Source organism: Centrocercus urophasianus, unplaced genomic scaffold (genome assembly GCF_019232065.1).
Source record: "Centrocercus urophasianus isolate 14NV4802_14NV808 unplaced genomic scaffold, USGS_Curo_1.0 seq_10, whole genome shotgun sequence".
Classification (NCBI taxonomy): Eukaryota; Metazoa; Chordata; class Aves; order Galliformes; family Phasianidae; genus Centrocercus; species Centrocercus urophasianus.
The window spans coordinates 31,537,468-31,609,556 of NW_024884142.1; the positions used below are offsets into that span (position 1 = coordinate 31,537,468).

At 38.5% G+C, this 72,089-nt stretch overlaps 2 protein-coding genes across 8 annotated transcripts; one reads left to right on the plus strand and one right to left on the minus strand.

Moving 5' to 3' along the window:
- Positions 1 to 19,153: 19,153 nt before the first annotated feature.
- MANEA (mannosidase endo-alpha) lies at positions 19,154 to 37,033 on the plus strand. Of its 7 annotated transcripts, none has more exons than XM_042814101.1 (6): positions 19,154 to 19,219; positions 22,001 to 22,119; positions 22,580 to 23,177; positions 28,076 to 28,185; positions 29,989 to 30,065; positions 30,776 to 37,033. In XM_042814101.1, the coding sequence occupies exons 3-6, from the start codon at positions 22,628 to 22,630 to the stop codon at positions 31,410 to 31,412; spliced, it is 1,374 nt and encodes a 457-aa protein (XP_042670035.1). In that variant the 5' UTR covers positions 19,154 to 19,219; positions 22,001 to 22,119; positions 22,580 to 22,627; the 3' UTR covers positions 31,413 to 37,033. The 7 variants fall into 7 exon arrangements, with proteins under 7 accessions (XP_042670035.1, XP_042670050.1, XP_042670045.1 ...); XM_042814111.1 differs by lacking the exon at positions 19,154 to 19,219 and adding an exon at positions 19,339 to 19,456; XM_042814092.1 differs by lacking the exon at positions 19,154 to 19,219 and adding an exon at positions 20,680 to 21,380.
- A 10,519-nt stretch (positions 37,034 to 47,552) lies between these two features.
- On the minus strand, positions 47,553 to 48,829 carry LOC122164475. The gene is made up of 3 exons (XM_042826550.1): positions 48,743 to 48,829; positions 48,569 to 48,629; positions 47,553 to 48,406 (listed from the first exon to the last, which is right to left on the minus strand). The coding sequence occupies exons 1-3, from the start codon at positions 48,827 to 48,829 to the stop codon at positions 47,553 to 47,555; spliced, it is 1,002 nt and encodes a 333-aa protein (XP_042682484.1).
- Positions 48,830 to 72,089: the final 23,260 nt, after the last annotated feature.

Here is a 72,089-nt window from a genome sequence, read left to right on the forward strand (position 1 = left end):
ACCAGCTCCCTTGGGACTTCACTTCAGCCACAAAAACAGAACTATAATACTTCTACACATACAGCTTGTGGAAGGAAGCACGTGTGATGCTAGCTCAGCTCAGACCTCTGCCCCACGCAGGTCCTTGGGCATACTGCTGCTGCTCAATGCATCACACAGCTGCTATTTAATTTCTGATAAGGCTGCAGCCACCTTAGGGAACAAACAGGAATTGCTGATTTTACCTACAGTTTGGCACATCAGGACTTTCAAATTTTAGTATTTTGCATAAGACCGGAAAGTACTTTGGTTGTGGCATATAAAGAATATAAGAACTTGTCAGTCTCACAGATCTGAGGTCCCAGATGTGTTTCTTTTCTCTACTTCATCAGAAGGCAGGCAGACATATAAAGCAACATGGCAGTACAATACCCAGCCACCACAGTGTAACCTTAGAGTAAGAAAACACAGCCTTGAAGTCTGCTGGTATCAGGATTTTCAGATATTCTCTAAAGAATTGGTTTTGATACAGTATCCTCAACTTCAGCACGAACAGGGGCCTGGTGTTATAAACATCTCTGCTCTTGAAAGCCTCATCAACATTTTCAGCATCTGATTTTTCTCTTTCCTTTCCCTGTGTAAAATAGTATGACAGGGCTTCATCTTTTGTACATGATGTTTCTGTCAGAAGCCTGAGAGGCAAGTCACAATTTATAAGCCAGACTCCTCCCAAAACAATACCTTTGAAGAGCCTGAATACACATCAGCAGTCAAGATTTCCAGTTACAACTTAACAATTCAAATACCTTAATGCAAGTGAGTTTTCTTAAGTTGACTTTTCCTGACAGGTAAAATGTGAAGGGGTTACAAATCTGGTTATGACTCATATTGTTGTTCCAGTATGTATGTGGTATGCTTCTCCTGTTGGCAAAGGGGAAAAAAAAAATCAATGTTTTCAGTACTGTCATACCAAACAAAATAAATGTACTTTGGGAATTGCCAACAAATTCCACCCTCACAGAGGCTGAGGGAGTAATAAGAAGAGTACAATACAAGAAAGTCTTAATGCATCTAAATGATTTCTTATGAAATATGATCCACTGAACAGTACACAAGTCCAGGAACAGGAGACTTTTGATTCCATTTATAGTTTCACTGCAAATTCCACGTGTAGTCATACTCAAGTCACCTTGGACTGCTAATAGGGACAAGAAATGCAACAGCACTTTAGTAACAGCTGTTACATTTGTGGTTCAGCAAACTGCTACATGTGACTTGAAATCCAAAATTTTTAGGGCTGTTTGTTGTGGTTTATCTTCAGACTAGAAGTAAAAAGAATGAATAAGAAACAAATCTTTTTCCACTTTCACTAGGTTTCACTAGGGTTAGATGCCACTTAGTTACCAAAATGCCAATCTAAGAAGCAATCATTACCTACCCAGATATGGATATTTGATTACATGTATAGTATTTTGAGTAATTTTTATCTTAAATTGATAGAAGCCCTTTGCTTTTTTTCCCTCCATTTTACTTTGTGCTTGTTAAACCACTGTACTGTTGTCCTGTTATTTTCAGTACCCTTTATGATGATAAATAATCCTCCTGCAATTTTTCACCGAGATTACAACTTCACTAGAAATGGAACATTTATGTTTGTATGTCCTTGAATTGTTTGATTCAGGCTTCTCTGTACTGAAGCCATCAGTTTAGTTAAATAAAATAATGTGAACAGAAGAGTTTAACTGGCAAAATCAAATCTTTGTGGGTGTTGTTTGTTTGTTGGTTGGTTTTTGTTCAAATCTTTAGGAATTCCTTCCTTGTGATCAGAACTACTGGTTGTTGGTTTGTTGGTTTTGGTTTTGGGGGGGATTTTGTTTTTGTTTTTGTTTTTTTTGTCCTCTATGAGAATTTAGAGAAATTAAAGTAAGTGCATTAGCAATTGATGAGTTATGATTAAAAAGCTGTAAAGAGTGCCATTGCTTTTAACAAATACTTAACCACATTTGTTTACAAAGCATAATTTGCATTAAGTGCATGTCTACTGCAAAACATGACAGAAATCAATTTCTGAGGATATGTGGATTATTGCATTTGCATTTTCTGTTAAAATGTGCATACTTAATCATTTGCAGTGCTTGAAAAAGGGGTACAAGAGACTTCTACTTTGATACAAAAATGTATTGTGTAAACCCTAGTTGTTCTGATGTTGGCTGCTATTTTGCAGGCATCCATTTCTTAATAATAATCACAGCAGTAATAAAATATTCTATGCACATTAAAAAAATATTGGCATATTGGCAAAAAACAAAAAGTAAATCACTGTCATGAATGGTTCCAAATTGATTCCACATAACAGTTTCAGAACATTTACAATATTGTAATATTTCTATAAAACTGCAGATGCAAGCAAATGTTAAAGTGAATTTGCTGATGCCTAAATCTGTACTGATATTGTGAATATGGGCATTAGATGGGTGAATGAATATAATTTACATTATATACATATCAGCTGTGTGAAATGTAGGAATAGATTAATGGCTTTGTATATGAAAGCTTTGATTTAATGGACAAGAAATAAAAAATATATTTCTTAATGATTTTTCAGCCAACCTAGTTTCTCACAGTGAATGCATCATTATTAAAACAAATTTCTCTGGATGATGAAACTGATGATTTTAGCCCAAATTAAGTTACTTCAGAGAGGTCTCAGACCATTGTTAGTGTTCTGCAGCCATGAGTATTAAGGCAATCAAGAAACTCCATTACCTGAGCCAGCAAAAAATGATGTCTCATACAAGTGAAATATCTAACATGCTGCTAGGGAAGATTAATAAATACCGTTACACAATGAAGCTGTAGCTTCCACCCTAAAGGATTTTGTTTTACATATAGATCAGATGTATAGACAGAGCTGCCAGCAACTATTATTGAAAGGAAAGCACTGTAGGAGCAATATCCATCCTTAATGCTCATTTACTACAATACAAATTAGAAAAAGCTATCTTTTAGAGCGAGAAATCACAACTCTCCTAGTTGAAAGAAATGAAAGAAAATCTTGACTAACCATAGAATTATTTTCATTATGACTGACAGTTTTACTTTGTCTAAACTATTCTGTTAAACTATTCTGTTGGTCTATCAAAATTGTTCAGTTAAAATAAGCAAGAAATGAAAAAGTGTAGGCTTCAGTGATCAAATCCAGTCTTCAAAGATTTTAGAATTGTTTATTCAGACAAAAGCCTATGTACCTTATTGATTTATCATTTAAGGATTTTATATAACAATTGTTAAAATTCATCTTTTTATGCATCTCAGAAATTTAACAGACAGTGGTAATCAAGTGGATGACAGGGTATAAATCACAGAGGCGATAAACAGCTTAAACTAAAAGAAAGGAGGTACACAAATCATATTAACCACAAATCATCTGCAACAAGGGCCATGAAAACTAAACATATAAAACTCATAACATTACAGATAAAGGAAAATACTGAGTGTTGCAGTATTATCAGGTTGGTGACAATGGTGCTAACATGCTATGAATTCAGAGACAATACTAACGAAAAATTCAGTTGGTGTATGCAGATTGAATAACTGTTACTTCAGTTTGTGACGTGAAATTTATGTCCAGCGTCCCTGAAAGTGATGTGAGATTAGTCTTCAGTCTTCTGTACGATCTGCTACAGAATGCTGCATTTGAAGATCTTAATAAAATTCAGTATCATCTAAGAAATTGAAAAGTTAAGGAAATCCGCTATATTCACATTATATTATAAAAAGAGGAACTACAAAAATGAGCTTTTACACAAAAAGATTTTAAAAGATTAGATAAAAATGCGAGTGATGTAGAGATTCATCAACTCTTATTTAGAAGCTGAAAGTAAATTGAATATTATCAATTCAATCTTGAAAAGTGCACCAGCCTTACTTGAGTGATTTGGTTAAATGAATAAATCTGTATTAGAAGTCAAGAAGCATAATTCAGAAAGTAGACATTTATCACACAATTATGATTATGAGAGATAGAGCATAAGATCTAAGAAGTTAGAAGAATACTAATATAGATGTGTCAGGAAAGATGTTGGTATAACAATTTGGTAAGGGGACAAAATTTTCTAATGCATCAGACACTGAATTTCTATAGGATGTTTAAGACAAGAAAAAAAAAAAAGAAAATTGATTATGAGTGAACAGCACAATATATCTGGACTTCTACAAAGTTTTGCTCAAGTGACATACAGAAAAACTATGCCATGCATATGCAATCATGCTTCTCATTGATTACCAACAAATTACAAATCTAGTAGCAAAAGGTAATGGCAATTCTATGGGTTCCACAATGGAAGTGGTGCAGACTATTAAAAGAGAAGCTGACCAAAAAGAATTGCCTGTGATCTCATGATAATAGCTGACTGGGGGGAAATATAATGCAAAATTTTATGTCAGTAAATGTATAATGAAACAAAGGGAAAAATAATAAAAAATGAATTAATATTTTTTAAAAACTAATAGACACAATGAAAACACGTACCTGGTATGCATAGTAGATATTTAACAGCAAAGAAAGAGGCAGCAGAGAGAGTCTTATGAAATATTTTACTTGTTCAACAGAGATCAGTCACTCAGATCAAATGTTTAAAAGAAAATATAGAACAAAACACACAACCATGATCATGCCATGACATAAACTCATAAGTGCCTATGAGAAATACTGTTGGGTCCTGATCTCCCCATCTCAGAAAAGGTATATAGAAATATAAATAAGTATACAAGTGACAGAGAAAAGCGAAGAAATGAAATAGCTTATTTACAAGAAAATATGGACCTCCAGCCATTCAGTTCAGTTGTGAGTTGGTACCATGGTTTCAGCTGTGATAATTATTTTTCTTCCTAGTAGCTGGTATGGTGCTGTGTTTTGGATTTAGGATGAAAACAATGTTAATAACACACTGATGTGTTAATTGTTGCTGATTAGTGCTTACACTAGTCTCCTGACATTGTTATTTTCTTCCACATTAGTACAATGTACTGTTTGGTAATACAGCTACAATACCAACAGCAGTTCCAAATACGCAGTTTTTTCTTGTGGGAAAATAATGAAAGAAGAAAAAAGAAAGGGAGGAAGGGAGGAAGGGAGGAAGGGAGGAAGGGAGGAAGGGAGGAAGGAAGGGAGGAAGGGAGGAAGGGAGGAAGGGAGGAAGGAAGGAAGGAAGGAAGGAAGAAAGGAAGGAAGGAAGGAAGGAAGGAGATGAATAAGGGAACAAGCAGCATATTAAAAATGTTGTCCACTGTCTAAGTTTATTGAATCACTGGAGGATAGTTGTTCAGCTGTTAAGACTGATAAATACAATATAGCATCCTAGCTAAAATACATAAAATCAGCTTTTTATCTTACACAATAATCACTGTGTGATTCAAAAAGTAAAAAAAAAAAAAAAAGAAAAGAAAAAAAAAAAAAGTAATCAAGTTATAGAATGTCTCTTTTCCACTTTATATTGAAATTCAATATGTTATACTAAAGGAAAATATAAGGCCTGTCTTTACTCAAGTCCGTGGCCAAGTAAATCATTACCAAACTCTTATAAAAATAGATTTTCTGCCATTGGGTCAATATGCAACTTCTCAGAGGACCATGACTTCATTAAACTATTTGACTTTACTTATGTCTTATGAAATAGTTTATGAAATAACGGTAATAGTAGAGTTGTAGGATGCCTTTCTTGGCAAATAACAGTTACAATGTTTTCAACACAGATGTTCTGATTCGTTTTGTAGGAAATTACAGACAACTCAATACTGTATTATTTTTCACCTTTCAAGCTGTCAGAATAAATACCATGTTAGAGAAATACAAATATTGTACGCAACAAACCTGCAAATTCCTTATCTAAATGATGTCACAGTTTAGCCCAAATAGGCCCAGTTCTGTGACAAGAAAGCAAAGGGACCACAGTCCCACACCTCAGGAAATTGGGAACGGGGAACAGAAAAGGTAGGGAGATGGGCCTAGACAAGGTAAAAACAGCAGCAATAAGCTAAGGGAAAAGCATAACTTATTAAATATAATAGTAGAACATGAGATAATACAATATAATACAATGATTGGAATTGAAGCTAATGAATCAAATAAAATGAGAGCGTGTTTTTGAAACTGAAGTCTTTAATGCTGTAGGCGAGACAGCCATGGAGTGGAGAGAGCAGAAAAAGAGCCTCATGATTCCCAGTCAGTTTTATCTTTCCCTCCTAGTGGACAATGGAAATAGAATAATGAAGTCTTCTGGGAGTTTTAGTTCACTTTTCTCTTCTGAGACCAGGTAACCAGAACTATTGACAATCTACAGAACTGAGCATGGGCTCTTTAACTCCCAGTGCACTACATGATGTTACGGTGTGGGATACTGATAAAAAATCATAAAAACATGACTGATGAACTGTTTATTCTTCCTTTTACTATATACATCATTTCATGCCAAATCATGAATTTACATACATTTGGATAAGTTTGTACTGGACCTATTTATTAGTACTGCGAGTTATAAAATAATAAAGTAATATAAAAAATGTTTGATTTACAATTGTTCATTATTTAAAAGGTTTCTTTGAAGGTAATAAGTACAGAAAAGCTCAGTTCCCATTTTCCTCTTTTCAAGGTATAGTACTCATTCCCTTTCCATAATATCTTGCATCAAAAATCTTAACTAATAGTCTGTCCCTGAATGCATTATTTAGCTCTTCATCCATTTTAGTCTCAATTCATATTTCTTATTCTTCTGTTGCTTCTCAAACACCAATCCTCCTAAATCTTTCCAAGTTTTCTCCCATTTTTTGTTTGGTCTTGTGTGTTGTATGTTTTCAATAAGCCCATTTGTCTGGTAACACTTAAGATAACTTTCTGCCTCAGATCATGATTGTAGCTGACAATTCATATATCCCACTTCCTTACTGTTTTCCAAATCCTCTGCTTCAGTCTGCTTCAGCCAGGCTTCAAAATAGCCATCGCTATCCACCAACCTTTGCAGCTGTCTCTCAACTAGCAGAAGTAAGAAATCTAGACAGACTATTTTCCAAAATCGTGACAAGAAAGGAATAATGAAAAGAAATGAGAGCTTCCCCCAAAAAATAATGATGCCTAACTTATTTATTTGTTGGCAGTTTGCAGCGTATGGTACAAATTATATTTAATTTTAACAAGCTAAATTTAATTTTAAATTGCTAAATTTCTTTTGCTGTATGTAATTGTGTCCATTTGGGATCACCATCTGGAGTTCAAAGAGAAGTAATAAAGATATATATAAATATCCAAGAGTATCCAAAATACAGACAATCTGCAACATAAGTGGGGAAAAAAAAAGAAGCAATTAGCAGAGGAGGAAACAGTCATTGCCAGCAAAGTCACATAAGCAATAGAAAGAGATTTATCAATGAGATTAAAACAAAATTGCCAAAAGTTTGCTGAAATAAAGAGAACTGATAAAAGTCATTCTACCAGTAGTAAGTGGGAAAGAAAGGACTTGTCCTACAAAGTAATAGAGGGCAAATAAAAATCATTCTCAACCAACATCGTAGTTTTCTATGACGGCATAGCTGGGAAGATGGGATAGAGCAGTGGGTGTCATCTATCTTGACTTGACTTCAGCAAGGTTTTTGATACTGACATCCTGATACTGAAGCTGAGAAAATATGGGATAGATGAGTGGACAGTGAGGTGGGTTGAGAACTGGCTGACTGGCAGAGCTCAGTGGGTTGTGATCAGTGGTGCAGAGTCTGGTTGAAGATCTGTGACTAGCAGTGTTCCCCAGGGCTTGGTGCTGGGTCTGGTCTTGTTCAGTATCTTTATCGACGACCTTGATGATGTCCACCTGCAGTAAGTACACCAATGATACAAATCTGGGAGGAGTGGCTGAAACACCTGAAGGCTGTGCTGCCATTCAGCAAGGCCTGGACAGACTGGAGAGCTGGGCAGCAATAAACCAGATGAGGTTTAACAAAAGCAAATGCAGACACTTGCACCTGGGAAGGAATAACTGCAAGTAACAGCACAGTTTGGGACATGACCTGCTGGGGAACAGCTCTGCAGAAAAGGACCTGGAGGTCCTGGTGGATGACAAGTTGGCCACGAGCCAGCAGTGTGCCCTGGTGGCCAAGAAGGCCAATGGCATCCTGGGGTGCATTAAAAGGAGCATAACCAGCAGGTCAAGGGAGGTGATCCTTCCTCTCTACTCTGCCTTGGTCAGGCCTCTCCTGGAGTACCGTATCCAGTTCTGGGCTCGCCAGTGCAAAATAGACAGGGATCTCCTACAAAGAGTCCAGTGGAGCACCACAATGATAAAGGGCCTGGAGCATCTCTCTATGAGGAAAGGCTGAAAACTGGGTCTGTTCAGCCTTGAGAAAAGAAGACTAAGAGGGGATCTGATTGATGTCTGTAAGTATCTTAAGTGTGGGAGACAAAAGGACATGGCCAACCTCTTTTCAGCAGTTTGTGAGGACATGACAAGGAGAAACAGCCACTGGAGCATAGGAAGTTCTGTATCAATAGGCGAAGGAACTTCTTCACAGTAAGGGTGATGGAGCACTGGAACAGACTGCTTTGCAGGGGGATGGACTCGATGATCTCTGGAAGTCCCTTTTAGTCCCTACAATTCTGTGATTCTGTGATTCTATAATCTCAGGAAAAATAGGCAGTCCCTCCAGAGCTTTAGCCTGCGATTCCTCAAAGTCTATATTGCTAAAGCAAATTTCCAATTTACATGAAAAAAAAACAACACGTATTGATGATCTTTTGACAGGAGGAGATGTATAAAAGAAATACAAAAAAATATAATCTCATTCTCTTTCTTAGTCATTTGTGCAAAAGAGGTACAGAATCTACGGAAGTGGGAAGTTACCTATAATTGGCATTCTGTTTTACAACTGAGGAAAATAAAACATTAACTTACTGCATTCTTATTTATTATCATGGTAAAAAAGGGCATCATGACACATTTTCTCTTTCTTATAAATTATTCAATTAGTTTTATTATACAATAAAAGCGATTTAAGGTCCTGCTGGATATACTGGAAAATTGTTTAAAAAGACCAGAAAAGTTGCATTTCCCTACTTTGGGAAAAAGTACATGTTGGTTTGGAAAACATATTATTTGAAGTAATTTTATAATTTTTGTATGTATTTTTTAGGAATGGGGAATGTAATGTATTATTACTGTATTGTTATTGCCCCTCTTATGCTTGATGGATAATTTTGGATATTCCTCCTTGCAACTGTACACACTGCATACTGGTACTCCAAGAGCAACTCAATGGGACTGCTTGATTAATGAGGTTTACTGATCTTGGAGCAACAGGTGGAAAGGGGCAAACGGGTGCTAAATGAGGCAAGGGAATTGCTTTATCCCCCCTTATTAAAGTGGGAAATAAATTTCTAACTATGTCATAGTCTTCAACATTACAGTCAGAAATTATGTAAAGCATAGTCTAAAAGCAGATTATAAAATTGAACAGGGGCTACAGAAACTTGATTTGTCATTCACATGGAAGGCTGAAAGTTGACTGAAAAAGACTGCAGTGTTCTGGTGCAACAGGGACTGCTGGGGAGCATCTTCAGAAGAGCTATTTCTAGGAGAGCTGAATCAAATGGAATGAAAATAGATTGCCTTATTCTGAACAAAAACATTATGATTCTCCCATAAGAAGACTGATTAGCAACCTGGTTCAACTGTGCCTCTTCCATTAAAAGAGAGTCTGACTCTAAACATGACATGCTAATTTGCTTATTTTTGTTGTGATTCCGTTTTTTCCCCACAGCTTCATGGGAAAGATATTAAAATGAGATGCAGGGTGGTGCTTTAAGGCTCTCTTGTACAAGAATCTGCTTCTACGTCACAGGTCAACAACAGGCCCTGAAAGAAGAAAAAAAAAAAAAGCACACTCAAGTCTCTTCTGACATGCTAGTGAATGGCAAAAAGTATGCTGTATTGAACATATGGGAGAAGGACTTCTTAAAAATAAAAACATTCCTTGTATTTCTCAGTCGTGTGAGTTAGCAAGTTGCATACTTAAGGAATTACAGCACTTTGCATTGAAAAGAAAACAATCTCACCTGTGTTATTTGATAGCTTTCACAGATTTTCAAGATTGAGAAAGAAGGTGCTGAAGACCTTGTTAAAAAAAGCTCTTGTCTTCAAAGACTATCAAAGCAGAATAGTAGCTTGTTTTTGTTTGAAAACAAAATGAAATGGAATGTGTTAGCTCTTGCAGAACTCTTGGGGGAATAGAAACAAGTGGAATATAATGAAAATATTTAGAAAATACAAGCACCTGAAGTGGCTCATGCATTTTTTAGATAGCATTTCCAAAGGAAGAAGTCATAACGTGAAATATTAACCCTGAGTCAAATCAGGGAAAATTATTATCGTTAAAGATGAGATCAAACAACTACGTTCCATCTAGTTTAGACAACACAGCATCAAACCTGTACAGAAATAAATGTGCTTACAAAAAATGAATTTTTATTATTGTTGCAGTAACAATTTCTGATGAAGAAAACCACTTCAGACACTCTTCCTTAAAAGAAAAGCGAGGGGTCGGATTCATCTCATCCATAAAGAAAATTCTTGTGTATTTTTAAAGTCCAAGAAGTCAAATTTATACATTTTATAATACTTTAAATATTTACGATAATCTAATGATGTGTAAATATAAACACATCCGATAAAGACTATTAATTATGGGTGATTTTTTGATATTGTGAGAGTCTACTTACAAAAGTAAGCATGTCGTTTTATCAGTTCTCTATTACAGGATCACTGAAATACAGAATTACAAGATTAAGCAAGACTCCATCACCTCTCCTGGTAACCTGTTCCAGCATTTGATCACCTTAACAGTAAAAATGTGTTCTCTCGTATTCAGGTGAAAATTAACATGTGCCCACTGACTTCTGTCCTGTCACCAAGCCCTACAGAAGACTGACTCCCTTGTTTTAATTCCCTTATATCAAGTATTAATGTTTATTGATCAGACTCCCTCAGGCCTTTTCTTCTTCATGCTCAAAAATCCCAGCCTTCTCAGCATCTGCACATATAAAGGATGCTCCAGTCACTTAATCTTCATGACCTTTCTCTGGATTCACCACAGCATGTCCATGTCTTTCCGGTACCGAGGGACCCAGAATTGAACTCAGCACTCCAAGCAACTTCTCATCAATGCTGAGTGGAAGGATCAACTCCCTTGACCTACTGACAGTGCTTGCTAATGCAGCCCCTGATGGTGTTGATCTTCTTATGCATCTCCTGGCTCATGGTCGTCTTGTCCACCAGTGCCTCCAAGGCCTTCTTTGCCAAGCTGCCAATGTTGTTATGGAAGACAGTGTTTCACCTGTAATAAAACCTTCCTGACACTCGAAGTAAGCAATATTTCCTGCTCTCTCCTCATCCACCAAGACTGCGATAAGTAATGGCTCCTACTACTATTAACACCTCATCCTATATCACTGAAAAAACTCATCTCACCTCCTACACAGAATTCACTTCCTAACCTAACTGGTGGTTTTTGATCTTACTACAATGATATTATGAAGCTATAAAAGTAAGACCAAAATGGAAGTGTTAAAAATAATAATGAAAAGTGAGAATGCACCTTTCATTAATAAAGAAAGGTGATAAAGAATTAAAGAAAGAAAGAACTAAAATAATGAAGCCATCAAATAGGACTGTGAGAAAATATCTTCTAACTACTTATATACTAGTGCTATGATTTCAGACAATATAGGGACCAGACAAATAGTTTTCCAGCCAATGTCTTCTTTCATTGGAAAGTATAGTTTTGATAAAACACTGTTCTGTTGAAACTTTGTCATTTCTTTCCACAATTCATTTTAAGAAACAAAAACGCACATTTCTTTACAAGGTTATCAGAACAATTTGGCCAATTCGAAAAGAAAAAAAAGATACTTTATTTAAAAAAAATATATATCTATATATGATGTAGATTTTTAAATTCCGTTTGAAAGACAGTATTTCAATTTTTGAATTTTAATTGACAGGAAAAACAAAATGATTTGAAAATACTGAATAATAATTAAAGAAGGATATATAATTACTGCACTCTTGTTTTGTCACAGAAGTTTTACAGTTTTCTAATTATATTAGTTATTTTGATGCTATACCATATGTCATTTGACTTGCAATCTTGACATTTTGATCCTGGAATCAAAATTATTGCCACATAATACAATGCACAAAGCAATTGCATAAAATATGTTCACAATAGATAGAACCAAAGAAGTTTTCAGGCAATTCTAGAAATTATTCATTTTTAAGCTAACAGCTTAAAAAGAAATAGATAAGGATCTAAAACAAAGTTTCACTGCAGTTAGTCTACTTGTGGCCAAAAATTTTCTAGTCTCCTTACCAGCAAAATAGTAGTAATGATGTTCTCATGTTAAATAACAAAAAGAAAAGCAGCTGTAATAGTTTGGTAAACAGGGATGTAATCCTAGGTATGTGAGCTATCAGTACTGCAAAAACTATTGTAATAATACATTGAATTACAGTCTCTGAACAGATTTAATGATATCCTTTTTTGTTAACAGTTTTACCTTTGTATTAATATTTCATAGAACACCTGATCCTCTGATGACTCCTTCAGATATAAATGTGCTTTTTTGAAATGGTTTCTTCCTTTACAAAATGAAAAACTTCTCACTGTGGTGATTTCCGCTTGATGGAGAGCTAAACTCCACCACTTGGCTCTCTCAATCCCCCTCAAAGGAAGAGGAGAAAAATATAATGAAAAAGATCTCAAAGGCTGTGATAATGACAGGGAGATAGCTTACCAATTACTGCCATGGGCAAAACAGATTCAAAATAGGGAGGTTTATTATAATTTATTGCCTATTTGTAACAGCCTAGAACAGTGAGAACTAAAAACAAAATAAATCTAAAGCACTGCTTTACAATATCGTTCTGCAAGAGTACACAAAACAAAAGAAACAAACAAAAATAAATAAACAAACCTGATTTTAGCATTTGCTTTAGTTTAAAAAAAAAAAAAGTGTCCAAAATTTATGCTCCCAATTGCCATTGATACCAGCTGTCACACTCCTCCATGCAACTGTGCACAGATTTTCTCCTGAGCTGATCGGCAGTGCCACGAAGGCCCTTTTCTGCAGACCCTACAAGGACCTAACCAATCAAATTCTAGCTTTTATTCCATTTTTGGTAATACCAAGATTATAATGAAAGTAAGACAAGACAGCCATTAATAGTGTACCTATCCCTTCCAACTCCACACTGAATCATGCTTGAAAAGTTTGTAAGCCCTCACGATAGGCAGTACCTCTTCCCACCTATTTCAAGAAGCACTTTCATCCAGTTCAATGTCAGAAGAATTAAATTATTATTATTATTATTATTATTATTATTAAAAAGACACTGACAGCTGGAGAGTTTTGTCCTGTCAATAATCTAATGTAAAAAAATTTTATTATAATAATGAAAAGTGTAGTGTTTGATCACTTACCATCTCCATGACAATTCCTTTATACTTCGTGATAGATCAGCTGCCAAGTTTGCCTACAGTCTCAAGTGCAACAATAACTGCATGGAGTTCATCCCTCTTCCACCATGTACAATAAGATCTTTGAATTAATTAGATGTCTTCATGATGCAGATGATTTTAACTGCATAATTACTGAAATTATTGCAGTCACTTGGCAACCTTCCAAGGACTAATGCTCGAATATGTAATGCAAATTGATACCTTATAGCATATTCTCGTTCCCATGATCTTGCTTTGCTTCTCCCAGTTCTAAGAACCTCCCAAGACTCCTGTACAAGAAAAGTATTCTGTCAGCAGAAGAGCTCTTCGGGTGCAATCTGTGTAGATAATAGCTGAAAGAACAATAGGAATTCTATTTTGATATCTGCACCAAACATTTTTTGCATCTCAATTACATCCACACTTCTATACAGATGGAAACAATACTGTTTTATAGAACAACACTGTAATAAAAATGCTAGTATGCTTCCCATTCTGGGTTTATGATCTCAAGCTAACAGAGATGTAACTGTGTTCAAAGTATTTCTGCCTTCCATCTTTTTTAATTTCTTTTTTTTTAATGAAGAAAATCTGTGTTTGTTATCACTTTTAATTGGAAGTGCTCTTTTCGTAGTCTAATTCAATATACTGCTCGCATTATCTTGTGACTCCTTCAACAGCACCTTTCAAAGTGCAGACTGATTTGGCAGGATATAAATTTCTCTTTAACCTTGTATTGTTACAGCTGCACTGCTGTTGTAAGGCATGTAAGTGCTTTAAGATACTGCATATTTTCAACTTATCTTGAGCCAACATTTTTGTTTAATATATGACTACAAATTGAAGCTTGTAATAATTTTTTTCCTGGGTAATACAACAATTTAACTCAGCCAGTAATCATTAAAAAACAAATAAACCAACATTTTTTTTACAGTTTATTTAACTACAGATTAATCATGTACCTAGAAGCAAAAATGAAGAAGTAGAAGCCTTTAAATTACAGTTAAATTTCAGCACGAAATTTATGGATGTGCAGCAGAAATGCCAGGTCACAGCCCAAACCAATGGTTGAACACCAGGTGAGGAGGAGTGACTAACCCAGGACGCTCAGGGACAAGCAATGAATCTGAGTGACTAGAAGGAGTAGAGCTTGGATCCACCCCTCCTCACCCTCTTTTAAGGGTTAGCAACCAAGAGGGTAGTATTTCTCTGCACTTCTCTTGAGCTGCTCTTGGTTGTTGGAAGCAGTAAACCAACTTTCCCTGTTTGTTACCTGCTATTGCTCTTACCTGCATCCCACTGGAAGACACTATCATCATCTTCCTTTGCCATACGTGGATAATTCATTTATTCCTAAATTAAAAGCTACTAAAAAGCTAGAATTGCAAACAGCACATTGATATTAGTACGTTTTCATCACTGATGTTCCGCTCCTCCAAAAAAAAAAGTAGTACTACTAATACTCAGGAGCGTACAGCAATTAAGCATCTGATCCCTTTGAGCCTCACTTAGAACACTGGTGGTAGTTTAACTCTGCAGCAGTCATGTGATCTTTGCTGATTTCTTTACAAGATCAGAGGAAATTATCTTACCCTGCAGAGATATCCTGACCACAAATCAAAATCGCTAAGCCAATTTAAAAGTAAAGTTAGTGGGCACTCTTAAATAGGGCCTCTTAAAATGTAAGAGTATAGCCTTGTCTAGAGGTACAATAAAGGAAATAAATGCATTTGCATTCTATATATACATTACTTTGTATATCAGTGAGAACACTACTTCTTCCTTCTGAAAGTTTGTATGCATTAATGCACAGCTACCAAATGAAATGCTTGATTACTCTTAGTAATTGAAATATTTTTCTCTATTGGCATTAAATCAATTAAGAATGCTTAGGCTGTACTGAAACAATCTGAGTTCAGATTGATGTTTTCATGGAATAGGCACAGACCTAAAAATGCGCCATTTTTAACACACTCCCCTTGTCTTGGGTTCTTTGCTTCACAACATCACCTACCTCAGGTATTTTTAAAGCATGTATCACCCTATAACTGAAACATTATAATATTTGTATCATCTTCCCTTGAAGAACTATCTCTTTTGCTGCCGTTGCTGATAAAGAAATAAATTAGTAATCAGTGCATAATATTATCAAGGTTCAATGAAATTTTCTACCCGAAGAAGAAAACTTCATTGTTTCATCAGTTTGTTTAATTGCACAAATGAGACTTCTAATTTTTGAAGGAGATGAGACTCTGGATCAAATACATCCACACATTGATAACTACAACAAAGAAAATTTTGGAAACAAAATGTATATTCTTCCTGTATCTCTTCCTGTATTACTTCCTTCATCAGCAGAGAAAAAAATACGTACGTTTTTTTCTCCTAAAATACTATTTAACTTTACTTCTAACAAAAGAGTTAAAAGCAGCTTGCTAAATGACTCTGTCTTTCCAGAAAAGGCCTTAGAACCTAATGAGGAATGAATGAAAGAAAAAAAAAAAATACATCCAAATACGTGCTAGCCTAACCAACATGCAACATACTTTCTGTAATCTTTGCTCAGTTTATAGTCTCCATGCAATTCCAATATATGCAATAGCACTGTGTACTAAGCTCAGTAGGCATTTCTGTATTAGCAAGGTATACAACATTTTGACACTGTATAATTTTTAGCTATATTAGTACTATGTCTCTATGTCAGTACAGGAAATTTCTACTTATAAACATTGCATAGACATAAAAATATGCATGAAACTGCTGAGGAGAATACAGTATCTTTACAGTGGCTGTAGATCATTAGTTTTTTTCTAGCTTATCCCAGTAGTTATTAATTTTACAACACAAATTAAAAAATATGCATAGTTTTCTAAGGAGAAACATGGATTTTCTACATTTGAAAATTACTTTTGAGTTTGACATAACTTCTATACGTAAAGAATAGTTTAATTTCTGAAAGGCTGGAACAAATCTCTAATAAATAAAACCGTGTAGTGAACCATTCTGTAAATCCCAGGATTAGTCTCATGAGAGAGAAAGACTATGATTTTTAATAGGACTTGCTTATATCTGCAGCTTAAGGATTTATAGTCATCCATGGTCGTTTCAAAATTACCTCTTCAAACTTGTAACAAGCATGAATAAAGCTATCCAAATCCAAAATCTGTCCAAAATATTATAGCATTTCTGCTGCTGTTGAAAGGTTGAGAAAAAAAAAAGGACCCACACTATGGTATCTTTTTGGCACAAAAGCAAGGTTGTCCTTAGCTTCTGCTAGAGACTGATGAAACCAAACAAGGAGCTCTGAAGTATGAACAATGACCACAATAATTTTTTTTTGCTCGCTATGTCCCTAAGGATCCAGTGTTATCAGATGCAAAGACCAGCATCAGGAGTGAAGCAGCAGGAACAGAACACTGACTCCACATTTCCAGTATCAAGAAAAAAAGAATGAAAAGGAATACATGTTCCACATGTACACATAGTAACCTCTGTACTCTGTACACTGTTCTCTCCTATCTGGGAATATAACTCAGAATTAAATTTCAGTAATACATTAGGTTTCACTGGATTTTAGAAATTAAAAACCTCGTTTGTGGTGTCACTAAATGAACTGTGATACAACAATAAGGTTTCCAGATACCGGCTTCTTGCTGTTCCCAAGGGTATTTTTTCATACTTACAACTGACAATCCAGTGTCTTCTAGGATAAAAGGTGGCTATTCCAAGGGCCTGATGAGTACTGAATTGTAAGTGAGAGTTTCATGAGTTTATAACAGATAGAACTATTAAGAATAGATGAAAAGGCTACAAGCACAGGCTATTCCTCCTTTTGTGTTTGCTCCAAAGCCAGAACATGCTATTACAGCATAAAGAATAAGTGAGAAGACAGAGGATATAATGGAAGAAAAAATTATGAAAGCTGCAGAAAAGATAAGTACATACATTGTGGGTAGATGAGGGAAAGGTACACCTTGATCTAACAAGAAAAACAAGCAAGCGCAAACTTAAGAATGTAAAAGATATATAACATTGAAAAATAATCAACTGAGTAACCATGGGCACATTAATCTCCCTTGTCCCACATCAGCTAGCATGATTATTTAACTTCATTACTATGCAGAAAGGCTTCGAGAAAATTGTATGATATAATGGGTTTGTTTCTTTAAAAGTCTGAACCAGTAGATTCAGCAAAAACGTTCAGACGTAACAGAACAATATCAGAAGAAACACATTTATGATTTTTTTATCTGATGAAAAGAATAGATTTATTCCTTTGCAGGTGAAATAATCAAACAAGGATTCATATTTACTTCTCAATTCTTAAGCTATTTAATTTTCAAATAAATATAATTAGTTCTGTAGTAGTTCTTCCACACTGTAAAGTACAAGTGAAAGTTAGTTATGCCCTCTATAAAATATTAATGAATGGCATCCTAGCAGTATCTTATCTTTTGAAGAAAGGAGGAAAGAAAGAATAGGGGAGAAAAAAAAGAAAAAGAATAAAAGAAGAAAGGAAAAAGGAAAGGAAAAAGGAAAGGAAAAAGGAAAGGAGAAAGGAAAGGAGAAAGGAAAGGAAAGGAAAGGAAAGGAAAGGAAAGGAAAGGAAAGGAAAGGAAAGGAAAGGAAAGGAAAGGAAAGGAAAGGAAAGGAAAGGAAAGGAAAGGAAAGGAAAGGAAAGGAAAGGAAAGGGCAAGAAATTTCAGGTAAAAAAAAAAAATCTGTGAGCCAGTCAGTCAATTATATGGATATCAAATGTTCAAGTTTCAATCTCCAGTCTACTGATACACAAACTCATTTATCATTAAAGCACAGTATTCTTGATGTATTACAATGTATTGCCTGTTAATGAAATTCTTCAGATGCTTGCAGGAAGTAGTACTAGAAATACACATTACTGCAAATGCATTTCCTATTGGAGCACTCAGCATAGAGAAAATACCATGCAACAATTCTGCCTGCCCATTTTCTCAGATTGCAAGGAGGACTGCAAGAGCACTTGAATTGGTTCATCTTGTTTCTGTTGGCACAGTGAGACGCTCATTCCAACTCTTTCCAGGTGAAATCAATGAAGATTCTGCTATTGATTCCAATGCAGCTGCAATCCTAGTCACCGTTTCTGCTCCATTTCTCCAAGGGCTTAGAGAGGTTGTTAAAAAATAAAATCAAACTGCACCACGGGGATCAAACTCATTACAGTCACTTTTCAGGAGGCAAAGAGAATAAATTATTTTATTGTCTGGGGATACTGCACTCTTCATTGAAGAGAAAAATTGTGTTGAGTCAGTCTGAGCGCTATCAGCAACAGCTCTGCTCGACAAGCCTCTGATGCTTACAGGGGAAAACGAGAATCTGTTTTTTCATTGATTTGTTTTGTAATTTCACTAATGAGAGCTTTTGCAGTTTACGTTCACAGTTCTGGGGAAGGAAAAAAACAAGAAAAAAAAAAAGGTGGCAACCCAGCCCACGGCAGAAAGTCAGAACTAGACGATCGTTGAGACCCCTCGCAACCACAGCTCCCAGCACTGAGGCCGCCCAGCTCCCAGCGACAACCGTCGGGCGGCACACCAGCCCCAACCTCCGCCCCGTCCTGCCGCCGCGCACGCGCGTCAGCTTGGGCATGCGTATCCCTGCGGAGAGGCGCTGGCCCGGCTCCCGGCGATATGAGCCCGCCCTCCGCGGCGGGTCCTCCTGCGTCGGGCCGGTGAGTAGCGGCCGCTTGTCCGCGGCGCCTGGGTTGGGTGGGGAGCAGCGCGGCGAGGGCGCTGCCGGCCCCCGGAGCGGGGGAAAGGATGTGAGGAACCGGGCCGGGCCGGGGCTCTCCCCGGGGCTGGAGGGAACGAGGAGAGCCGAGGGGCTGCCCTCACCCTGCAGCTGCTGATGGGCGGCCTGGCGGTGTTGGGGGGCCGGTACATCATCACCCGGTGTATCCCCGTAGGCTGTAAGCGCAGTTATGAAATGCTTGCTATGTGTGATGTCGTCTCTCAATGGTTTTCCAGTGCTTGCTTTTTTTTTTTTTTTTTCCTTTCTTTCTTTTTTCTTTCTTTTTTTCTTTGAGAAAACCTTCTCTAAACACTGTCGTGCTGACTTTTTTTTGGAGAAATACTCTGTTTGTATATTACTGGAACGAGTGCTAAGGCTGTTACAAGGAAGGCCTCGCAGGTCAACCTCTGTTGCTTTTTGTGTTCTCCAGACTGGAAGATGTTATGTAAATACGAGTTGTGCAGACCTTAGCAACCCCTAGGGAAGCATACTGAACCTCACCTGATCAGTCACTTGGCACCTGAAGTGATGCTGCCAGGTGCTTATTTGCACGGTGGTCCCGGAATGCAGCGCAAGATCAAGGGTGGCCTGTTTGCAAAGCACTGAAGTCTTTGAAGGCCTACAGACTTCAGCTTTGCTTAAGTCTGATCTGTTCTTTCAGAGTTTTCAGGTTCTTGCAGCTGGGAATTTATAGCAAAAGTGAAGTTTGGAGACCTTAGCTGTGAAGCTTTGATATTTGCTGATGTTTACATCTTTGCTGCGGCAGTAGTGCTGGTGAGCACTATTTGCCTGTTACTGTTTAGGTCTTGAATGCAATTGTTAAAGTACAAGTGTGTATGTCAGTGCTGAACCTTGACATTGCAGCTGGCATGCAGAACACCCTTTGTTAGGTTAGATATCGTGTAGACATGTTAGAACTTTTGCTCTTCAGTTTTATGCCTCTATATAAGTATATTAGAGGTTCATAAAGCACTGTGATAGACCAGGGTCTGTCCTGTTGCCAGTCAAATCAAAAACTTCTGATGGAAGTAAAGTTAGCATGTATGCTGCTTGCTTCTTAATATACTTGAATTGTAAATATTTTATTGGAAAAAATATTTATTGGAACAACAATGTGGAGAACTAACACCAGTTCCTGACATATCAGAAGTAACACTTCATGATAGTGAAATGTTGGTACAGTGGGGCGGAAGTTTTGTAGCTGCTATGTCAAGCAAAGAAAGAAAGGACCGCTTTCTCAGTAAAGGAGAAAGAGCTTGCAAATGTTCTAGTTACAGACTGTAATCTCTAGTGATGTGAAATCTCTTTACTGTGGAGGGGGGATAAAATAATAATTGGAGAAGAAAGTAAATGTGTTTTCTGTCAGTATCATCTGGGTTGAAAAACTGAAATGCATTAATACATTTAAGCACTTAAATGACAAAATGACATTGTTTCTGTTGTGGAAAAAGTAATTAAAAAAAAAAAACTGATCCTTTAGAAAACTTAAAATTCTGAGGTGCAGCACGGTAAGTTAGATTGAAATGGTAACATTTCATGTACATTGTAAGTAAGATTGAAAATATCTCAGAAACAGTGCAGAAGTAGTGTGCAAGTCTTTCTAAAGTTAATTTATTAGTAAGAGAAAATTCCAAATAAAATCTGCTAAAATTTTAAGGCCTAGGGATGGATTGCGTGCTGTATAAAAAGAAGTCTGTAATTTGATGTAAAGTGACATGAAGTCTGTTAAATGAAAAATGTGAAGTGAAGTACTATAAGCATATATGCTGGATAATCATTTTCCCTGATGGTAACAAAGGATATGTTTTCACAGTGCAGTTGTGCTGCTTCATTTTCTTTTTTTCCTTCTTCTGTCTATGCTGTTTACTCACCTGTTGGCATTACTGCTGTTGTACTTGTTCAGCTCAGTCAAATCTCTAACAAAATAAAAGGGTATCTCTTTTTTGTTGTCTGTTTTTGAAATGTTAACGTGGTTTTGCTCCTTGAGCATGTGTGTGACCATACTTTGAAACCAGCGTACCAGAGATAACAGGACACGGAGAGGAGGATCAGTGGAAAAAACATTGGAAGCAAAAGCAAGACTTTTTGGCAGTGTCATAGCGGTAATCCTACTCAAACTATGTTGTTAAAGAAACATCCTAAAATTCTTTATCTAAATTTGTGACTCTAGAAGTGGTGACAAGCATGGTTACTACTGAAGCTATATGTTAATGTATTTTAATAATATTAAGTAACGGTAGGAAAATAAGATGAGATAGTTTGCATGTAAAAATGACCTGTGTATACCTTGATACTTTAAAGTCATATTCTACTATTTGGATGTCAGTTACAGAAATACAAAATCACTTCTGTGCTATATCTAATGACAGCTGAATCAGGTTTTTTTTTCTAAAATCTTCCATTTTTGTGCTTAATCATGTTCCACACCATTACGTGGTGACCTGAGCTTTTTTCATCACGTTCTCTCTTCTGTTTAATGTTGAATGGGAATTATTTACAAGGTAATCAGGAATTTTGTTATAATGCTTTTCGTTCCCTTCCCTCCAGTGCTGAAATGTTGTGCACTATTGGTTTTACTTTGAACCTAATCCAGAAATTGTGCATGAAGTGCCATGCAGCTGTGATACTGTACTAACAGGTTACCAGCAGCTGATTGCAGGCTTTCTGCCTGAAGTACATCTTTAAAGCTATGCTGATTTTTTTTTTATTTTTTTTTTTGTAGTTCAACACATTGAATTTTAGGTATGAAAAGCTGGGAAACTCTACAGTATGAAGCTTAATTGGCCAAAAATGTTCAGTCAGTGAAGTTCCTTAACAAGAGGTGGTTGTGCCATTCAGTAGGTAGTGATAACAAACCTGTATTCTGAACATAAACTGTACTTTGTTCACTATCTCAATTTGATTTTTTTCTCTTTTACATTACTCTGTTGTCATGGTTTCTGCTTTTTTCTTACTTTCTTTGCTATTTTGAGCAGACTTACCAAAATAGAAGACTTCTGAAATAATATAACCAAGATTTCATGGGATTTAATTAAGAAAAGAACAAAGTTCAAAAGTAAGGTGTTTATTAAAATCTGGGTTTCTTCAGTGGTAAACTTTAATCTTTGACACACATTCTCAAACACGTAAGTGTTTTTGATCGTTCTCCTTCACTTTAATCTTTTGAGAAAACTTGTCATTAATACAGTATATAAGCATCACATAATTGTCTTCTAATATTTCCATTATGTAGAAACCTTATGAAAAAACTGTACTACTAGACAATAAGAAATCTGACTTCAAAATATTTGTGTTTTATCAGTTGCTGCCAAAATTGGATGGATTTTAGTGGATTCTGAAGTATGACATCATGGCAAGATTTCGCAGAAGAACATGCATCATTTTGTTGCTTTTTATTTTGTTTATTTGCTCCATAATGATGGCTTTGAAGACTCTGAGACCTGACAGAGCTGGCTTTGGGGACCCATTTGGACTTGGTTTATTACCTGAGCTTCAGCAACGGACAGAGCTCTTAGAGAGTAAAAGAAGTTCACTGAATAGGGTTCAAGGAGATACTGTAACACAGATCAGTAACATGCATGCTGGTGTGGTCAATACTATGAAAGCATCCATGCCTCCTGTGAACAAGTTGGAAGGAGATCTGTCTTCTCCTAATTATAACTTCCATATATTCTATTATAGCTGGTTTGGGAATCCACAGTTTGATGGTAAATACATTCACTGGAACCATCCTTTGTTGCCACATTGGGACCCCAAAATTGCAAACAATTATCCAAAGGGAAGGCATAATCCTCCTGAGGACATTGCAGCCAATTTTTATCCTGAACTTGGATCTTACAGTTCCAAAGATACTTCTGTCATAGAAGCTCACATGAAACAAATGCTTTCAGCTTCAATTGGTAAATGAATGTTAATGTTTCAGCATGTTTTTCATTTATCCAGCCTTAAATATTTGAATGAACACAGCTGACCAGTTTTTCTTTGTAACTCTGAAATGGGTGAAGTTGCTAAATGTTTCTAAGTTTTAATACCTACCTCAAAACCTTGAACATCAGAGCCACTTCTGATGAGCATAGAAACCAAGAACTGTGTAATCCTTCAGGTGCATATGTTTCATGAATTAAACCATTAAGCACTGTTAACATGTGTAGACAATACAGAAACTGTTGTTAGAGTTTGTTGTCTGTCTGCATATTTTATTTTTGGAGGTGTGTACTTAGGTTTTAATAGCACTTCAGTAAGTCATGCTGACAAAGTAGTAGAGCAGTCTGTTCAAACAAGAGAATTGTTTACAAACACTTGTTGTGTTACAACAATGTTATATTAGTCATGTCAAAAAATGTAGGATTATGGCTTTTATTGAATGCAATATGTCTATAGGTGGTCTCATTAGCTATAGAAGTGTCTAATCCTAAACTTTTTATATTCAAGTAGGATAGTTTAAGTGTAGCTAATAATGGTTTATTTCCTTGTCCAAAAATACCTTTTTTTTCCCCACCGTAAGTATATATCTTAAAGGGATATATAAAAAGAATATTTATTGTGTTTTTGTTCTCATACTTTATTGTTGTTTTGTGCCTGTTCTACATCTATCATCTTTAAAATAAGGAGTTACATAGTCTAATACTAAGCTCTGAACAGCTTATGTAAGTGTATTGAAACAGTACGATCAGAGCTTATAGAATATTCACAGTACTAATTGTGCTGAATTGAATTGCTTTCGTTGACATAGACACTAAGAATTGTATAATTGTTATATTCCAAGTGGTAGTGTTTGCTTCTGTAATATTTAATTCTTGTTTATTTTGTTTTTTACTTTTTATTCTAACCTGTGTTTTCAACTATAATTAATACAAAAGTAGGAGTTTTCTTACTATTTTCAATAATAGAATTACTTCATTAACAACAAGAACAGCAGCAGCAGAGGGAAAACAGATGCAGAAAAATCTGATATTAGTTGTCACAAAGCACTTTTTTAGTCGTATCTAAATCAGACAATAATGTGTGGTAGTGTGATGAAAGCAGAGAGCAGGTGTGTAATTTTAGAATAATTTGACATTTCTCATCCTCTAAATAAAAATGCTGATGAAGCAGAACTGGTAGTAGAAAAAATGCAAAATACTAAGAAAAATGCTTTACAGAGAAAGGTTGTTTTTTTTTTTTTTTTTTTTTTAATAGTCTTAATTTACCTTTCCATTTAATTTTTTTAACAATAATAAGTCATACGTGTTTTTTTTATTTTGTTTTTTGATTTTTTTTTTTTTTTTTTTTTTTTAAACTGGTATTTATCAAAAGTTCAATTTTTTTGGTTGTTATTCTGACTCTTGGATTTAATTATACTTGAAATTTTTTTTTTTCAATCTAGATTTGGTCACCATAATTTACTTTTTCTCAGATTATTACTCAAATATTGCATCTTTTTCTTCTATGATTAATACTGTATTCATTTTTTGTGTACTAAAGTTACTGTTTATAGTTTCTTCTTTTGCAATTATAGCTAGTTTCTAATCCTAGCCTTGCTGTGTTTTACATTTATCAAATAGTATTTTTTCTTACCTTTTTTGAGAGTCTTTGTCAAGAATCTTCCAAGAGGGGGGGAAAAAAATGTAAATGGTTCTCTCAGCCAATATTGTGCGAGTCTCAAAGGCATGTAAGAGGTTGAAACTGCAGGAGTCTTATTCACTGCTTTCATGTGGTGTTCTTAGTTTCAGAATGTGTTGTATCCATCTGTTATTCTTCAGGTTGCTTGATGAAACTTCATATTTTGCACTGCCCTGTTTTTATTGCAGTATGGTTTGAAGTCCTTCATTTGTCTGTTTTTATGATGTTACGCTGATCTTTGGTTAAATCGGTCCCTTCTCAGTCTCCTGAAGTGATCCTTTTCTCTTATAATATGTAACAGAAAACATGAGGGCTGCTCTGAAAGTGATGCCTCTTATTTTATTCTGCTGGTGCACAACTTCAGAGGCAGATGAGTTGTGTTTCCTGAGGGGTAAAAGGGAGTTGATTTTTAGTGTATTTCAATAGAATATCTGATAGCAGACTTCAGTAATTCATAGAATTGAAATGTCACTTCTCCTTTGAATAGTGTTGGGGGAAAAAATGTTATAAATTAGATAGTATTAATGCTCATATTTTTCACGATGAAAAGCTCACTCTGGTATATAAAATGTTAATGTAAATTACATCCACAACTATTGTCAAGCAATTACTAGTCCTTTTTTCCTGTAAACTGCCCTCAGATTTAATATCTATGGTGACACTCATTTTAACTTATGTCACTCATCTAAAAGTTAGTTATATCATCTAAGTAAACTGTCTAGGATTCTTGAGTAGTCAAGCAGACAAGGAGAGAGGTAATCTCAGACATAAATTCATGCTGTGTATTTTAATCTAGGTTGAACTGCACTTGGAAAAGAGGATCTTTCTTTCTTTTATTCCTCAATTAGTGGAGGCCTTGATTACATTGGGAAAGCCTAGATTAAAAACAGAGGTCTGATCTATATTTGTTGATAGCCAAATTTGCATGCAGTTCCATTTCTTTTGTCTTCACGCAAGTGATGATTTGATCAGTAGTAAGAAAAAAATGCTTTTAGTTTCTGTGAGTTTCTGATGCTCTTAGTTAGGCTGAGAAAAGTTTATGGGCCTTCCATACTGTTTTAATTTTTGAAGAAGAGCTTGATTCCAAATGCTGTTCAAAGGATGCATGAGGATGTTGTTATCACAGGAATATCTTTAAAACTTTGTCTGTCACTTGGGGCAATGATGGTGAGTTAATTTCCAAGAACAATTGCCACGTACGTTCGAAGAATGAAAAGTTTATGTGGTACATATACTGACTGCCTTGAGACAAGGGCTGCCCTAAAAGTTATGCCATCGATTTTATTCTATTGACCAACGACGTCAGAAGTTAATGACAATGGTATGGTTGAACCTCAAGTAGAGGTTGAACTTCCACCAATATTCTGTTGCATTGTCTTACTGTGTGACACATGGCAGCAGAGGGACAGACTGAGAAAATGATGCCTGACTTGGAGGAGCAAAGGTGTGGCATTGACTTCTTCGCTGCTTTAAGAAATGACGCCCACTGACATTCGCTGATGTTTAATGAGCAGTTATGGAGAGCAAACAGTGGATGTGAGCACAGTGAGGTGGTAGGTGCTGCATTTCAGTAGTGGCAGCCGTGGGTCATCTCCACTCATGACAGTTTTTACGAGTGCTGCACTCAGGCTCTTTTTCATCGCTGGCATAAATACATTGCTAATCATGGTCACTGTGTCAAAAAAAGAGTGTTTAGTACCTGAGAATTTGTTCTATCAAATAGATACAAAGAGGAAAATAGCTCCATTTTAGTTTCCATGGAAATAAATATGAGACATTACTTTCAGAGTAACTTACATCTATTAAAAAAAAAAAAAAAAGGAAAAAATCTCAAAGAAAGACAAATGCGTTAGCTTCCTTGAAAAATTTTGTCTCCTGAACTCCTCCTTGTTTCTTAACGTGATAGAAGAGGCTCATGACAGATGTTATATGCAAGATATTTTGGAAAAATGTATCATGTTTGCCTTATTGTGCTTTTTGTTCATAATGTCTTTTGAATTTTGTCCATTCCTGTTGTGTTAAATAAAAGATAGGGTGATAAAATGCAGTAAACTATTGCATTTTTCTTGCCCTTGAACTGACTGTCGCTCTTGATAGTCTGTTGTTTATGATTTTATTTTTTTTTATAAAATTTTGAGAGAATATGCTGTGAGTTGTTGGATTAACCTCTCCTTTGTATACTGAGATGAAATTTCTGTTTTTGACATTAGCAGCTGGTAGCATATTCATTCTAATTGATGTTTTCTTATTCATAATTTTGGACTTTATTCTGAAGTTGTTTGTCAGGAAAGTTACAGTATTAGTAAAGTCAAAGGGAAGTATATGCTCTAAATTTTTGTGCCTGTAAACTGGCTTAGATACTTCAATCTTTAGATAGTTAAAAAGATCCACATTGACTTACTGTTCCATATGTTTAATTTAGTATCATTAGGAAAATATTTTTAAATCAGTATCATGTGTATTTGTCTGTCTTACTGATATATTACGTTATTTCCAGCTGTATATCTAAGCAGTCTTGCTTTGTTTTTTAATCTGACAGCATTTCATTTTAGAGACAGAGGTTTTGAGTCTTTCTGATGAGGTATGTCATCTTTTGCTTTTGAGGAAAGCATTAAGGAAAATTACAGTCTAGGAGCATTGCATTTTTGTTGTAATAGGGACTGCTTGTGTCTAGAAGGAGGAGCGCAGGATTATAGTCACTCCTTCCAGTATGAAATGATTATTTTGTAATAGAGCCTGAGGTATAATGCAGAAGTGTTGTAGGGGATAAGTCTTCATAAGAATCTTTTTGACATTGTGTAGCCCTCATCTCTGGAGTATTCTCTACCCCTGTGCATCTTGGTATTCTCTAGTGTACTGTGGCACAGCTATAACACCACAGGAGCCTTTTCCAACATCTCTTAATAAAACTTGGAGATTATGATGCTGTGCTAGAGAGTGGAGGGCAACGTCTATGAATGTTAGGGGCATTGGGTACAAATGTGTTCCCTTGTTCTGACAGATGCTTTTACCGCTGATTTCTTTCAGCAGTAAAGAAAGAGAGAGTGCTGAGATTTCACAATTGATTAAAAAGTAATTTGAAATTCTTGTTTACAGTATATAGATTTTACATCAAACAATAATTATAACTCATGACAAACTGACTGCATGCTACGCTTTAAATATACAATTTGAAAGCTGTGCTTTATATTTTTAGGTGTAATAGCACTTTCGTGGTACCCACCAGGTATGGCTGATGAAAACGGAGAACCAACTGATGATTTGGTGCCTATTATTTTGGATTATGCAAGCAAATACAATCTAAAGGTAAAACATTTATATGATTGATAAAATAAAACTGCATTGGAAAGTAAATTGTGGTAAAAGTTTCTTACATTTCACCTGTGATGTTGAGCAAAGAAAGTTTGTAAGGTAATTGTAGCTTCTGTCTGTGTGCTCTTTTGCTGCAATTTTGGGAGTTCCAAAAGTAGATACATGTGTTCTTGCACTGTACTATGTTTATATTTAGAGTAAAACCTGTATTTTACCTTGGGCAGGCAGAGAGGGGAAAGGGTTGGGGGAATAAAGAGAACATGCGCTGCTGTTTATTCTTTCCAAATAATAAGGTTTACTTTTCGAATGTTCTGAGCCGCTGTATGCATTTCATCTCAAGAGTGTGCTGTCTGGGTTGGGGACTGAAATGTACCATTCATCTGCTCTCGCTTTAGTTGTCAGATTTACAGAGACATTTCCTGTTATTAGAAGCAGCTTTAGATTCTTTGTCAGACAAGAGCAAAGTAGGAAAATTAAATGATACGTAAGTAATTTTCAAAGTCGCAATGAGAATTTCACTGTGACACGTTGCAGTCTTTCTTTTTTCTTTTCCTTTTTAATAATTTACTATTTTTAAAGAAAACTGTCTTCCACTAGAAGTTTTCAGATCATTTTATGGAGCTTGATCTCACCTAAGAGAACTCGTTAACACTCACGTCTCAAAAGAGCAAGGCAAAATTCAAATAAGCTACCAAGGAAAATGCTTAAATATTATGGTAATAATAGCATTGTGGATGGAGCTGCTGTTACTGTTTGGATTAGTTACTGGAATGCAGATATTAAGTAAAGATACTATCACTAAATTCTACTTTCAGAATTTTTTTAAAATATTCTTGCACAAGTAAATGGTTATTTAGTTAAGTAATGTCTGTAGACTAAAAACAGCAGAGAAAAAAATGTTTTATAAAAAATAAAACATATCTGCTAAAATTTGTCCTTTTGATTTGCTTATTTTTGATAGATGAAAATAAAATATATTAAAGCACTCTTCAACCCATCTTGTTAATTCTTGTAGTTTAGTGTAATACTGTATTTTTATATACTCTGGTACTGTAATTAAATTTGCTACTGTTGCAGAGTAGTTGAATGCTTCATTAAATGCTTTGTACTCTGAAGTTGCTTCTGAAAAGCTAGTCGCTTTGATTAATGTAATGTACTCCTCCCTTGAATTGCATAGCTGGAAACAAGATTTTTACATTGATGTAATTTCACAAACGCAGGATAAATAATTTCATAAGCCCCAAGCTTGAATTTAGAGCAGCAGAGATTCAGATTAGACTTAGTTACAGGGATAAAAGCATATCAGCAGTTATGGTGTTGATAACTCCATAAAATTTTAAATTAAAATTTTCATATACTGTCTTAAAATCTAGTTTGACAGTGGGAACTGTTCTTATTATCAATAGTAATTTGAACATGTTCTGTTCTTATTATCAATAGTAATTTGAACATGTTACGTGGAAATTCACTGCTTAACCAGTTATTTGACATTCAAATAAATAATCTTTTATTTCAGTTGTTACTTTCTGCTGTAGTTGTGAAGTTCTGTGAAGTGTGCTTACTGTGCCCTATTGCCGAGGGAAAACAAAAGCAATGTTTAGTACTAACGAAAAAAAAATGAAATATTTACTCTTATTGCTAGACTTTCCTGGATCTGAAACTACTAATCTTAAAATTGATTTACATTAGGATTAACAGAAAATGTTAATATGACCACTACTTGCTTCACGTAACATAGAATGCTCAAATATTCAATAAAATATTGTTTGTGCTGCTTCACTATTTTTTGTTTTTCAGGTCACTTTTCATATTGAGCCCTACAAAGATAGAGATGATCGCAGTATGTACCACAATGTCAAATACATCATTGACAAGTGAGTGTTTTCAAAATGTTCCTTTTGTGTATTTTTAATATTTGTTCAGTGAAGTTCTGTATGCTGTCTAGAGCCTGGAAGAATATATTCAAAATATGTACTGAGACTGAAGAAAACTTCAGGAAGCATAGTTCATATTTTGGTGGTACTTAAACTCAGAAGTCTGTTTTTTAAATATTGAAGCATGAACTGTGTGTAAACATTCAAATGTATGTTGCTTTCAATATTCATTTGCAACATGAGTGAGACAGAGTGTTTCAGATGAAAGCAGTTGAAGTATTAAGTACGCAACTATATGAATTAGACATGCATTTTTAGAGTGACAAATAAGCAGCAAGCCATAACGTGTTGACCTCTAATGATTTTAATTCAGCTTGACAAATTTTGTACAGCTACTAATTGTTTTGTTCATCAGTGCTACTTACAGTCTTGTTTAGAGAATTGCCTTTCAGAGAAGACTAATACTTATAGTGCAGTTTAACACAAATACTGATTGGTAGAAATAGTGATCTTTGCAGATTCATTATTCAATCCTTTAACAGATACTGAGATACTGGATTGAAAATGGATATGCATTTCTGTGTTTTGAAGCACCTGCACTGTTTTATTTAGTTATTTATTTTTTCGAAAAAGAGATCTTCAATGCAATTTGTAAGTCAATGTTTTCAAAATGGTAAATTTGGTTTTAATGATACTTGTTTGCTTTGTAGATATGGAGCCCACCCAGCCTTTTACAGGCATAAGACCAACACAGGCAGATCTCTTCCCATGTTTTATGTTTATGATTCTTACGTAACAATTCCTGAAATATGGGCGAATCTGTTAACTGTATCTGGATCCCAGACTATTCGAAATACTCCATACGATGCGTTATTCATTGCTCTTCTTGTAGAAGAAAGGCATAAGCATGATATTCACAGAAGTGGCTTTGATGGAATGTACACATACTTTGCTACAAATGGGTTCTCTTATGGCTCATCTCATCATAATTGGGCAAGTTTAAAAGCCTTTTGTGACAGCAACAACTTAATGTTTATTCCAAGTGTGGGACCAGGATATATCGACACGAGTATCCGACCATGGAACAACCACAACACACGTAATCGTGTCAATGGAAAATACTATGAGACTGCCTTTAATGCAGCCCTTTTGGTGAGACCAGAAATTATTTCCATTACATCTTTCAATGAATGGCACGAGGGTACTCAGATTGAAAAAGCTGTCCCCAAAAAGACTGGACAAATAGTTTACCTTGATTATAAGCCCCATAAACCAAATGTTTATCTAGAGCTCACTCAGAAGTGGTCTGAGAAGTACAGAAAAGAAAAGGAGCAGTGGCTTATGTGAGCTATTTCTACTGCAGTTGTTTCTTAGCATATTAAATACAGTAAGAAAGAAATTGAGAGTGAAGACTCTGTTATGAAATGCCTTTATTATCGGTATGTTTAAATCCTTATATTGCATTAATGTAAATGCACTACTACTAAATTTTGAAGAGTAAAAAGTGTGAGAATATTTTCATCTCATTCATTACTGTAGTTCAAGAATGCTTTATTTTAATTAGTAATTTGCATGCTAAGCTTCAAGAACATCTGCATGGGATAACTACATGACTGAAGTAGTACAAAAATTTGACAGATACTTGTACACTTTATTCATGTACTTCTGTTTCTAATCTAAGTGATCCTTTAAGCTAAATTTGATCTTGATAGCTTGCTTTTTGCAGGATGCATGTCAGTAGCGTGCGTAAACTACAGCTACTGTTTTTATGCTTTGCACATTGGGAGTTCTTGATTATATGATTATCTTGTGGTAAGAACACTGTATGTATGTCTCATTGTATGTGTGCAACATTGGTGAGTTTTTGTTTATTTCATTTTTAAATATATATCTCTGAAAGATTGAGTTCCAAAGAACTACTGAAATATTTCTAGTTTACTTGTATTTGTTCTATTCAGTACATGCTGCATACTTTTGCACGTTACTGGAATGCTGACAAATTTACATAGTTTTTCTGTGTCTGAATTTTATTTTAAAAAAAATCCAACAACTAGAAAACATAACAACAAAAAATCCTGAAATTTGAGAGCGGGAAAAAAATTCTAAAAATATAGGGGGGAAAAAAAAACAACTATACTTATACATTGTTTGTTGACTGGAGACACAGATTTAGTTTTTAAAAACATCAAAGATTCTAAAGCTAATATTTCGCTAGTCATACGATGAATAATAATCTTAAATTCTGCTTTTTCATTTATAATTTTTGGAGCAATGTAATCTAGTAGCAGTGACATCAACTACTCATCACTTTTACTTGAAATCAGATTTCTATTTTCATGTATTTCCAAGATCCAGAACAATAGTTACTAAGGTCATGTTAGTGTTCAAGTAAGCTGCTCAACACTTCTTTTAACAATATGGTGTGCCTGGAAATTAGTTCTTTTTAGATCTGAGAGTCTCACCTTTCCAGTGTAGTGACTACTATTTGTTTTTCTTACTGAAGCTTGAAAATGTCAAATTGCATGGATGTGTCTCCTCAATAATCCATTTCTGGGAGTTTTTTGCAGGAAGGGGACATGGACTTTTTCATACAACTTTACAGGAAAACAGTAGACATTAAATTATTGCAGTATATGTCAAGTGTTTAATCTGTAACAAAGTGGTTTTAAAAAACGACTGATCTTGCTTTGTAGTTAATATGTTGTAACTGTTGTAACCACTAGAATCCTCTCAATTTCAACAGGGTTTATTGTAATTATTCATACTTCTTCCTTGGTTAATTGTAGTGCTCTGTCCATGAAGTTGTGAGGTGGATGTGGGGACTTGTGGTTAAGAAAGAAAATGACAAACAAAAAAAGAAAAAAGTATACTTTTCTTTCCAAAAACTTGAGTCATTCCAAATAAACATAAGTTACTGTGTGGGTTGTTCTGAAAGTAATGTCTCCTATTTGTTTCCATGGACAGTACAACAGATGCAAAGAGCGCAGTATTTATCAGAGTAAATTCTCAGCTAAAAAGACCATTTTTCAGCATTGTCACCACTATCAGCTATGCATTTTGGCCAATGATGAGCAGGAACCTGCATGCCACGTCATAAAAATCTGCAGCAGTAGAGATGACCTGCTGTTGCCACTGCTGAAATGCCTCACTCTGCACACATCCACTGTTTGGTCTCCACGGATGTTCAGCAAGCATTGATGCTTGTCAGTGGTTGCCATATTTCTTCCTGGAGGAACTCAATGACACACCTTTGCTTCATACATATTTCTGTGTCAGGTGCCATTCTGTTGGACTGCCCCTCTGCTGCCATCTGTCGTGTGGCAACAGAATAGAATGGGCTGTTGACAGGAAGGCTCAACCTCTACTGCCATAATACCAACATCCGCCTCTGACATTGAGAGCCAACGTAATAGGAGACATTACTTTTGCAGCAGCTCTTGTACAATATTTTCTAGAGTCCTTCTGGTATGAAAAAAATGTTTATGTATCTACACTTATTTGCAAATTCCCGTCACTTGTCTGCAATTATTAAAAGTTTGAGGTATTGCACAACCATCTCAGCTTTTTTCAAGAAAAACTGTGGAAATTGGGTTACAGATAAATGACTTGACACTTGGAAGTGCATTTCTGGAGTTACTACAGTCTTACTAGTATTAATTCTTTGCATTTTCCTGCTGCATCTCTGCAAACTTCAGAGTGTTTCTAACAGAAACTTTTGCTTGTTTTGTTTCAATTGCACTCAAGTGGATAAGCTAAAGAAGATACAGCTATGACCCTGTTATGAAATAGTGTCTGAGACATTTAAACCACTTGTTAAGAGTTTACCACTTTCAAGTGAACTGCTCTCTGTTTATTAAGGAAAATTGTTGATACATCTTTCCTGTAACTCTCTGATATAACTATACATAATTTGTTTTTATAATTTGATACCTTTAAGCTTTGCAGTTCAAAGAGCCCATATAGTTGAAGGGCTGACTAACTGCACTGTATATCTCTATTGAATGTATTATTTAAAAATTCTTCTGAATTCAGACCTGTAAGGACAGATCTCTTTCTCTGCTTAAACTTTGCCATCTATTGTCACTGTAGTTGCCTGCACTGTTTACTAGTCATGAGAACTGGTCATCTTTTTTCCCAGTGACAGTTTTTATTCATGTCTGTAAAAGTTGTTTCTTTTGTTGCAGTTTATGGAAGCATTTGAAATTTTTGTGCAGTGTTTTACAACTGCAATAATCTGTTTTTATTTAAAATATCATTTATGGTAACAGCGTAGTGTATCTTCCTTAGAAAAACTTCTGTGGTTGCTGCAAAGACATCATTTAGCTCTTGATGTGAAGTGATATGGGCCATGATGCACAGGTGTCTAATGTGATCTTCAGAAGAATGTAAGAATTTCTCAAAATATGATATAAAGGAGTACTTAGAAACTTATCACTACTGAGCACTTACTGTATTTTTATGTGCTTAATATGTTTTCAAGTCTAAATGTGCCACTTGGAAAAAATGTATGTCCAAGAGTAGAACTGATTTTGAAGAGATCTCATGGAATAGCAGATACTGGAACTACCCCACCTGCCTAGCCAATATTTTTTCTGTGCTTGGAGCAAAAATCACTGCAAGTATTGGAACAATAGAAATCTAATTCTGCTGGTAGGTTACTACTGCAATCGTAGTCATTTTTGGAAAAATGGCTAAAATATTTCTGTGGGAAAAGCTTTATGCAGATGCAAAGAAATGAAATTCTTAAATATAAGAACCCAGTTACTAGGCGCAGGGGAAAAGGTGGGTGTATTTAGAAGGTAATTGTTCCGAACTTTAATAAGAAAAAAAATCCAATCAAAATTAGGTGGAAGAGAAAGCTCTATAATGAGTTTCAGATCTGAAAAGGGATTAAGGAATATCTGTATCACTTCAGCCTCACTCCCCTACTTTTCTTTCTTTCTTTCTTTCTTTCTTTTTGCCTAATTTGTTAAAAAAAAAAATAGTAAATGATTACTTTTAATGTATTGACTCTGAAGAATTGCAGTTGACTCGTCTTTTTGATGTTATAGTTCTTAAAGTAAATCATGTACCAACTTTATGCAAGCTGCAGAATAAACAGAATGGGAAGGTTAAGTTGGTCACTCTTCGATGTTCTTCTGCACATAGAGATACCTGAAGTTACTGTTGGAGCATTTCTAGAAGGAAAATGCTTATGGTCTGTGAGATAAAGATTTTATGGTGTGAGGGTATTTAATTTCAAGGGAAACTCTGGGTTCATTTCTACTTCTGTCAGTTGTGATCAAGTAAATTGTTTCAGTTTTGTGAGCTGTCTGAGAAGTGAAGCTCAGTACATCTTCTCTGAAAGCAGGGTTTGTATTATCTTGCACAGGTCTATAAACTAATGCTGTGTTTTAAGGGAAAGAGCATGTGCATATGCTGTTACTATTTCAGTGCAACATGTAAATTATGGTGAATACAAATTCTGTACCAGGGTATATCGTGTTTGCCTAGTGCCTTTCTTTTGACAGTGATTTGTCTCTTAACAGGTTTTTGAAACAGAAGGATGTTTATTTTTATTATGAAACTTTATATATACAATGTACATAATTTGAATTTCATTTCACTCTTGAAATGGCTCTTGAAAAGTGTTTTACAGGACTTTTTAGCACCGTGATGATAGTAGAATATATCTCTGCGCACATGGGCAGGGCTGCTGTTGGTGTATTTTTTTTTAATTATTTTGTGGTGGTGATTGCTTTTTTTTTTTTTTTTTTTTTTTTTTTTTTTTTTTTTTTTTTTTTTTCAGTTGAATGTACCTAAATCATAAAGAAGAAGTAAACTATTTGTAACCTAATAGCCATTTTAAGATAAGTTGAAAATCTCACTGCCAGTCTTAAGGGATTTTATAGGTATTGATCCTCAAACTTCTACTTGCTTAAATTAGTGTCAGTATTTCATTTTTTTCTGTTACTTATGACCACTACGTTAAATGCTGTGTAAACTTCTAAAGTAATTTTATTTCTCAATTTCCTTAAGAGAATTAAGAAAAATATTAGCAGTGCGGAAGAGCCTGATAAAAGTTTCATGTTGTACAGATACGATTTTGTTGTGAAGGTGTAGTGTATCTTGGTTGTGTATTAAACATTGATTTAAAACAAACAAACAAAAAAAAAAACTTGTTTCTTCTAATACTCTACCTGGCTGCTGCAGAGATGCATTTGCTTACATGCATATATAAAATGTGTCTATTTGTATACATTATATAAACATAAATATGTATCTGTATGCATGCATATAGCTTAAGTAATTATTTTTTTAAGTACTATATCATTGATTTAAAATTATAAGCTAGATTTGGCTACCTTTAATCAAGCAATGTTTTTAATTCCCTATGGTGTTTACAAAAACAAAAGTTGGTTATGTATGAATATTATCATGAAAAATAAACACATGCCCAAAAAGTGTAGCTTAAATAGAGTGTTTGACAGTATTTTTTAATAGTTTGAGTTTGGAAAATAATTGTTTTACTTTTTTATCACAGTTTGAGTGTACAGTTGTATTGAACTGAAGCAACAGGCTTACCAGTGCTTTCAAACAGACTGTGCTCCTGAAGATTTTAGGCCTATTTGTATTACATCTTTTGAGGCTAAGTTAAACTACTTGTATGTGTGTGATGTGCAGTATGTGTGTGTGATCTTCGAGTCCTGAGGTACTTCTCTTTTGACAAAGTAAAGCTGAAGTTTCTGGTTTAAACAGAAGGTTAAGATGAGGGACACTCACAGCAGATGGGTTTACAAGAGAATGCTAGAATGGTGTCTAAGAAATCATCGTTGTTCTTATGGTATATTATGCTGTTTGGGCATAAAAGCCATCCAGAAGATGGAAACGAAGGGAAATTACCTTCTTAGTGTTTGAAATATATATATTGTTATTCCTAAAATGCTAACTATGCTGAATAAAAAAGAATAAAGCTAATTCACACTTCATTTAGTATGTATGTTTCTGTACATGAATCAAGGTATTTTACGCTGTTGAGTAAGTTCATATTTCCTTTGTCACATTGTAAGTAACTGTTGGCTGTAGTAAAGATGGAAGATTTTGCTCCACAACACAAATTATTTCTTGAAGAATTAGTGTCTCAGGAAAGTCAAGAAGTAAACACAAAGCATACTTAAAATTTGAACTTCTTTATGCACCCATAATTGATGCTCTTGCAGGGTACTGTGCAGTACTTCTGCATTTTAATAGATGAAATATCTCCTAAGTTACTTCACGTTAATTTAGTAAGTCTTAAAGTTCACAAATGTTTTAAGTTGCCTTTCTGTTTATATAACGTGATCACTTTCTATACAATATATAGAATGTAGGTTCAATATTTTTTGTGTGGAAGATAAGGAAGAAAGACTACCTTTTTGGTGCGGATAGAGGAGGCAAGTGGTATAGCAAGAAGTTTTCATTTCTTACACTTCAATTTAGTTTTGTTTTAGGAAAATACTGTAAGAATATTGAAATATTCTGAAAATTAGCAATAAATGCATGAAAAATGAATTTCCTGACCCATTTTACTGGTAGATTTGGAGTAAAAGCAGCTCAAGTCTGTCATAATTGTGTTAATACTTGACAAATAAAAAGGTAAATTCTGTTAACATTGAGTCAAGAAAGAAGATATTTATATTGCTGTGCATTTATAGCAGAATTGAATGGGTTGGAAGGGCCCTATAGAGATCATCTACTCCAACCTTTCTGCTGAACCAGTTTCCCTGGAGTAGGTTACACAAGAAACTGTCCAGATGGATTTTGAATATCTCTAGAGGAACAGACACTGCAACCTCTCCAGATAGCTTGTTCCAGTGCTCTGTAACCCTGGAACTTTTTCCTCATGTTTGTGTGAAACTTCCTGTTTACCAGTTTGTGCCCGTTGCCCTTGTGCTGTCAGTGGCCACCACCAAAAAGAGCCTGCGGCCATCTACTTTGTTCCCAACTTTTAAATATTTGTAATCATTGATAAGATCCATCCTTCCAAGTTTTCTCAAGGCTGAACAGTCTCGGGTCTCTCTGCCTCTTCACATAAGGCAGGTGCTCCAGGACCCTAATCATCTTTGTGCCTCACCACTGGACTCTCTCTATCAGTTCCCTGTGTTTTTTGAACTGAAGAGCCCAGATGTGGATGCTGTACTCTGGATGTGACCCCACCTGAGCAGAGTAAAAGGGGAGGATCACCACCCTTGACTGTATCACTATCACGCTATTTTTAATGCACCCCCCCAAGGATGCGCTGCTGTCTCACGGCCAGCCTATTATCCACCAGGTCAGCCCCTAACCTGTACAGTTGTGTGTGGTATGTTCTTGTTGTAAATATGTGCATTCCACTGTTCAAAGCATATTCGAAAATGGTGACAAAATTTAAAATGAATTTTGATCTTGGGATGCACATAGAAATGATTGCCTGCCATTTCTACATGAAAAATGTAACTGTCTTTTTAAGGCAGAGGAGGTCTGGTGCAATTTTCAACTGTTTGCAGATCGTCACCACTCAAGTAAGTGTTTGTTCCAAAATAGCTCTCTTTTTGACCTCTCTTCTTGACTACGGTAATTCAAAGATATAGCTTTACTGAATTTTTCACTAGATATTTTTAATAATAAATAATGATTACATGGAAATCTTTTCAACGTAGGTCTTTTAATGTAACGGAAGTGTATGATGGTTGCCTAAAAATCCACGTTAGAGCAAACAAAATTTAGTATATTTTAAAAATGTAATCTCTAATATGGCACTTTGGGAAATGGTTTTGAAAATCTTTCTCATCCCTACTTAGAATATATAAAAGAGATCTTTTTTTATTATTTGAAATAGTTGTATTAAAGAAATTTGAAGTGAAGTTTTGCTAGTTCTATGTGGAGATGACACAAATAGATGTGAATATTTTCTTTTTTTAATGCATCAAAATGAGCACTATGGAGGACCTGGCCTTCTGAGTTGCTTTTGTAATTTGAGTTCACTACTATGGAAACACAGCATGATGTTTCAAAACTGGTTTCTCAAACTGCAATGCAATTCATCAGAATTCATCAAGATCAGACCAGAACTTCAGTTATCTTTTGAACACAAGTGAAAAATTAGGTGTGCAGCCCGTGATTCTTAGCAGAATTTTCTTAGAAACATCTCAAACATTGTGACAGAAAATACTCCTCATAGAGCAAAGATTCATGATTTTCTGAGATACATAGTTACATAGATATTACAATATGTATATATTTCAAAAATGTAGTATCTGCCCCCATCTGATCAAAATAATATGAAAGACAAAAAAATATTGTTTGCTAGTAAAAGATCTACATGGGTATGAGTAAGGAGCTGACTGAGACCTTACAGATCTGGATTAAAAGGAGTGTAGAGACAGATGGTACAATACAGGGGACGATCACTTTCTTGCTCATTCTGAGTATGCTATTTCTGATGCAAGCCAAGATGCGATTGGCTTTCTTGGCCATCTGGGAACACTGCTAGCTCCTGTTCAGCCAGCTGTCAATTAACATCCCAAGATCCTTTCTCTCTATACAGATTTTCAGCCATTCTGCCCCTAGCCTTTAGTGATGCATGGGATTTTTGTAGCCAAAATGCAGGACCTGGCACTTGGTCTTGTTAAAGCACAGTTAGCCTCAGCCCAGCCAGCCAGCATATCCAGATCCCTCTGAAGGGCCTTCCTACCCCCAGGCAGATCAACAATTCCTCCCAGCTTGGTGTCATTGCAAGCATTAAAGGTAAGGTCAAAGTCATCAGTGAGGATACTGAACAGGACAGCCCCAATACAGACTCCTGGGGAACACCACTTGTGACCAATCACCAATTGGATTTCACTCCATTCACCACCAACTCTCTGGGCCTGGCCATCCAGCCAGTTTTTTACACAGCAAGAGTACACCTGTCCAGGCTATGGGCTGCCAGCTTCTCTAGGAGAATACTGTGAGGGACAGCATCAAAGGTTTTGTTGAAGTCTAGGTCGATTACATCCATAGCCTTCCCTCATCCACCAGAAGGATCACTTGGTTGTAGAGGGAAATAATGCTGGTCAAGGAGGACCTGCCTTTCATAAACCCACACTGCCTGGGCCTGATCTCCTGGTTGACCCACACTGCTGCATGATCACAGTCAAGGTGATATGCTCCATAGTCTAAATCAGGCACTTATTCCCTGGAATTGCACATATTTGGGGCATAAACTCTGGGAGCCAACAGAGGCCCATGGGAAGCTTGTCACATGGATAACAGCAGAGATGGGGAAAAGATGCTCCTCCAGAGAGAACTGGGAAAACTCTGTTAGAGAGGAGGACAGAGCAGCCAACTTTGTGTTAATTGATCTGTAGAATAGATGGAAATAGAAACAGCCAACAGAACAAAATGGAAGCTTAGTCTCCGCCCTCTGTGTCAGAATTGACAAGGATAGAGTCAATAATGTAGTGAGAATCTAGTGCTACCAAAATGCGTTAGAGTAAGGTATGCTTAAGTTTCTGAGCTTAGTTCTGAAATATTTTTTCCCCATTATCAATCAGAACTAATGAAATTATAGCAATATTATGCCCTTCACAAATGTTTTCCATAAGACCTTCCTGCTCTCAATATTTTTTATGTTTATCTATTTTATAGTATCACAGATGTAGAAAAATAACTACATAATGTCAGTTGGTGAAATTCTTAGAGGAAGGGCATTTTATTTATTTATTTATTCGTTCATTTGGTTATTGCAATTATGACTGTAGACACAAGAGTTATGTCCCAGTTATGTCACAATAACTTGCTGGCCTTAGGCAGTTGCCTCAGACTCAGCTTTACATGTGTAAAGCTGAAGTCATGCTTCTAATTTGTTACGATTTGGCTGCTTGATTTATTCAGTTGTTAAACGCATTTCTTCAGGAAAAGACTGTTGCTTGTGATGATTTGCCTGCAGCGCAGAGTGGGCACCCTGTCTCTCTCACATTCTTATCTACATATTGCTAAAACAAAGTAAGTCAAAAATCTATGACAAAACTTTTGTATGGAAGTGTTTCTACTGGCGTTTCTGCTGTGGTATTTAGAGTAGTTAAATGTTTTAAATGCTGTTTTAAATGTTTTTTTAACTGTCTGTTTTAAATGTTTTAAATGCATCTGGACAAGAATAAAGGCTGTCAGCTTGCTTTTTCCTAAACTAGAAGAAAATTATATATGTGATACATATTTTATCAGCAGATACTGTTATTATTCTAACTGGGCTGCTGAGAGGGGTAAGAAGTAAATAGTGCACTTCCCTTAAGCCGCAGCCAAAGAAGAGGCCCAGAGGGTCTTGAAAAAGACTCCAAATTGCACATGCTGATCTTATGAGAAAAAGGTTGTCCTGCAGCAACAATCACTTCTCATGAAGCTGCAGGCACCTGCGGGAAAGGAGCGCAGCTCTTCTAACTTTCCAGTTTCACATGCTGCTTCCATGGTCAGCTGGGAGAGAGCTCCCAGCACTTCTTTCTTCAGATCCCCTTCCTATCTCACTATCCAAGGTACCCTTGGATTGTCTTCCACTCTTGCTGCCACCTGCTCACTTTGCTGTTACTTTGACTACACTGAAGACTAACTACATTTTCTAATGCTAACATTGCTAACATGGAAGGAAACAGAAGGGGCGGACAGATGGGGCAGAAGGGTAGATCTTTCAAAAAAACTCAACATCTTTCCCGTTTTTAGTTGGAAATGGGACATTCAGTAGTAGCATATAAATCAAAGTGTGGCCTATGAGCATGGAAGGTGACCTCAGTGCAGGACTCTTAATGTGTTGCACACAGGAACCGTGCATAAAGTTGTAGGTTGTACTGCAGCACAAGCATTAGATTAAATGTACTCTGAATTGCCAATCACTTAAAGCCAAACTTCAGTTCTTTCCTTTTTGAAATTTCTGGTTAGATTTCACTTGCCAGTCCGAGCAAAATTCTGAGCGTGGATCCTTCCCACTTCCTCAGGCAGACTTAATGCATGAGGTGGCAAACTGGATAAATGCATTATGAACAAGCAGTGCAGTGAAATTCAAAGCTTGTTCAGAGCATGAGTGGGGAGGATCTAAGGAAGTAGATTAAAAGGAATGGGGTAAGGGTGAGGCAGGAGCTGTCAAGAAAATAAAAGAGCAGCAAGTGCAAAGAGAAGCACTGTTGTGCTCTAGCCAGTGTCCACTTCATGAAAAAAGCAGAACTCGGGCAAATTATTGAGTACACACACTCAGGTGCTCAGAGTTCAGCCAAGGCTTGTGTTATGATGAGAGAAGCAGCAATCACAAACCATACTGGTATTAGAAAATAAATTTTTGGGTTAGATTAAGTGTGAGAAAAATGGGAAAAAGCTCTTCAAAAGTTTGCAGTTGACAGAGTTCAGAGAAAGAGCACAATTTCATGTGGCTACTTCCATTTCCTTCTGCATTTTCTTTGCTCAGATTGCTAAGTGGATGATTTTACAGTGAACCTCTCACTGCTGTTGGAACTTCCCTGGAACAGGAACAGGGACAATGTGTAACAAATGTTGAACAATTTTATTTTATATTTTCAAGTACATTTCCTCCTTCCTAAGTGTGGGTTAAGATGAACTGAATTATTTGGTCTGGGGGTACTATGCTTTTAAGTGTCTCTATCATGTTATTATTTTAAGTGCCATAAGAAGACAATAATTTGTTCTACGTGTTAACCACAATCAATGTTTCTCAATGAGCTTTAAATGAATTTATAAAATGTAAAAATAAAATAGCTTTATGCACACATAGATATTAATTTGCCTATGCTTTTCACGTAGATACAGAGACTCATTTAATTTTTTTGCATTTTTTACAGACTTCGTATCTTTAACAGCTTCTAGTTACAGCCAAATGCTTCAGTTTACTTTGTTCATGTGTTTTAAAGGTGTTTAAATGATTCTTCTGTTTTTACAAGCTCTGTTGATTTGCTACTGAGCCCAGGAAAGCTTAGCCTGGAGTTTGGGTTCATATTGTACCTGAAGTGTTGAAGTTGTTACTGACAACTCATCACATTTTATCAGTATTAGAAATAATGATATTTTAGGACAGGAATGCCTGGGGATAAAGTAAGAGTGAAATCCCTGCAATTTTCTGTTCCAGAAACATTAATAGGAGAGCTCCTTCTGCCTTATGTGCTAAGTCTGCTGAGCGTGAACAGAGAACCTGCAGCTTTGAAGAAACAATTATGTTAACAGCATATGTGTGAAACATTTTCTTGCACGTGGGCAAAAGACGACCTGTTGAAAGCCAAGAGCACAACTGCAAGACAGTTGTTCAGTGGAGGAACATGAAAACTCATACATAGCTTGGAAGCAGAAAATGCAATGCACATGTGCAGAGATGAACTGTTGGACATGCCCAGGATGGTTGGTGCTCAGGACATAGCAGTTCACTTGTCCGTGGATGCCTGAGACTCCTCTGAGAAGGCAGCTGGGTGCTGGCTGCTCTTGCATCTTCTTCCAGGACAGTTCCTGAAACTTTCTTCAGCTAAAATGGGACCAGCACCCAGGTAAGCAATCCTGCCTTATACAAAAGAGAATAGATTAATTTATTTCATTTTCCCACTAATGACTATGTAATTGACATAGGCAAAAAATATACAGAAAGTGGAATGGAAACAAGTTGTAATTCATAAGTAAACTAAACTGTAAGGGAAATTATGATCAAGAACAAATTTTATAACTGCCTTTGCTAGTGTATAGTAATGTATTTGTTCATGAATTTGTTTCTGTTGACAACCAATTAATGGATCAATCTATAGCCTGTAAAAATCTCAACAATCTATTTAGCAATTAAGAGAGATGTATTGTATTAAGCTGCTTTGATTAAGTGGGATGTCAGCAACATTTACTCCAATATTATGCAGTACCTAGATAGAGGGTTTCACATAATGTTGTGCTAAGATTGCATTAAGTCATTGTATATGTATTTTTTTCTCTCACAGCTGCAAACATATGTGGTAAATTATTTCAATTCTTTTTTTTTTTTTTTCCATGAACTTTTTTTCTTAAGAAAGTTAAATACATGATTGTTTTCTAATTTTTCATCCAAATAAGCAAGAGTGGTCATGATATAAATAATATGAGCAGTTTAGCATTTCAGTCAACACTTGGACCATTAAAAACATTTGAACAGCTATGTTAATGCAATTCCACTTGCATTTTTTTTCTCAAAAAAAATTTTGCCAGTGGTCATTTAGTATCTTTTTTCTCTAAGAGAAAGCAGAAAAGAGAAGATATGGAGCTTAGCAGGAGCTTGCAAATGAGTATGTTATTATGCATCATTAAAAGATATAAGTTAGCAAAAAGATAATTAACATCCAAAACAGAATTGTAGTCCTTTACAGAACCAAACTGCATTTATTTCTGTTAGAGTTCATTGTCAATGATATTGAATTTAGCTGCACAAAACAATCAAACGGAAATGCTGTGATACTGATACTTAAGTGAAGTACTCTGCTGTGGGGAAGTGAGTTTGACTATAGTACTTCATATAATGCACATTAGCTTGTACCTCTGCAATGAAATTTCTGGTTGCTCAGTTGTATCTTTTGTATCCACAACATTAAAGTGTATCCTGAACATTCATAGAATACTTGGCAAACAGAAGGAAAATGTAATAACAACATATTATATTTGTCCTGCTATGTAAATCTAGTATTACTGAAGATTCCCCTTCATACAGCATTTTGAGATCTACAGATGACCAATGCTATCCAAAGCACTGTTTCTTTGCTGGCAATATTTTCTCTTATTTGGAAATCCCAGCCTTTGTGTGCCAGCTCAGTTGACAAACAATGAAGGAATATCCACATCTTTCTCACACTGGCTATATAAAAACAAGGTTTTGAAGACACTAAACAATCTCTCTGCCTGGTTTCTTTGCACAGCGACTGATGAAAACAGACAGATTCAAGAGATTTTCAATGAAGTTGGTGACATGAATATCCCCTTTCAAATATATTTTCCTGGGCCCTGAAAAAGCTCAGCAGAAGTAAAGGAGTTGCTAAATGTGAATGGAATAAAGAGAGTTAACGGCTCTTGCAATTCAAGAGAAGAGCTCATGATATTCAACATCTTTATAATGATATAGATGAAGGAGTCGAGTGCACTCTCAGCATGTTTGCAGGTGACACCAAGCTGGCAGCCCCCTGACACAGGCAAAGCACTTTTGCTGGCTGGCTTCAAGAAGCCCCCAGTGACAGGACAAGGGGGAATGGTTTTAAGCTGAGACAGGGGAGGTTTAGGTTAGATATTAGGAGGAAGTTTTTCACCCAGAGGGTGGTGACGCACTGGAACTGGTTGCCCAAGGAGGTTGTGGATGCCCCATCCCTGGAGGCATTCAAGGCCAGGCTGGATGTGGCTCTGGGCAGCCTGGTCTTGTGTTTAGCGACCCTGCACGTAGCAGGGGGGTTGAAACTTGATGATCATTGTGGTCCTTTTCAGCCCAGGCCATTCTATGATTCTATGATTGATCTCCTGCCCAAATACGGATTTCTAACTCCTCCTGCTTATTCTCCACGCTGCATGCATTCCAGGGAGCGAGCTGAGCATGCCGATTTCACCCTAGTGGAGTGGAGGCTAACTGGCCTTAATCAATACTAGAGTGCTGCCCCACCAGTGCAAGTCCAGCTGCAACCCCATCCCCTTTCAAATCCAGCTTTAAGCTCTCAGCACGAGCCCTGCTAATTCCCGTCCCAGAACCCCTTTGCCACTGTGACATAAACCTTTTCCATGCATTCCTGTCAGGTCTGGTGACTTACAAAACCATCTGCTATCAAAGAATCCAAAGCCCTGCCTGTAGCACCAGTCTCATAGCCAGGCATTTGTGTACTGGCAGAGGCTCAACACCCCGCCAAAAAGGCTGCAGCCAGCAAGGTGCGCACACCAACACCGTTTGCTCACCCTGTGCGCCCTGTGGGTGGCAGCTAGCTGCTGCCCTCCCGGAGGCTACTTATGGCCAGGTAGCCTGCTCCACAGTGGGCAGTGCCAGCTGCGCCCTTGCGAGCTTGGCAGCCTGACCACAAGCTGGCAGCCCCCTGACACGGGCAAAGCACTTTTGCTGGCTGGCTTCAAGAAGCCCCCAGAGGAGCATTTCATCGGCCCTTTTTGCTTCAGATCCCTTCCCCAGTGCAGTCTTACATGCTCTGAAACTGCTCATTGCAGAAAGAGCTTGCTCTTATTGCTAAAAGAAATAAGGATAACAATTCTCTGAAGGGTATTGAGACTTTTATTATCTTTTTAAAAATCTGAAAGATCTCAGTCTGAAATGGTATGATGCAAAAGGCGATCTTAGGGCTGAGATTCAGTTTTCTATTAATATGTCAACAATAAAACCACGACAATGAAGGCAGAGTCTAGGCACTGGCAGGTTTCAGTTCTGTGGTCTTCTTTTCTCCAGGCCTGAAGCTGGTGGTGGTCCTGCTGCTGCTCCTGCTTTCTTGTGCACTTTGGGAAGTGCTGGGGAGAGCATACGCCAAAAACGCCTCTTGTTCTCGTAGTCCCGCCAGCGCTTTCTCTCATCATTACCTCATCAGCTGAGGTAAATCCCTTATATGTCCTGAATTCCTGTGGCGCCTCAGGGGAATGGACTTCCTCCATCCCCCAGCCTGCAGCACTATAGACAAAGAAGGCATTTAGTAACTCCACCTTCTCTGTACCTTCTGTCACCATGACATCCAGATAATTCACTGGTGGGCCTACATTTCCTCTAGTGTTAGCTTTGTCTGCAGTGCATTTAAGAAGCCCTTTCTGTTGTCCTTTACTCCTCTTGCCAAGTTAAACTCGAAGAAGTTTAATTGTCAGGTCTGATGTCTTATAAACCATCCACTATCAAAGAACCCAATGCCCTGCCTCTAGCACCAGTCTCATAGCCAGGCATTTGTGCATTGGCAGAGGCTCAATGCCATGCCATACAGGCTGCAGGCTGCAAGGCGCACGCACCAACACTGTTTGCTCACCCTGTGTGCTCTGTGGGTGGCAGCTAGCTTCTGCCCTCCCGTAGGCTACTTATGGCCTGGTAGCCTGCTCCAGTGCCAGCTGCATCCATGCAAGCTCGGCAGCCCGCCCACAAGCTACCAGCCCCCTAGCAAAGCACTTTTGTTGGCTTAAAAAAGCCCCCAGAAGAGTACTTTGTCAGCCCTTTTTGCTTCAGATCCCTTCCCCAGTGCAGTCTTACATGCTCTGAAGCTGTTGTTTGTAGAGAGAGCTTGCTCTTATTGCTAAAAGTCAAGAAATAAGGATGGCAGTTTTTTGAAGAGTTTTATTAAATTAACGTTTTAAAAACCTGAAAGCCCTCAAACTGAAATGGTATGATGCAAACGATGATCTTAGGGCTGAGATTCAGTTCTCGCTTGGTATGTTAACAATAAATCCATAACAGTGACAGCAGTGTTTAGGTGCTGGCAGGTTTCAGTACTGCTGTCTCCTTTTCTGCAGGCTTGAAGCTGGTCCTGGTGTTGGTCCTGCAGCTTCTCCAGCTTCCATCTAGACTCTGGGAAGTGCTGGGGAGGCAATGCAGTACTCAGAAGACCACTTGGTCTTGCTCTTCCACCAGCATTTCCCCTCCTCTGTTTGAAGGATGTCCTCATGCTCGTTTGTCCCTTTCATTGGTGGCAGCGTGCAGGAAGAGCTGTCAGGTGGTTGCTCTTCAGTTCCGCTGCCTGATTTGCAGCAATCGTTGTTAGTCTTGGATCGTTTTAGGGACACCAGGAGCTGCCGGTACAGCCTTTCCATAGCGAGCAAGTCCGATTTCTCTGTGCTCCTCTTTTCATGGAAGCTGGAGTTGAAAGGCTGGTGGGTTTCAGTTTTGCCAACTGCTTTTCTCTCCAGGCTCAGAGCTGGTCCCCGGGATGGTCTTGCTGTTGCTCCTGCTTTCTTGTGCACTTTGGGAAGTGCTGGGGAGAGCATACGCCAAAAACGCCTCTTGGTCTCGTAGTCCCGCCAGCGTTTTCTCTCCTCTGTTTGAACGAGGCCCACCTGGAAGACCTTCCCTTTCACTGGTGGCTTTGTGAAGTTGGAGATCTCAGGTGGCAGGTCTTCAACTCCACCGCCTAGCCTAGGACGCTGACTGAGCGTCCCGGGGGTCCCGCGTGCCACCAGAATCTGCGGGCGCTGGTCCTGTCTGGGAAGCCTGCCGGGTTTCCCCGCAGAGCTCGTGGTACCAGTGGCAGAGTCCGTGTGCAGAGAGGGGCACCGACTGCGCAGCAAGAAAGGCCGGATCTTTCCTGGCTGGATGAGATGGGGCAGGATGGGACTGCCCTGCCGTGGCGATGCTTGCTGCTGGGAGCAACGTGGCCTGCACAGGGGGCTCCTGTGCCTGCCTGCCTGCCTCTCAGCACCTGTAAAACAGGGAGCGGGCATGAGCCACAGTAGGGTAGGGGGGCACCAGGGATCTTCCAGGCCCACCCGGCCTGGCTGCTGGAGGCTGGTACGAGGCTTGGCTTCTCCCGGGGGGCCGGCCCAGCCTGGGAACGTGCCAGGCTGACCCTCCGGGGACTCACCTGACTTCGATGCCACCACTTGCAGCCACCATGTCCACCATTGCTGGCGCTGGTCAGAACCCTACGGGCACATGAATGTGGCACAGTGAAAGGACTTGCGGGGCAGCCCTCACCCCCACCCCAAAGCCCTCAGTCACCTAGCCTCAAGTGACTCCCATCCTCAAATTTCCCTACCTGTCGGCGCCAGGAAATGGTGAGCAGAGACACCCCAGCCACCAGGAGCAGGAGGCTGGGGATAAGGAGAACGCTGTCGACAACCATCGCTCAAAGCTGGTCACGACCGCACTGGCCGAAGCAAAGTGCTGGCCGCTGGATCACATGGGCAGAGCCATGAGATCATAGTCCAGCGGGTGGGGATAACTCTGTGAGGTCACAGCCCACACGGAAGTAGGCTGGCAGTAGCCCCCAGCATGGGGATGGGGGGAGTTATGGGCATAACTTGAGTATAATAAAAAATACATGAAAATGGAGCTTTGACAACAAGTGAACACGTGTCCCAGTTTGGGGAGCATCCTTGAGATGCGCTGCTGCCATCCTTGCTTCAAACACCTGAGTTAGGCTCAAGTTAGAATGGGAAAGCGGTTTGAGATGGCTTTTAGTTCTCACCATCCCAGTTCTTTTTTAATGGGTAATTAAATGAATCCTCTTCAAACTGAAACTGCTTTGTGCAGAGTTGTACCTGGTGTGTGACCTCCCCCTCCTTATCTGAGCTGTTCCATCATATCGTTCACCCCACCACTGTGAGCAGGGTAAGCAAGAGAGCAGATGGGGGGGCGGAGGCATGGCAGTCAAAGTCAGTGCCCCCACAACTTCAGGATTCTCATAAGGTAGCATTCCAGGCACTGGTGTAATTGCTTTTGTCTGAGCAATGCAGATCTGGGCTCCTCAGGACAGCCTCCAGCACTACAGACAGAGACAGTGAAGGCATTTAGTAACTCCGCCTTCTCTGTATCTTCTGTTACCAGGGCACCCACCTCATTCATCAGTGGGCCTACACTGCCCCTGCTGTTAGTTTTGTCTGCAGTGTACTTGAAGAAGCCCTTTCTGTTGTTCTTGCCCGCTCTTGCCAGGTTAAACTCTAAGGAGGCCTTAGCTTTCCTAGTTGCCTCCCTTCGTCCTCTGACAACAGTCTTATATTCCTCCCAGGTGGCCAGCCCTCCTTCCGTGATCTGTAGACTCTCCTCTTCGACTCAAGTTAGCCCAGCAGTTCCCTCTTTATCCACGCAGGTTTCCTGACTCCCTTTCTTGACCTGCTACCTGTTTGGGATGCTCTGATCATGAGCCTGGAAGCTGCAGCCCTTGAATGCTAACCAACTATCTCGGACCCCTTTACCTTCAAGTACCCTGTCCCATGGGATTTCCCCTAGCAATTGCTAGAAAAGGACCGAGTTGGCCCTACTGAAGTCCAGGGTGGTGAATCTGCTTAGTTTTTTATTCCTGCCACATGAGATCCTCAACTCCACCATCTCCTGGTCACTGCAACCAAGGCTGCCCTCAACCTTCACCACTTCAACTGTGCCCTCCTTGTTAGTGAGAACAAGATCCAGCAGCGCTCCTCTCCTACTTGGCTCATCCACCATTTGCATCAGGAAGTTATCATCAGTGCACTGGAGAAACCTCTTGGGTGGCTTGTGGATGGCTGGCTGAGCAGACCTTCTGGCAAAGATCAGGGTAGTTAAAATCCCCCCTGATAACCAGGGCTTGTAATTGCGAGGCTGATACCACCTGCCTGTAGAAGGCCTTGTCGGCTTCCTAGTTCTGATCCAGCGGCCTGTAATAGACACCCACAACAGTGCCACCCATGCCAGTCTGCCCCTTAATTCCCACCCACAGTCTCTCAGCCCGCTCCTCATCCAGCCCTGGACAGTACTCCATGCATTCCAGTTGCTCTCTCACATAACGAGCAACTCCACCACCTCGCCTTGCTGGCCTGTCTTTCCTTGGAAGGACACAGCCATCTACGACCACATTCCAGCCATGTGATCTGTCCCACCAGGTCTCTGTAATTGCCACCAGATCTCAGGGTGGAGGCCAGTCACAAGCGGTGTCCCCCAGAGGTCGGTCTTGGGACCGGTCCTCCGCAACATCTTCATCAGTGACACAGACGAAGGCGCCGAGTGCACCTTCAGCAAGTTTGCAGGTGACACCAAGCCGAGCAGTGCAGGCGATACACTGGGAGGAAGGGAAGCCATCGAGAGGGACCTGGACAGGCTGGAGAAGCGGGCCCATGAAAACCTAATGAGGTTCAATAAGGCCAAGTGCAGGGAGTTGCACTTGGGTCGGGGCAATCCCAGGTATTTATACAAACTGGGGGCACATCTCCTTGAGAGCAGCCCTGTGGAGAAGGACTTGGGGATCCGGTAGATGGGAAGCTGGACATGAGCCAGCAGTGTGCGCCCGCAGCTCGGGAGGCCAACTGTGTTCTGGGCTGCATTAAAAAGGGGTGGCCAGCAGGGAGAGGGAGGTGATTGTCCCCCTCTGCTCGGCTCTTGTGAGGCCCCATCTGGAGCACTGTGTCCAGGCCTGGGGCCTCCAGTACAGGAAGGACACCCTCCTTTTCATCCCAGGCCTTTCTATGATTCTATGATTCTGTTATTGTAAGGGAATTTAAAGGCAGAAATAACGAAGAAAACAGAACGAGAATAATAGACCGAAAATAAAACAAAATACAGTTTAAGCTAACACTTTAAGCTAACAATTCAACTGTTTCTTTTAACTCCTGATCTGATGGCTCACTTACTGCAAGTCTTTTCAATCTGTCCTTTGAAATCGAATATAAAAAAAAAATCACTCTTGAGATAGCTTGATGTTGCATCTAGCTAATTTAGCAGTAATAATCCAATCTTCTTCTAATAAGCTGTGAAATTCTTTATCTCATTGATTAACCCAGATAGGATTATAATCTAATGTATAGGTTAATTCCTCAAGCTATGGAATAAGAAACAAGAGGTAGAGAAAAAGGGTCTCTTTCTGCTGGATGGTCATGTAAATCTACTAGGTCAGGTTTGCCCAAGTTCAGTTCTACCAGATTGAAATTTTACGGAGGACAAAATAAAAGTAGGTCCCTATGTAGTCCTATTCATGGACTTCAGGAACATCTGAGTGACCATAGAAAATCATTTCAAGGCCTTGAAAGAGTGTATCAGGAAGTAACTTCTTTATCTAAAAGCATTCATTCTTGATGCTCATTGAAGTATTATTTGTGTTAGAAATTACTGAAATGTCAGTAGATATATTTTGCTACTGAAGCACCAGAATACTTCTCAGAATCTGGGTTTCAGTGCAGGCTTCAGCTAAATCTGTCTCCTTTGGAAGGAGGCCTTGCTAGTCATGGATTTTTACACAAGGAAATCCAAAGCATGCAGAGGCTGCAAAATTATCCTGTTATTGGATAACTGCAGAACTGAAATTGAAGGCTAAGTCACATACGAGCAGATAGACAACCAGTCTTGATCTCCAGCCCTTTTTGTTTGTATATATGATCTGTAGCTTTCATCATGAGACTGGTATTATGAAGGAATTTTGACTCAGAACATCAGAGCTGTGTTAAGCCCACTTCACAGAAAGAACAGTGGCATGCAACCATGTGCACTGTTCAATTTTTAGCATGCTGCTTGTCACAGTTTTGATTCATGCCATCCTTCCAGACAGTATATAAACACGGTTCAAGTGACATGAATCAAAAACTGCTTACAATAGTCAGTATGAATGTGACTGTGGTTTTTTTGGGGAGGAGAAGGATGTTGGATGCGATCTGTGTATTGTACTCAAAACACAATAAACAAACAAACAAAAAATATAAATGAATATTAAATATAATTTTTAAGAGGAAAGAAATGAAGGTATACTCTTTCAATCTGGTAACTAGTATAGTGATAACCCCTCTAGATCTGGTTAAGATTTTGCCGTGTATTTAGCTATATAGCTCAGTTAGCTGTCTGTATGGGGAGAGAAGTGTCAAACTACCAGCTTTCTCAGAGGAAATTACCTTGAAAGCTAGGCCATGGCTAAATTAGTCTAAGTGATAAAAGTGGAAATACTATTTTTCTGAAACAGTGGTCAGGCACTGGAATGGGCTGCTCAGGGAGGTGGGGGAGTCACCGATCCTGGAGGTGTTCAAGGATTTTGTATTGAGGGATACAGTTTAGTGAGAACTATTGGTGATAGGTGGATGGTTGGACTGGATGCTCTTGAAGGTCTTTTCCAAACTTGGCGTTTCTATAATTCTGTAATTCTGTGATAAGAGGAGCAAAGGACTCGCTATCCACTGGTAAGCAAAAATGGATCCATCTTTACAGAACACATAAAGACACAATCCAGCACAATCCACTAGTGAGGTAAGAATAGAAAAACATTTTCATAATGAATTATCACCATATTAGTTTGCAAACATATTTTTCTAAAATAAAAATAAAATTTAGTTGATTCTCTTTTCCTTAGGCCTCTTTAGCTGGAACAGTTTTATTTAGTTAGAAGTTATTGATTTAAAATACAGAATTAATGTCTATTCTTTAAGTTCTGAATTAGAGCTTTAACTAAATCAAAATGTTAGCTGTTATGAATCAAATGAAGCTGTTATTACACTTCTTTCCCAGTAATGATGATGATGATAACATTATTTAATTCAAAGTTTTCAATATCATTTGTTTTTTGTTGTTGTTGTTTTCTTTGTTTCTTTGTTTTTCAATTACAACGTTGGAATCATTTGTTTTCATGCTAATAAATTAATTTTATCTGCTGATTAACCCAGAGAATTTCTTCACAGATTTGAGTGTATATAAAAACAAATTTTAGCTATAGCTTGTTCTTATGGTTGCTGATGTTTGAAAGTTTAGATCTCCTACGTTTGTTCAAATTTTCTGGTAATCATCATGTTAATAATATGCACAACCTGTAATAATAATGTGTTTTTCTGTTTTCACTCGTGTTGGATTTGAAGGTCATTCACACAATTATTGACAAAATGCTCATGACTTACTTAACCATCAGCTAAAGATTTGTGGTCCCCACTGATCTTTCTTTCAGATGTGAATGTCAAGACAAGATGCTGAATCCACATTCATCTTGCTTTTCTCAACAGATGTCTGATCTTCTCTCATGTATTGTAATGGATTGCATTTGTTTCTTCAAGACCTTTAAAAGTTATATTTACAGGAGAAATTTCATAGTGACAAAGGCCTTGCTTTGTTTTTTTTTGTTGTTTTTTTTTTTTTAATAATTCATACTCACAATGACTACGAGGGCTGCTCCAAAAGTAATGCCTTCTATTTTATTATGTTGGCCCACAGGCATATGTTAGTGATATGGCAGTAGAGGTTGAACGTTTCTGCAACATTCTGTTACATCTTGTTGCCTTGTGACAGATGGCAGCAGAAGGGCAGTCTGACAAAATAGTGTCTGACATGGAAATACATGTGAAGGAAAGGTATGTCACTGAATTCCTCCATGTGGAAAAAAATTGCATCCACTGACACTCATCAGTGCTTGCTGAACATTTCTGGAGACCAAATAATAGATATGAGCATAGTGAGGAAGTGGGTAGTGTGTTTCAAAAAACCATGTCAACAAAACCATGATAGTAACTATGAAATAGTGGGTCACCTCTACTGGTACAGATTTTTACAAACATGGCATGCTGGCTCTTGTTCATTGCTTGTGAGAAATGCACAGCTAATGATTGTGACTATGTTGAAAAAATGGTGTTTTGTAGCTGAGAATTTACTCTATCAAATAGTGCTATTATGCTCTTTGTATCTGCTGTAGTTTCCATGGAAATAAATAGGAGGCATTACTTTAAGAGGGACCTACATATTTAGAAGGTGCTGAGTGAACCTAGCGAGATCCTGAGCAACATCAGTTCTCATAGGAGCTAGTGATGTTAAGGCTAGTTTGCTACCCAAGGAGACCTTTAATATTTCAAAGTTAGTTAATCCATTTGTCTTGCAAAATAACTGGATAAGACTGGTGAGGAAAGCATCTTACCTGCGGCTCCCCTGAGGTAGATCTGTACTGCAGTCACAGAACTGCAGGCTGGCTTTCCTGGCACAGAGCTCTGCATGCGTTTCAAAACCTGTCCCAAAGAGAGAGCAGCAACTGCCAGCAGGGTTGATAAGTTAGGCATGTGACAGAGTTTTCAGAAAACATCTGCCAAGTCCAATCATGGGTAGACGATAGTTTATGAATCTGACAAAGCACAGTCATGAACTGAACACATGTTTGTGCCTGCGGGGACTTGAGCAGCTCTGAGCAGAAGTTAAAAATCCACAATGTGGGTAAGAAAAAATCCTTAGGTATTTAATCTTAAAATCCCTTATGTACTCTGTAATGTCCCAGCCTGCTGTCATAGTCCCAGGTAGAAAACTAGGCTTGTGTTCTTAATTCCTAGTCTTAGGCACAATGCTAAGACCTCAGTTGAATCCCTGAACATGCAGATAAGACCCATTTAAAGTGCGTGACAGAGATCCTCTGGGACTGGAGGAGTGAGACTTTCTGCAGCAAAGCTGGGACTCCTGCACACCACTCCCATGCATCTGGCTGTATTTGGGCAGCTAGGAGCTAGAAATTGGAATATGAATGTGTGCCAAATTCATGTAGCTGTATGTCTTTGGCTGCCAGTTGGCTGCCACAAAATCCACAATATGACCCAAATAATGGGTGCCAAACCCAAGCAATAAAGTCCCATTCAATATAGACACACAAATATCCATTGAGTATGGACCATTTTCAGCCATTTAGGACTGTACTCGTGTCACAGTTTGTCAGAGGGAAAGTAGATAGGACCCCCAAGCTACCTACATGCTTTTAAAGGCTTTGGCCTTTGGACACCATAGAGCATCTGTGCTTTCGCACCCAGTGTAGTGATGCTTGGTGGTTAAATAGCAGATGTCAGCCTCCAGTTGACAACTGTCATGAATACTAACTGATACCATAAAACATGAAATCCATTCACAGATGGCCTTGTTCTGGGGGAAATAAACATTAGTTTTATGTCCATATCAGAGGCAGTGAGCTGAATTTTCTTCACTCCCTCCTTAGCGGCTTAAAGGCAGCCAGCTCTGCCAAACAAAACTGAGATCCAGGACCTCAGTGTTTTATGGGCTAGTGTGGCAGAGGAAACAGATTTAACCACTGTTTCCCCTCCCCCTGATTTCCCAGGAGCCGGGGAGCTTGCTCAGGATCCCTATCAGAATTCCAATCAAACCATCTCATCTTTTATATAATCAGCCTGACAAGCTGTTGGTTTCAAAGACAATATAAGACTTGGCCACAGCTGAGATGGTAGTTTACAAGGAGTACTAACCATTTCAACTATGCCTCATTAAGACACCAGTATTTTGCCAGAGATGTTCCTCTCCTCTTGCTCTGTGCCCCAAACCTTTCCTGGCAGTCTGGCCTCAGGTCAAGTGTGTGTAGCACCGAGTTCTCTAAGACTTCAGACTCGGTCAACAATGAATTGATTTTGTTTCCAGCTTGTATAGAGATCACCATCAGTTCTCCTAGACAACATCTAGGACTTGTGCTAACTAATTTTTCTCTGATTTTGTCACTGTAAGGCACTTCAGTTCTTTAATACTGATGTGGCTGCACGATAACAGCAATGAAGATAAAGTACCTTAAAAATAGGCAATAAGCCTTTTAACTCTTATGAGCAAATCAAAGCTACTCTGAGCAGCCCACAGAGGTAAGAATGGCTGTTTATCTTCATTTACAGCTACTGTGGGGAGGCACCAGCATGTAAATTCATCAGCCCAGGAGCAACAGCTGAAATAATTCTGGAGTCATAGTTTGCTATATGGAAGGGAGAAACTTTCTCCTCACCTCTGCCAACTCATCTCATCATGTACCAGGTGTTGCTTCTGAAGCCACCTAAAGATTTTTAGTTAAGGAGTGCTGGTCACTGTAGGCAATGCCATCCCCTGCTGCTGTGACTAGTGCTAAGCTGAAATAGTAACAATACAGAAAGAAGTATTTAAATGCAACCAAATCTTTAGACTCCTGGAGTGCAAGGTGTCCCTCCTAGCACAGGGCACATGAGGGAATCATTGATCTGCATACAGCATGTCTTACAGAGAACTTAAATTGCTTCCTTTTTTATTTCTCACAAGACTTTTTTTTTTTTTTTTTAAATGTGAAGAGCACAGTTTCCTTATTCAAACTTACCCAGTGGTTAGTGGGCATCTGAGATTTGCCCCGAGAGCTAATTCTCATCTTGCCTTGCAAGTGAGGCACTCTTGATTATCAAAAGGGAGTACCACATTTCTGTGGATGCCTACCTGTGCGACCTGGTGTAGGGAACTTGCTTTGGCAGCGGGGTTGGACTCGATGATCTCTGGAGGTCCCTTCCAACCCCTACAATTCTGTGATTCTGTGATCACGAACAAAAGGCAAACAGAAAGCAAAGAAACCTTAGCAGAAGCTCAAGGGTCCACTGAATGTACCATCATTGTCTGTCTGAGGAGACATGATGGAGCAACATGTCTAGAATCATGAACCTAAGCTCTTTATTACATTCACCTTGTTTAATATACCTGCATGGCGGCAAAAGGGAAATCTGACACAGATATGAGAGATGATAATTAGTTATAAACACATTTTTATTATTTGTTCTCGATTTTGCTTCTTTGCTCACAAATGTTGATTGAGCAATCCCTGTGATCTACAGAAAATGATGAGTAGAAATTTTACAGATAAGTTTTGTTACCATTAAGAAAGGTATTCTTTATTGGCAGCACTGGCGTGGTATTGAGATAACTGTCCAAGAATGCTCTACGAGTTGATCATTAGTAAGCAGGCTATATTTTCACATGTATTACATATTCATTACATTTTCAAATTCATTAACCTGTCCACCCCTAGTGACTGCCTAACAGACATAGCCTTGTTTGGCAATCTTTGATGTCACCTAGTGTCATCTAGCACGGTGATGGTCCATTGTTAATCCTCAGGGGTCGTTTACTTCCTCTCAGCACTCCTTCTGTCCCAGAGATTGCTGTGGAATTCAAGGACAGTAGGAGAAGTCTCTGCACACACAGATAGGAAGACAAAGGGGAACATCTGTCACAATTTATTTGTTCTGTTGTTTCTTTTGACCTGTGAAAACAGACCAGCCTTACAACATGTAAGGTGGTATCTACAATACCACATCACAGTTATCATCCACAATATCTAAGGACTAGTATAGTGTTGCAAGCAAGCATAAACAGAATATTTTGTGTAATTACTTCTTCAAATCACCTGCTATTATGAGGAGGCACATAACTACTTTATACACAGATAACCAGCTCAGGCAAAGTGACTGTGTTTTCTTTCTGCTTCCAGACAGCAGGAGGGGAGCAGTTAATGACGCTAATCTTGGTTACAATTTTCTGTCATTGCTATCAAACCCTGTAATTCCTTATTTCTGTTTTTTGCTGAATCTCCTACTCAGCAGTACTTGCTTAGTAGAAACTCTCTGGATATTTTAGTTTCAGGTTTCATCTGGTTCATTGTCCCTAGCAGGACATCACTTTGTGTTGGGTCAAAAGCACCTTATCTGCTACTTCATAAAATTTCTTATTCAGAGCAAAATAGGAGGGGGAGGAAGATATATCAATAAGATAAAAGTAAACACTTAATGCCACTACAGTTCGATTTTTTTTCTTTCCTGTCATCATATTTTTGACAGTGTTTCACACCTCAGGATACCACAAAGGGTTGTTTTTTCAGACAGGAAGGAATAAAGTTCAGAATTTTAACGGCAAAAAGACTCAATGCATTTGTTGACCAACTCGGAAATGGCTGCAAGCATTCCACATGGTGAGCTTGTCCTCGTGCTGTTCTTCCTTCTAGGGAAGGAGAAGAAGGGTAGAGAGGAAAAACTAGGCATTCATGTGAAAATCTAGTTGCTAATGTAAGGTTTCCCTTCATGTTAGATTTTAGGACTTGGCTATCTGAAGTCTAACTTGCTATTGTTACTGCACCTTGAACTGGTGGAACAGAGGAAAAGAAGAACAGCGGGAATGACAAATCAAGGAAGAGTGCTGACTTAGGGTTAGGGTAGGGTTCTATCCCTGGGATAGGGATTCTTCTATCCTTAGGGATAGGGTTCTATCCCTGACTTAGGGATAGAAAGTGAGGCACACCGAGTAAAAGCATCTCCTTCAGAAAATCTGCACTGTTCTGGCTGGATGAGTTTGGTGTGGGGGATGTAAGAACATCTGGAGAGGAAAAAAAAAAGGTGGTGACGAAACTTCATTGCTGCCATCCAGTATTTAAAAGGAGAGAATAAAAATGAGGGAAATATTTTTATATGGGTGAGCAGAGACAAAACAAGGGGGAACAGCTTTAAGCTCAAGGGGATGTGTAGGTTGGCTTCCAGAGGTAAGAATCCTATGGAGAGAGTGGTGAAGTGTGGGAATATGCTGCCCAGTGAGGGTGTGAATAGTCTGATCTGGGAAGGTGTTCGAGGACAGATTGGATGGGAGCCCTGGGCAGCCTGGTCTAGTACAAGACCCGAAGCTTGATGGCTTTATCTGTGTTGGGGGATTAGAATTCTATGATCCACAGGGAATCTTCCCAAAGTTGTTAAATGGTTCATGGGAGGTTCATGGGAGGGTGGTTCTGTGTGAAGTACCCTTGGGCCATTCTGTTGCAACCCCTCCCTGGCCTGGTAGAGGGTGCAGGTTCAGGTACTGCTTGTGGCTGGGGCAACCTCCCTGCTGTGTGGGTGGAGGTTTCTCTCTGGGTTCCTGAAGATATGGTGGATTATTGTGCTGCAGCTGGGCAGGCCAGGCTGCACCTTGTGTGTTGGGCATTGGTGGGAGCTGCGTGCTCTGTGGGGCTTTCTGGAGATGCTAAGACATGGGGTACCATCCTGTAGGCAGGGCTGTGTGTACCCATTGTGCATGGTGAGGTGTGTTCTCAGGGACCCCCAGTACTCAGGTGGGTATTTCTGGCCTGGCCTTCTAGAGGTGTGGTGCCAAGAGACGTGGGGCTGGGATCTCGAGCTCGGCTTTTGGCCATGCTGCTCCACTGTCTGACTGCTGAATGCTGTTCCTGCCACTGAGGGGGAAACTGAGCTCTGTGGCTCCTGGGTGTCATTGCCTTGCCTGTAATCAGGGTCTAGGGGTGGGAGCCTTTGTGCTCCACTGGCAGCCTGCATGGAGTGACTGCTTTGTTAGAGGGGTGCAGGTCAAGATGCCCCTGACTGGGAGAGAGGGAGCCTCCCTTGGTCTTTGGGACCTGGGCTGCCCTGTAAGGGTGCTGTGATGCCCTGGAGTCCCAAGCCCTTTGCGATGGACATGGCAGCTTGGGGTGCCCTGTAAGCCGGCCCTTTGCCCGCTGCTTTGCATGCCCAGCCTTATTTGCCCAGGGTGCCCACCTCTGCGGCCTGCTGCATTGCTGTTGGGAACCCTGTGGGGTGTCAGAGTGGTGAGAAAAGCTGCTTTTCAGCTGTTTCTGCTGGGTCGGCTTGGGGGTGGGGCATGCAAGGTCTTCCTTGGTTGGGTGGTCATGTGCAGAGCTCCCTTGGGCTGTTGTGTAGCCTGTTTTGTTTGGGTGGGGCAGCTGGTGCTCCTTTGGGCCTAATGGCTTTTTCCTTCATTTGCAGGAGCTGCTGCAGGAGGGAGAAGGCAAAGTGGTGTGTGGAACTGGGAGGAAGGAGCCAGCAAGAAGAGGGGCCGTGAATTGGCTTTTTTGTTGGCTTACTTGCCCATTACACAAACTAGGACGACAAGAAAAACAAGTAATATTTGTTCTCTTCCTATAGATTTTCATTACTTTTGGTGATAAAGGTTTCTTTGTGTTTTGTTTTTCATATGGTGCCTATTTGTTTTGCTTTTTTAGTCCTTGTTTCATTTCATGAATCCTTAGGTATTCTTTAGTATTGCTTTCATCCCCAGTACGTTTGGTTGGCTGCTTCTTTATGGAGTGAAGAAAGGTACTTGTAACCTTTGCGCTATCTGAATCTCTTGGTGACTGCTATTTGTGTGGAAGCACTAGCAGCTGCGGTAGCATTTCTTACTTGTCCAACTCCCTTTCCTGTTTAAGGCAGGCCTATGTGCAGGTTCTGTTTGTGCAATATAATGTCCGTGTTCTAGCAGTATTTGTGCTGGGCATGTTTTTTTTCCGGGCTGTTGCAGGGATATTATTAGCCTGTTGGTGGATGTTTCTTTGCATCGATGATTTGAATGAGAAGCTCTCATGGAGTTGTGTAGATGTTTAGTCCTAGCTAACTGTTTATGAGGTTATATTTGCTAGCGGTTTGTCCTGTGGATTCCTTTTGTAAAACTGAATCTTTTGTGTATTCCAGGGGAAATTGAGTTCTCATTTGCATGTCTGGTGTTTTTTGTTTCTCAGTGTTATGGTTATAGGTGGCAATTATCTGGCTCAGCACCATGCTTTTTGTTCTGTTTCCTGTAGGATAGGAGTGAAAATAGTTGACAGGGATAGTGGCAAATGAATTAGATCTATTGAGTTGAGATAAATGTATCAGCTATGACTGTGGATAGGAGGAAGCTAAAAAAGAATATTTGTTATTATGTCCATGTGTGTATATATATGTATATAACCAGATGCTTTCTAATTGTTTGCCACTAATTGGCTGACTCCCAGCTTGTTCCCCAGAAGCAGAAGGAAGCCCATTGAAATACCATGCCTTTCAAAACTTCCTATGTATTTTCTCCGTAGCCAGTGGTTGATATAGAGAAGTTTAATTATTTTTAAATTGTCCTCTGATGCTGTGCTGGATAAGGAAAACCAGTTATATTAGGGAATGTTTTTAGGTGCTATATCTTGACCATCTGTGCCACTCGTGTCTTGTGTTGGGTCTTACCGACTTTAGGATAATGGCAGTGACTCCTTCCTGCTCCCTGACTCTTCCATGTACACAACAATTTGACTTATTTTGGGCATTGACAACAATAGGTTATTTCCAAAGGTTAGCTGTGATTTGAACTTCTTGTGGCTGAATAACTTAGCTGTGTGGCTGCAAGCTGTTCTTTGTCAGTTGTGAACAGCAGCAGACAATAATGTTGAGTATATTTTATTTACAAGAGTGGTGGTGATTGGACTTCTTTGTAAATTTTAGCCACAAGTACTTTGTTTCATGTTGTTAAGTGTCTCTCTAACTTTTAGTCATCAACAGATAGAAGGTAGTGACTGGGTGCATCTGGATCAGATATGCAGTATTTTGCATTTTCCAAGCTCGTTGCAAAATTTTATCATATAAACCTTCATTATTATTATTATTAGTAACACGCTTGCAAAAGAATTTATTTTCACAGATTATTAGTGAATTTGTTAATACTTAACACTTCTAATCTCGCTATGATTCTTTCTTACATCTGAGAAGGTTAGCTCTTCTGCAAGTGACCTTATTAGTTTTGTCTATTTTTGGCAAGTGCCTGGCCTTGTTCTTGGCTGCGGAACAAGATGAGCAACACTTGTGGAATATTTAATGTTTTGGTATTTGAGGGCACAACAAATGCAAATATTGTAGCATTGAGGTAACATCTGTGTTTTACAGGAGGCAAATCCTGACATATATTAAATATAGTAGCATGACACTGCAGCTTTCTGTTGAAGTTTACCTGCCCAATGTCTAAAGAAAAACAAATGGAAAAAAGAATTAGGGGACACTTGCTTGAAATATCTGAGTAGGTTTATGAATATTTGAACCAAAATGTGTTACTTGTGTATCTAAACAATAGAAGCTAATCATTTAATGCCAGTGGTTTTTAATTTGTAAGATTTTTTTTTTTTTACAAACAGCTATGTTGAAGGAACATAGGAGCAGATGAATGAACTCATATGAATAGTACCTGCAGCCTATACAGTTTCATTACTATGTCGTCAGTACTTTTAATTGCAGCACAACAAAACAGTATGATGGAACAGTGCAACAATGCATCTGCAGGGGAGCTTTGTTTTTTTTTTAACTCAGACAGTTAGTAATTGATATTTAACATGGAGCATGAAGGTTTGAATTTCCCAGACATCTTAAGCTGATTCCTTGGCTTTGATTTTTCCTTTTATTCTTACAATAGCATTTGATATCCTATTGTACCTTGAAGTCAGATTAATTCTACTGCATTCAAATACATGCTTTTCACCACTTCTGAATGTGGGGTCAGGCAATTGTGTTGAGGGCAAGGCTCTGAGGAAGGGTAAGCAGGAATGCTAAGATGACCTTCATACATTCATATGTTATCTAAAGCATGTCACTTCCTATTTGTCTCAATCACATTGCTCAGACATGGTATCTTCCAGCCATAGCATGAGAGAATGCAGATGGCAAGGGTATTGGCTTTGATTACTGTTCCAGTTGCGGAAATACGCTGTTTACAACTGTGCTTGAGCAGCTGCAGAAAATAGGGTGATTTAGCAGTTTTCAGCTCCTTATTGTAAATTATTTTCACGTTCACCATAAAGTGTGTATGTTGATCTGTCCACTGGTATGGGGAAAAGCTAATGAGTGCTCTATCTGGGGATGTCTTTTTAGGCAGACAGAGTTTGCACAGCCATTGTAGCTAAAGGTAACATTTAGTTCTTGTACTGCCTGCGTGTCCCAAGTACATTTTCCAAGTGTCAGTCTCAATCTCTGTTTCTTTGCCCTTCCTTCTCTCTGGTGCATGTAGCTGACACTGTGAAACGGATTTTTCTTCCATTTGAATTTCACTGATTTCTTCAACCCTGTTTGCCTGGGGGCAGAACAACAGAATATTTTCCAGTCTTTTCCATTTTGCTCTGACATACAGTGCTCAAGACTACACTATATGTGGTCTGTACTTACAGATGATCAAAAGTACTCCCTGTTATGGCTAGCTCTTCTTTTTATATTATTTTCCCTAAGTATTTTTTATTTAAACATTACTGCTGTGTTTCCTGTGCCAATTCAATCCTCTCAGCTTTATGTCCTGAGCCACTGCTAAGTCATCTTGCTTACTGAGAGTACAGGGGCAGGCTATGCTATCCAGGAGCTTCCCTCAATCCAGTTGTATTGAGTGGGGGCATGATGAGCTCATCCTACCAAAATGATATTGTGCTGCTACAAGGGCCCCAGTGAGCAGAGTTACCAAAAAAAATTCTATCTAGTTGTTATCTTAGTTTATGTCAGACATAAAAGGGCAGAAGCATTGCTGCTGGCTTTGGATGAAGCCAGGTGAAGCTGGGTTTTTCACGTGCACTTGTGCTTTTGCAGAGCCTTGACTTCTGAAGCTCTGTAATGTGGACAAAGATTTCAAATAAAATTCAGCAACAGGACAGACACTGTTATGGCAGAGGTGAATGCTAGATTCAGAACTGCGATCTGAACTCCTCTCTCCTTCCCCTACCCAAAGGGGTACTGCCCAGTCTCAAAGCAATAAGCATGAGTTTATTTTGTTATTAGTCCATGTTTTTCTAGTCCCTAGAATTCTCCCTTTTTATGTGACTAGACTGTACTAACCGTAGACGAGTAGTTTAGTGCCTAGACTGGACTGGTGCCTGACAAGGATCTATCGGGAGAGATCTTTTCAGATCATCCCTAAGATACAGCAGAGATCTTGGCCTACTTTAAAAAGCGCAGTTACGACAATTGCTTTCCATTGAGAACATGACTAGAGGGAAAATAGGTCTCCTTTTTAGAAACTAGCCTGCTAGTCAAATGTTTTCTAAGGAAATGGGAGAACCAGCTCCTCTGAGGGTGCATTGTTTTAGAAAAGCATCCATGGTACTGTGCTACAAGTGTTTTAAAATAAGAAAAGCACTTCCTTGCCTTGTAATTGTGTGTCACAGTGCAAAGAAGGTGTCAAGATTAATTGAGCTGAAGAAAGAGTGTTTACTAAGGAACATGGTAGCCAGAACATGTACTGGTCCTTGTTTTTATATGTGTTTATTCTGCCTAAGACAGCGACCTCATGGAGGGAGAATGTCTATAGACTATTTAATCAAGCAGAGGAGGTGGATGATGGCTGTAAGCAGAGAATTGGACTTCAAAGTTAATGTTAAATAGCAAAGAACCATTGAAAGTAGAGCTGGGAAGCAATTTTGGCTTCTGGTGCCATTCTTACACCTAATTCTGACTAAATTGATATTTTATTTCTTTTGATTCTGTCTCTTGTCCTGAGACATGAGTGAGATGGAAAAGAAGGTGCAGTTGAATTAATTTATTATTATTATTTAAGTACTTTGTTAATAACTTAGAGAATACTTGATCTGTGATAATTTTAGTGCTCTAGGGATCATCAGTGCTATGCTTTTGCTGAGCTGAAGCCTGTTATTTTATGGGCCTTCAAGGTGCCAGGTGCTTCAGGACTTCAGGTGTTAATTTTCAGTGAATCCTTATGCTAATTATAGGACAGCCACAAAACATTTCTCTGTGCTCTGCATTAAATATTGTGTAAAATCCTGGTTCTCTCTGTAGTAACACAGCTACCAGGGGACTCTGGACATGTCAGACCTGTGAACAAGGAGCCTGCGGAAAATCTTGCCCTGGGTTTCAGCTGATGTTACTGCGTCAGCCTGAATCACTGCAGGAAGGACGGAGCAGCGATGCTTTTCTGTTTCTCAGCACCGTCTCTTACATTAGTCTGGTTTATGTAACATGCTACGTTGCATAGTTTCATTTCAATCTCTGCAGTGTTATACTGTTGGCATGTTACTATTGCTATTCGCTTAAAAATAGAGAAGGTATAACGGGGAATGTATGCTACAGCGAGGGTGACAGATGGAATTCTTCCACTTATGTAAAAAATGCAATGTAATGAATATTTATGCAATTGCTTTTTTACTGTGTAACAATACAGTGTATGGGTCTTTTTCCCTGATCGTAGTCCTTGCAGTGCTACAGCCTTCTGGAGATTCTCATATAAATCAGATGCTGAGGAAGAATTTACTTTCTTCTCATTAGGAAGTAGGAAAAAAAAGATGCACCTTCTTTCAGAAAGTAGAAAAAAAAAATCCCATGGCTATTTAATTATAAAAAACTTTTTTATCACAAAAAAGTGATGTCATAAAATCAAGTATTCCAGCAAGGAAATATAGCATGCTTTGCATGTTCATATTGTTCTACCCTGAATCAGTTCTTTTTCGGGAGAGACCTTCCAGATAATTGAAAGTTTTATGTTTAGCCTTTCTGCATGTCTTTGTAGCTATTTTCCATACTAATTTACAAAACCTGTGAAAGAACCTGTAAAATTTCTCTCTTTTAGATCTTTGGGACACTAAAAAAAAAAAAAAAAAAGTACCCATAAAAAAGTATTTTCAGAAGAAAGCAGTTCCTAAATGATTGATCCTAAACAAATTCAGTAATTGGGAATACAGAAGTTCATACCTTACCTTCCCAAATATCTAACTATGGCTCAGGAGCACTCTCAGGAAAGCAGAACTCCAAATGCTTTGTCAGCTGAATTCTTCTTGCTGCCTTGTACTGTCTGTGAATCCACAACCAAAGGGATTGTTTGTAAGCAGATGTGGCAAGTTCTTAATAAACCCTTGAACCTTGAGCTTCTAACTAAGTGTAATAATAGTGACTATTATTTTTAAAAGTTGAGCTGCTCAATTTAAAAATCTAAGATTATTTAATCTACCATCTTCTCCAGCAATATCAATGGACTTTTCTGGTCATTGCACTAGATTTGCTAAAGAGAGAAGTGCTGAAATGAGCATGTTCAGCTTTGCCATCTATCATACTCTACTGGAGAGCGTTCTGTTTGTTTTGCAGCATAATTAAATGTTGTCTTTAAGGAGTTCACTTATTGCTTATTTGCATTCTACAGTTATAAAAGGAAAATTGCTGTATTTTGTAAGCTTGGGCTCTACAGATCTGTAACAAAAGTGTGTTTATTTACTATATTTTGGAGAAGACTCTGGGGAGGCCTCATTGTGGCCTTCCAGTACTTGAAGGGAGTGTATTCACGGAAGAAAGTACATCTGTTATCTGAGGGTAGATAGTGATAGGACAAGGAAGAATGGTTTTAAACTGAGACAGGGAGGTTTAGGTTAGATATTAGGAGGAAGTTTTTCACCCAGAGGGTGGTGAGGCACTGGAACAGGTTGCCCAAGGAGGTTGTGGATGCCCCATCCCTGAAGGCATTCAAGGCCAGGCTGGATGTGGCTCTGGGCAGCCTGGTCTGGTGGTTGGTGACCCTGCACGTAGCAGGGGGGTTGAAACTTGATCATTGAGGTCCTTTTCAACTCAGGCCATTCTATGATTTTTAGATAGCAGAAATGCATTTCACAAGGATGGGAAAAGGGTGCTATACTGTGCTGGAGCTCCTCTGTGTTTTGGAATGCCTCAGAGTGACACCCACAGTATTTTCATGGGAAAGCAAGTGCTATACCCCTTGTCCTCTCCTTGGCATTTAGTCTGCATAACAGTGTAAAGCCGATGACAGCATGAATCTCAAAAACAGTAAATATTAGTACATTATAATACTTCAATTGTTGTTTTAAAAGATTATTGACTATGAGAAATCTGTAATAAAATCATACTTGTCATTCACTGCTTTTTAGAAGCGCGAAGAATATGGCACTAATGCAAATACCATTTACTTAAAGGCATGATTTTAAAGCATTTTTTATACTCTGTCAGCAGTGAGGTCTGTATGTATTTTATATGCAGGCAGATAATTTGCCCTAGCTTCATACAACATTAATTTGCTAAAAAAAATGAAGTTATTGTTATATGGACTTATGTAGAATCACCAGGAAATCTTCAAATTGACAGAAAATAAAAGCACAAACCTGAAAAGTAGCAAGAAAATGAAGACAGGAATTCTTTTTGCTATAAAACTTCTGATGCTTCAACTGAGAAAAGAAAGAAGATAAAGAGCAGAGTTTATATATAGGATAATAGAATTATAGAATCATTAAGGTTGGAAAAGATCTACAATATCATCCAGTCCAACCATCTGCCTATCACCAGTAGTTCTCCCTTAAACCTGATATGTAAAGATTCTTTGATTCCCTATTCAAAATCTTTGCAATTTCTTCAGAGATAATCTGGCCTTTTCACATAGGCGATGCTTGAGCATCATCCTCATTTCTTGAACAGTTTGTTTGACACACCATTAAATAGCAGTAAGAAAATTAAACTAAGGGAAAATAGCCCTGTATTTTTTTTCCCCACTGATTATTTTTCCTCCTTCATGAAGAAGATAGAGATTTTTAAGGAGTTTATATCTTTTTAAGTGCTCCCGGAATTTTTAGGCTAATTTTCTTTTGATTAATTCTCTTTAAGCTTCTGAGCAGCTACCTTGGTCAATAATGTTTGTAAGCTGTGACTGCCAGCTCTTGTCACACCTGTGCCAAGTCAGCATGACAAACAGCATTAATAACTGAGTGCTGAAGCAGTCTGCATGGACATGCTCTAAAGCTGTTAAATCTGCTGGACACTCAGAAAAATTTCACATTGAATATCTCAAAGGAATAAGGGGGAAAAGTAAAAGGAGTTTCTGAAGCTAAACAAATTCTTCCCAGTAAAATATTCACATAGCTTTGCCTATTCTTGGGAAAGGGTTAACAAACTCTGAACAAAAATATAAATAAAGTAGTATGAATTACTTCTGCTGTCTGATCCAAACAAGTAGAAAGGCCACGGTTAAAGCTACGTGCCAACATCCACATATTGAGAGTCAGAAGAGATTTTTCAGGTGCTCAGCAGGGAAGGACGGGTTGTCACCATGCTTTACACAGCATAGGAAAAGAGAAATGTCCCTGTGTCCTTTATTCATTCACTGCTCAGTCTTGCTCAGACATGTTCTCTAAGGCTGTAATATCAGGAGCTATTTGTCAACATCACCTTCTGCGAACAGGCAGAAAAGGAGGGGCAGGAAGATCCCTGCTCTTCCTGAGAGTGCTGGCAGCACAGTATTATACAGAGTAGAAGAAGCAGTCTAGGAGGTTTCTGGAGTGGAAGATAACATTCTTATGCAGCCGGTAAGAAAGCCTACCATGGCAGGTGCCCCACTAGACCTGCTGTTCACAAACAGAAGGACCGGTAGGAAATGAAGAGGTCAGCAGTGCTCTTAGGCAGAGTAATTACAAAATGGTTCACAATTCTTGGTGAAGTCAGGAGAGAGGTCAGCAAAACTGTTGCCTTGTACTTGCAGATGGTGGGCTTCAAACTGTACAAGATACTAGTAAGAAGAATCCCTTGGGCGTCTGTCTAGAAGGATAGAGGGGTCCAGGAAGGCTGGACACTCCTCCTGAAGGAAGTCTTTAAGGCACAGGAGTAGGCTGTCCCTGAGTGCTGCAAGATGAGCTGGAGGGAGAGAAAACTGGTGTGGGTTCTGCTTGACCAACCTCATCTCCTGTGATCATGGGAGATAATCATAGGAGATTCGTTTATCCACTGGATAAAGGAAAGGCTGTTGACATAGTCTGCCTCAACTTTAGCAAAGTCTTTGTTCTTGTCTGCCACAGTATTCTTCTGGGTAAGCTGGACACCCTGGACACGTGTACTCTTTCTGGGTAAAGAACTGGCTGAAAGGCCAGGCCCAGAAAGTGGTGGTGAATGGAGTTAAATCCAGCTGGCAACCAGTTACAGCTGGTGTTCTCGAGGGGTCAGTAGTGGAGCCTGTCCTGTTTAATATCTTTATTGATGATCTGGATGAGAGGACTGAGTGAACCCTCAGTAGGTTTGCAGATGACACGATGTTGGGAAGAGCTGTAGATCTGCCTACTTGTAGGAAGGCCCTGTAGAAGGATCTGGACAAGCTGGATAGATGAGCTGAGATCAGTGGGATGAAGTTCAACAAGACCAACTGTAGGGTCCTGCATTTTGGCCACAACAGCCCCAGGCAGTGCTGCAGGCTTGGGGCAGTGGCTGGAAGACTGTGCAGAGGAAAAGGACCTGGGAGTGCTGACTGACGCTCAACTTGAACATGAGCCAGCAGTGTGCTCAACAGTCAAGAAGGCCAATGGCATCCTGGCTTGTATCAGAAGTACTGGTCCTGCCAGCAGGAGCAAGGAGGTGATCGTCTCCCATTCAGCTCTGGTGAGGCAGCACCTTGAGTACTGTGTTCAGGTGCCTCTCTCAGTGAGAAACACATTGAAGCCCTGATGCATGTCCAGAGAAGGTTAACAAAGCTGTTGAGGTGTCTGGAGTACAAGCTTTATGAGGAGAAGCTGAGGAAATTGGGATTGTTTAGTCTGGAGAAGGGAAGGCTCAGGGGAGATCTTTTCGCTCTTTTCAAGTACCTGAGAGGAAGTTGAGGCGAGGTGGGAGTTGACAATTTCACCCATGTAACAATGACAGGACAAGAGAAAATGACCTGAAGTTGTGCCAGGGGAAGTTCAAGTTGGGTATTAGGAATAATTTCTTAGAAAGAGTTGTCAGGCACTGGAAAGAGCTTCCCAGAGAAATGTGGATTCTCTGTCTCTGGAGACGTTGAAGGTAAATGTAGATGTGGCACTGAGAGACATGTTTAGTGAGCAGTATTGTTCGTAGGTGGACTATATGATCTTAGAGGTCTTTTCTAACATTAATGATTCTATCATTAAAGCCTTAATGGCAAGCACTTTATGAGCTTCTTTCCATGCGAAAATTTGCTACAAATGTCTGCTTAACTCACATACCCACATGTAATATACTAGCTCAGACTTTCAAACAAGATAACAGTCATAAAATTTCCTGGTTTTTATACGATAACTCCAGTTTTTAGGCAAAAATTCCTTCAACCCAAATGAAAAATATCACGCATGACCCACACTTCAGGTCTGTTGGCTGATGACCTTCATCTTGCATTTTCTCTACAAGGTGCTAGCATAGAGCTGTCATCTCTTACAAGGACACACTTCCCTTCTAAGCCTCAGATTTTCAGTCTATAGACATGCTAAAGGCAGCTCTTCGCTGTCATCACTCTAGCAGTAGTTCATATTGTATGTCAAATTTCATGCCTCTTAAATGTTATCTTGCTTTTAAATGAAGTGTTCACAAAAGTGGATATTCCTTCAAAATATTAAGAAAATCTGTCATAATGTTAAAGGTTGCAGATCTGCCCTAATCTTAACATACGCTTTTTTAATCATGTTTTCCTGACTGCCCCAATGTCTTCTTGCTAACAGTTTTACTAGAAGTTAAATATCCTGGGAGCCTTGGACACTAGCCAAGCTTTCATCATAGATTTCTCACTTTGATCACTTACTCTGGTGAATTTTATTAGGTGCTAATTTTCTGAGAACACAGTAAATAATATTTTCACTTATGTTAAGAGCTTAACGGAGGATTACCATTGACTTAGCTTTAAGTAGTATTAGTCCCCCCGCAACGGGGTTGTTTCACAGAGATTTACTTCATGGGCTAAGTAGGGCTTCATGTGGCACATAAACAGTTGCTGTGAGGCTTTTTTAGAAAGAGAAAAAAGCTCACAGTCTAAATCTCGCTTTTGTGTACAACAGTAAAGCTAGTGAGATTCTTAGCCAAGGGCAGTTAGTTTTCTTGCTCAAGGACTGTATGTATGCACTATGGAACAGTGCCACAGTTGTTAACTGCACCTTTCTAGTACTGTAGCTCTTTTTCAGATGCATTGGCGTACTGAGAAACAGATGGAAGCATCTGGGTAAGACAGGAAATGTCAGATCATACACTGTGACTCTCACTGATTTAGTGGCAGTTTTTGTATGACTGAGAATATGAAAAGTAGTGATTTTTCACAGGCCACGTGAAGTAATTTTTGACTTCTTCTTTGGAGTATAAGTATTGTTATTACAAGGATGTGTCTGTACATCGCTTTAAAGAATAACAAGTCTTGTTTAAAGACTAGGCTGTTCTTTTTTTTTTTTTTTAATGGTGTGTCCTATTTTTCATAATTAACTCAAGGAATGCCTAAATGCTTATATATCTTATATTTGACCTCAAACATATAAAAATAATTGGTGACCATAAACTCAAGGGCTCTTACAGAAATGCGCAGATATATTAAGCATTAATGGTCGTTTTTCTGAAATACAAAGAAAATCTGAGTGCAATTCTTAGGCATATGCCATTAAAAAGGTTTATTAGTACAATTGTAATCTAATTAACTTCTTTCCAGTTCCATTGAAATCTAATTATTCATCTAGATTTATGTAAATGGGTCCAGAAATTAATGATGGATGTTTCTTTGTCATATGTTTGCTAACCTTAGTCAGAGTGACTTCAGTAAGCTAGGCAGCCAAGATTTGCAATTTTTCTTTGGAAAACTCCAGCTGCCTCTGAGTTGATTGGAATTATTGCTGTACTTTCTTACCATTTATAATGTTATTTTCTAGAGATGATCTGCATTTTTCAGTGTGGCTGATGTGATCTCATTAGCTATCAGATCTCCTCTATGCATTAATTTTTCCCTTTTTTCAGAGCTAAAATTCAGTTATTTCCTAATTTCTTATAACACGTACCTTCCCATGAATCCTTCTTACATTATGAATGGACTTTCAGAAGTGCTTAGGTGGTAGTAGCTCTTGTAAGAATGATTTTAGAGCTGCTGGATACCAAACATTTCCAAGCTGCTTCACCTAGATGCCTAAGGAGGGAGAGAAGTCTCCTGAAAGATTTATCAGAGGCTGCAATAACTTTGCCCTC

What these genes read in the sequence shown, in the direction of transcription:
- LOC122164475 (XM_042826550.1), bottom strand. Translation starts at nt 48,829, where the DNA reads ATGGTTGTCGACAGCGTTCTCCTTATCCCCAGCCTCCTGCTCCTGGTG. An exon ending in CCATTTCCTGGCGCCGACAG is followed by an intron (nt 48,630 to 48,742) that starts GTAGGGAAATTT and finishes ATGTGCCCGTAG; the next exon opens with GGTTCTGACCAGCGCCAGCA. An exon ending in AGTGGTGGCATCGAAGTCAG is followed by an intron (nt 48,407 to 48,568) that starts GTGAGTCCCCGG and finishes CCTGTTTTACAG; the next exon opens with GTGCTGAGAGGCAGGCAGGC.
- MANEA (XM_042814101.1), top strand. Translation starts at nt 22,628, where the DNA reads ATGGCAAGATTTCGCAGAAGAACATGCATCATTTTGTTGCTTTTTATT. An exon ending in AATGCTTTCAGCTTCAATTG is followed by an intron (nt 23,178 to 28,075) that starts GTAAATGAATGT and finishes TTATATTTTTAG; the next exon opens with GTGTAATAGCACTTTCGTGG. An exon ending in CAAGCAAATACAATCTAAAG is followed by an intron (nt 28,186 to 29,988) that starts GTAAAACATTTA and finishes TTTGTTTTTCAG; the next exon opens with GTCACTTTTCATATTGAGCC.